The 72089-nt window shown below is 42.4% G+C and overlaps 2 protein-coding genes and 1 long non-coding RNA gene across 8 annotated transcripts in view; 1 reads left to right on the top strand and 2 right to left on the bottom strand.

Annotated features, from left to right (window-relative positions):
- Nucleotides 1-4474: 4474 nt before the first annotated feature.
- LOC4341009 (uncharacterized) lies at nucleotides 4475-9457 on the top strand. Of its 2 annotated transcripts, XM_015786286.3 has the most exons (3): nucleotides 4475-4912; nucleotides 8572-8975; nucleotides 9056-9457. In XM_015786286.3, the coding sequence occupies exons 1-2, from the start codon at nucleotides 4612-4614 to the stop codon at nucleotides 8955-8957; spliced, it is 687 nt and encodes a 228-aa protein (XP_015641772.1). In that variant the 5' UTR covers nucleotides 4475-4611; the 3' UTR covers nucleotides 8958-8975; nucleotides 9056-9457. The 2 variants fall into 2 exon arrangements, with proteins under 2 accessions (XP_015641772.1, XP_015641771.1); XM_015786285.3 differs by having other exon boundaries at nucleotides 8572-9457.
- Nucleotides 9458-23304: 13847 nt separating this feature from the next.
- LOC4341008 (1,4-alpha-glucan-branching enzyme 3, chloroplastic/amyloplastic) lies at nucleotides 23305-53138 on the bottom strand. 4 transcript variants are annotated; one of them, XM_026026329.2, is made up of 22 exons: nucleotides 52783-53138; nucleotides 51941-52012; nucleotides 51747-51811; nucleotides 48475-49171; nucleotides 47845-48028; nucleotides 47679-47768; nucleotides 46651-46726; nucleotides 46084-46191; nucleotides 38882-38972; nucleotides 38661-38762; nucleotides 38436-38538; nucleotides 37979-38116; nucleotides 37690-37752; nucleotides 36744-36851; nucleotides 34942-35024; nucleotides 34723-34830; nucleotides 33597-33677; nucleotides 26303-26407; nucleotides 24931-25016; nucleotides 24774-24828; nucleotides 24516-24664; nucleotides 23305-23693 (listed from the first exon to the last, which is right to left on the bottom strand). In XM_026026329.2, exons 1-16 carry the CDS (start codon nucleotides 53079-53081, stop codon nucleotides 34785-34787), a joined length of 2325 nt encoding a protein of 774 aa, XP_025882114.1. In that variant the 5' UTR covers nucleotides 53082-53138; the 3' UTR covers nucleotides 23305-23693; nucleotides 24516-24664; nucleotides 24774-24828; nucleotides 24931-25016; nucleotides 26303-26407; nucleotides 33597-33677; nucleotides 34723-34784. The 4 variants fall into 4 exon arrangements, with proteins under 4 accessions (XP_025882114.1, XP_015644348.1, XP_015644349.1 ...); XM_015788862.3 differs by having other exon boundaries at nucleotides 34947-35024; XM_015788863.3 differs by having other exon boundaries at nucleotides 34947-35024; nucleotides 47845-48017; nucleotides 48494-49171.
- A 15389-nt stretch (nucleotides 53139-68527) lies between these two features.
- The window catches only part of LOC4341007 (uncharacterized), a 4541-nt gene continuing 979 nt past the window's right edge, over nucleotides 68528-72089 (bottom strand). Inside the window, exon 4 of one of the 2 annotated variants that reach the window (XR_010742115.1) lies at nucleotides 68528-68831. This is a non-coding gene — a long non-coding RNA (uncharacterized lncRNA). Of the gene's footprint in view, nucleotides 68832-71871 lie in introns of those variants that run through there. The other variant, XR_001546688.3, reaches the window with a different exon arrangement.

Below are 72089 nucleotides of genomic sequence, written 5' to 3'. Positions count from 1 at the left end.
CTTATGTTGATCTTGCTGGAACTATTATATGCTTAGCCATGCTTAATTACCACTAGCTCACAAAATGGGATAATTACATTATTCACACTTATCTTGATGAGCTGTGAGCTCGAGAAATCTGGCCATGTTTCACTGGTTGTAATTATTCAACTAAAATATGACATAATGGAGGGTTGTGGGTGCATGGTTTTTCTAGTTGAACCCATGGCAATTAAGGACCGGTTCTCGGGAATCCCTAGAAGACTTACCGCGCTTACCATAAGCAAGAATGGGCACAATAACATGCCATTGGGTTGTGCCTTGTGTGTACAGTTGTGCACCTTTGGCCAGAGTAAAACTATTCGAATAGTCATGCCCGCGGTTATGGGCGATCAACTAGCCATCGTGATTAGACTCAATTCTATTAATTAATTTAACTTAAAGAACTGGTGTAGTTCAGGTGGTTTGGTTGGGTCTGTTCAATGTGGGGTAGCATTGTCCAGTGGAGATTTAATATTGCCTTAATTAATCAATAGTTTTTCTGCTTTCAACTATAATATGTTTGCAACCACCTTTATGCAAATAGCCACAAACCCTTCTTTGTCTCCCCTTGCACGTCTGCATCATGGGTGTGGCTTGCTGAGTACAGTGGTTGTACTTAGCCTTGCTAATTATTCCCCCTTTTCAGAAGTGTAGTGCTTCTGAGCTAAAGATGATGTTAGAGGACCAAGGCTTATACCCAGTCGAGTTTGCCTGTGGAGTGGAGCTGAAGCACCGCTAGGATCGTCTATTTTTCACAGTTGTTTCTTTTCGGTCTGGGGACTAAGTGCCTCTTCTATTAGTATTTTACGCTTTATTTAGGTTTCGATCTGTATATTTACTTGTCGTTTTGTTTTTCCTGGCTGAATCCTAGACACGGATTTTATACACAAAATATTCTGGATGTGACATCCACGCTCCTCTCATTAAGGATCGTAGGACTTACAAGGATTGAGGTAAGTTCGGTACCCAGGGCAGGACCGGGTCCAAGACAAACCTTTGCTAATGGGGACATAAGGAAGTTGCGTTCCCTTGTGCTCAGAGTTTTGGGTCATTGTAGATTTTATATGTTTCAACACTCCTCTTTAGGAAGAGTGGTTCCCCTATCGACAGCAGTGGGCCCGGGGCCCTGGAACAGGCCGACCCTAAATCTATCTCTTCCTATTGCTATTAAGATATATTTCTTGTAAGCTTCACATATCCCAGAGGGGCCTGTTCCAGTTTACCGAGACCCAGGGACCCCAGATTGATCATCCATGATCCCTTTCGCTTAAGATCTTAATACATAGGTTTTGTATGTCACTACACTCCATGGGGCGGAATTAGCACTTTGAGTAGGGATAAGGGCGTGTCCGGGCCCCGAAACAATGAGGATCCTGGACTACCCCTTACCTTATTTCTTTAAGATGAGTGGATGCTAAAGTACCTAGGAAAGCCCGGGACCCACATATAGGGCGGGTCCCTAAGTGACTAAACCTAAGTCTTCCATCTATTTTTATGGATGGCTTATGCCTGCCATTTATCTTAATTATGAGTTACTTACTAATTCATCAGGGGAATAGGGTACCCTAGTTCCCATTTCACCCACAATGAGGGTGGGTCCTTTTGTAGGCGTTGGTATGTGGAAAGTTTGTTGGATTGCCCCGCATAGTTCTCTGTGTACGGGTGATTTGATCTCATTTGTATTTTCTTGGTACTATCTGGTTGATTGGATCGCATTTTTTGAATACTCCATCCGTTTCATATTGTAAGTCGTTTGACTTTTTTCTTAGTCAAAGTTTTTAGTTTAACCAAATTTATAGAAAAATATAGCAACATTTATAGCACCAAATTAGTTTCATAAAATTTAGCATTTAGTACATTTTGATAATATGTTTGTTTTGTATTGGAAATTTTGCTATATTTTTCTACAATCTTGGTCAAACTTAAAAAAGTTTGACTAAGAAAATAGTCGAACGACTTATAGTATGAAACGGACGGAGTAGTTGAGAAACATTGCTTTTTGATGCAATATGGATGCGGGTTTGTCGGGTTATTTGTTTGCCTCCAAATTTTTTGGTTTGTCAAGGACCGTTGCAACGATGCAAGCGCTCATTCAAAAATTTGTTGGGATCAAGATTGTAGCGCCACCAAGCGTCGGCGCCGCACGAAGCAGTGGCTTCATATGCTAAGGCCGTTCGCGAAAAGAAAAATTTTGGGTGTCACATCGAACGTTTGACCGGATGTCGGAAGGAGTTTTCGGACACGAAAGAAAAAACTAATTTCATAACTCGCCTCGAAACCGCTTTATGAATTTATTAAGCCTAATTAATCCGTCATTACTACATGTGGGTTATTGTAGCACTTATGGCTAATCATGGACTAATTAGGCTCAAAAGATTCGTCTCGCCATTTCTATGCAAACTGTGTAATTAGTTTTTCATTTTATCTATATTTAATCTCCATGTATGTGTCAAAGATTCGATATGACATTTTTGGGAAAAAAATTTGGGTGAATAGCTAAAGTGATCCTCCAAGTTTCACCTAAGGCTCAGTTTAGTTCTTGATGTTTCAATCTATCCATATTAGTCCTTCAAGTTTTCATTTTAGTTCAAACTTATCCTTGAACCAACAACTCTCTTCATAAATGATACTTATACCCCTCATCATTCACATATATAAGAGAAAAATTGCATGCTTGAATGTTTTATAGATAATACATAGTATATTATGTAAAAAGAAAATAAATTATGTACTAGCAAGTGTATACGATAGCAATTGCTTAAGTTTCATGTGCACATGTTGAAATAATGGGAAGAACATCTGTAATATTGTTTATTTATGTTTACTTTCTCTTTTCTAGTATATAGTTGTATACAAATTAAGGGCAAAAATGATAGTTTTTAATAGAAATATTGACTAGAAATAGCCAAATGGCATATTAAGAGGGTCCAAGGATGATTTCAAGCCAAAACAAATATTTGGAGGAGCTATGTGGACAAAATGAAACGTGAAGGATCAAATTGAGCTTTTGGTAAAACTTAAGGGACTAAATTAACTATTCACCCAAAAAAATTTTGGGAAATAAACGAGGCCTAAGAGTCACGCTGATCCTACTTGGCAAAAGAACCTGGTTTTCTTATGTAAGCGCCTCCGTTGGAGGTGCCCTATGACGGATAAAGGCCAAACCATTCAAAGTGTTCCTATTACAAGGATAGGGATTACTATCATAAAAATTTTGAGATGATAATTCCCTTGATTTAAAGACACAAATAAAAAAGTTTATATTTAATTTAAATCGTTTAAATATCCTACAAATATTCTTTGTTATAAAGAAGCCCTTATTATTACCAACAAATTATTGATCAAATGAATAGGTTCCCAAGTCCTTCAACGGTTCAACCAAACCGTGTACCCGCAGTTATTCTAGCCGGTAGTAGGCAACCGCTACAAAAACATGACCAGAAAAATGAAGGGGTTGACCCTGTTACTAACAATTTGATTATCTTTTTTTCAACTTTGTTCGTATGACCATTCTTTTTAAAATTGAAGATACAATCTGACTCTATTATGTTAAGGGCATGTAACGGTGTTAATTAGAGAAAAAAATGCCCCTTCTGTCTTTGCTTATTTGACTATATTTTATCAAAAATATAAATAGAGTATAACAATTTTTGTATTCGTGAGCCACCATCCTCTTAGCCATGGCGTCATCATCATCGTTACCAACCCAGTGGCGGTGCTCGCACGGAGGAAGACGGAGGCATCACGCGCGCGGAGAGCTTGCTGACGCGGGGTCATGCGTTGTTGCCGACCCGCAGTCCCTGAGACCACCGCCGCGCCGCCATCGTCGACCCACCGCCACCGGATCCACAGCCCACATGCCTCAGCGCTGCTGTATCAGTGGCTCGCACGCCCAGTCACCACCGGATCCACCGCCTACGCATCCTGACAACCTGAGCTCCGCCGCCGTTGCTCCTCCTCATCGTCGTCGAGCCGCTGTCGCCCGCTCCTCCTTTCGCTTGCCGCAGCAGCCGCCGCGGCCGCTACTTTCTCCGCGCTCGCACCGCCACGGGTCCGGTCCCCTCACGCCCCTCTGCTTCCGCCGCCGTTACCTCCGTCGACGAGCTGTCGTGCCGGCTCGTCCTCCCGGTGCGCCGCCGCCTCAACCGGATATAAGAGTGAGTGGGATGGGAGTGAATGGATAGGGTTTGAGGGCAGTTTGGTCATTACGAATAATAATTATATATATTTTTTAAAAAAATAAAAACTTCACGGTGTAGTGGAAACATAGTCAGATGGGATGTTCTTTTTTAAAAGCTTGGTTAAACAAGCAAACTAGAAAAAATATATCAGTTTAATTGTTAAGCTTTAAAACGGGTGAACAAAGCAATTCTCTCAAAAAAGAAAGAAAGAATACCTCCCGCAACACGCCATCCATAACACCAACGCCAACGGCAGCGGCAACGCCTTTCTCACACATTCCAAGACCCACACCGAGGCAACGCACTGTGCCCGCTACAAGTGTGAAGGCGCGCTGCCTCCCTCCGCCGAAAACCCGAAATCCCAGCCCCCCCTCTCCCTCTCTCTCCCCAGCACCACCACGGCAGCGCGATGATCCAGCTGATGTTCACGGTGCTCACGGCGGAGGCCGCCGTGGCGATCGCGCTGCTGTTCAAGACGCCGGTGCGGAAGCTGGCGATGCTCGGCCTCGACCGTCTCAAGCGCGGCCGCGGACCCGTCATGGTGCGCACCGTCGCCGCCACCGTCCTCGTCGTCCTCGCCTCCAGCGTCCACAGCATGAACAAGATCCGCGGACGCGCCGCTGGCGAGCTCGACGGCGCGGGGGCGGGGACGCTCACCCCCACCGACCAGGTCCTCCTCGCCCGCCACCTCCTCGAGGCCTCGCTCATGGGTATGTCCGCACCGCACCTAGCCCCTCCCTTCTGCGCTCTATCATCTTGATGTCGCGGTGAATCGGAGGAGAACGGATGAACTGATTTTCGGTTAGGGTATAACCACGATCTGATTTAATCATAATTCTGTGTTCGGTGTCGGGGTCGGCGATTTCTAAGAGCTGAATTTTGGCGACGGTGCAGTAGAGATAACCTGGTTATATCTTTAGATCCTCCATTATATCCTGCTTTGTGTTTCGTTGCGCATCCACAGTGTGCTATAATTAATTGCCATACTGCGATAGAGTCCTCCCCACAAAAGGAAATCGTGCAGTGCTAATGTCTTAGATATATTTTTCTTTGTCACTGTTGCATAAATAAAATGTAGTAGAAATCCAATTGTTTTTGTGGCCTTCTGTCGTTCTGTGGTTCGTCACCCAGGTTCTTTTGTCCAAGTTAAATTTCCCATTCGTGCTAAATGCATTTGTAAATTGAGTATTAATAAAGCCACTTGATTGTTCTGGTCCTTTGGCTTGTGCATTTTTTTTATGAACTTACTGCTTACTGTTTTAAAAAAAGTATGGCATAAGCATTGAAGAAAGTTTGATATATTCATTAGCTGTAGCAATAAATTTCCTTTACTCATTCTTCTATAAGTCAACAATGTATAATTTTACAACAATATGTAGAACATTTTTTACATTGCTTGGAACATTTTTATTTTGTGTCCAATGCTTGCATGTAACTCAAGTTTAATAACGTGCTTGTGCAAACTGTGATTGCTGTTCTGACTCGAATCTTTGTGATTACTCCACTAAAAGTTACATAACAAATTTCTGCGTGATGCATCTACTATTATGTGTAATATGTTTGCATTATTTTTTTATTGCTCATTTTTTGGAACTTCGCCATTTTTGTTTATTTTAAAAAATTGTGCAAAGAGTTCATGTGGACTTTGTTTCACAATGGAATAACTATCACATAGTGGAAAACCCAACTTTGGAGGCATGAAGTGGGTGTACGAGATTTGAAGGTACTAAGCATAGATTGGAACTAGAGGGGTTGAAAGATAGTGAATAGAGCAGATAAATATTCCATCTTGTTTGATTCTCAAATATTGCAATGCATATGCTTTTATATAAGTAGCTGGGAGTGTGAGCTATGAACACTTTGATTTTGGCATGTAAGAAATGCACGGTTAAGTTTCTTAACATGAGATGCACTCAACTGAATTTTCTTAAACAAACATGAATTTAACATACACTGTCACTACTTCCTACTCCTCTAGTTCAAATCATTTTTTGTTAATTCATGAATTTTCTTAAACAGGCATGAGTAGTGGTTTTCTTGATCTACTAATATTGATTTTTTTTCCAAAACCTCCTGTTGACTAGTTGGTTGTCTTGCAGTTATGCACTTTTGTGCAACTGCTGCTGCATGTCCTTTAACCACAACAGATAGAATATATATAGCTGAATCAATTCCGAGCTTAATATATGTTGTTTTGGTACATCCATTCTGATGATGGATGGAGGTCCTGGGTGTTCTTGATTAACACTGCTATTTTGGTCCAATTGAACTTTAAAACAGATGCTTGTGATGTAGGTCTCCTGATTTGTTTTCTTAATTTTTTTGTTTTGTTTTAGATTTATGTAGATTACACTTGCTTCAGATCCAGCACACAAAATATCACAATTACTAATATATTTACATGATAAATTATATTGAATGGTATCAACTATCGTAAAGACTGACTTGGAAATAAGTAGACGGGAATGTGCAAAATCCAACCAAGTAACCAGTGAATGATCTCAATTTGTTCATAATGCAGCATACGTCATGCCCAATTTTTCTTAAACTATTCATTACTTGGGGAATCTTATTTTGAAAACAAGCTTTTCTGTTAGTTTCTGTAGAATTTTGGTCTTTTATTTCCATTAGCCCTGAAACTGGTTAACTTGCTTACATCTGCGAAGTACTTAAACCTGTACGGGGGAACAATAAAAGGTAATGTATTCAAGAAATAAATATATGAAAGGACTTCCCATTCTCAGTAACTAAACTTTGCTCCAGAAAAGTATTAAAAAGATTAGTCATCAATGCTGTACACTATGCTGTCCTCCTTTTTTATCGAACTTCTATTGATCGGTTGGTGTAATTGATGGAATTTTTTTGGTACAGATTAAATACTTCTTCTCTTCAATATATATCATGATGAAAAATCTTAGTGCATCATTTTCTGATGCTCATGGGGAGTACTATACTCCCTCCATTTATTTTACGTGTATTTTAATTTCAAAAAGTCTTAAGACTGAACTATGATGATAACAATCCGGCCTAGGTGGGGTCGGACCCCAACAGTTCATAGGCACATCCACTCGGGGAAAGGCCCAATCTCCCTAAAAAACTAGTCCAATAGGGGAAGGGTGGCTCTTCCTTTTAAGGTGGCTTTCTCCTCCAAAGCTAAGCATGACTAGTCCAATATTTTAAGGTGGCTAGTGGAAAGGCCCAATCTCCATTTTAAGAAGGTGGGATTATTCAGAGGCTCACACAGTCGCCGCCTGACTTTTGCCAGCGGGTAATAGTGGAGGATGCCCTCATCATTCCCACCCCCTTAACAAGGGCCTAGCTCGAAGGTGGAAAGGCCCAATCTCCATTTTAAGAAGGTGGGATTATTCAGAGACTCACACGGTCGCCGCCCGACTTTTGCCAGCGGGTAATAGTGGAGGATGCCCTCATCATTCGCACCCCCTTAACAAGGGCCTAGCTCGAAGGTGGGATTATTCAGAGGCTCACACGGTCGCCGCCTAACTTTTGCGTCTTTGCCAGGCCAGTGGGTAATAGTGGAGGATGCCCTCATCATTCCCACCCCCTTAACAAACGGTCGCCGCCCGACTTTTGCCAGCGGGTAATAGTGGAGGATGCCCTCATCATTCACACCCCCTTAACAAGGGCCTAGCTCGAAGGTGGGATTATTCAGAGGCTCACACGGTCGCCGCCTGACTTTTGCGTCTTTGCCAGCGGGTAATAGTAGAGGATGCCCTCATCATTCCCACCCCCTTAACAAGGGCCTAGCTCTGATACCAAATGATAACAATCCGATCCAGGTGGGGTTGGCTGAGGTCCAATAACTTAAGGTTGTCCAGACTTCAACAGTTCATAGGCACACCCACTCGGGGAAAGGCCCAATCTCCCTGAAAAACTAGTCCAATAGGGGAAGAGTGGCTCTCCCTTTTAAGGTGGCTTCTTCCTCCCAAGCTAAGTAAGGTGGGATTATTCAGAGGCTCACACGGTCGCCGCCCGACTTTTGCGTCTTTGCCAGCAGGTAATAGTGGAGGATGTCCTCATCATTGACCATTAACTTTTCATAAAAGATATATCAAATAGCTGTAAAACCAATATTGTGTGAAAGTACTAAATGTAATGGCATAAGCTATACGGTCTAATTGTACTTGTATATTAATTAATTATCGGTCAAAATCTTTTAGTATGACTTTTGAAATCAAAATACGCCTTACAAAATTGAACAGAGGTGGTAGTAGTAATTACCTCCAAATGCAACAGACCTCTCTGTAGCAGTTCACCTTTCAGTCTTAGTATGCCAGTATCATACTGTCATGCAATTTCTAGTTCCATAATGGATTTTCGGACATATCATAATAGCACTACATTGTTTCAGGATACTCCTTATTCCTTGCTCTGGTCATTGACCGGCTCCATAACTATATCAGAGAAGTACGAGGGCTCAAAAGAAATCTGGAGGCTGCGTCAAAGCTGAACAAGACACTAGACGAAGCAAAGCTTATTGGAAGCTCTGATGAGAGCAAGACATACCAGAAAGACATAGCTTCATTGAATGAGGAGATTAAGAAGATGAAACGTCAGCTAAAAGAAAAGGCAAATGAGGCCAAGGATGCAGAGGCTAAAGCCCTAGCTGCCCAAAAGCAATCTGAAGGTCTAATGATTGAATATAACCACCTAGTGGAGGACAATAAGCATCTCCATGACCAACTGGAGTCAGCAGACCTCACGGTGTCACGTTCTGATGGCAAGAAGAATACTTAAGGATGACATGATCTCAAGGTAAACCTACTCCATAGCAAGGAGTCCAGTTGATGATATTCTAGCTTACGCCATTGAATGGTCCACACTCCACAATGCAGAAGCTTCTGGACGTCTGAAGTCAGCTGATGTTTGATGGACAAGTTGGTAACTGATAAATTCTCATACAAGTAGTCCCATCTTTAGTTGAATGTTCTGCTATGAGCCTATGACATACCAGATCCTCGAATAACCACCGAACCTCTTACGAAGGTACCCATAGATTGATAGATGTCCATCTGTAAAGATCTCCAAAAAGGAAAACGTACATGTCCCTGTGTAGATATCTGATACCACACATGGTCAACCAAATGTTATTTGGATGATAACATGAGATTGTTTATGTGAAACATAATTAGCTGCTCACCAATTAACTCTGGTTATCTTTTAGTGATTGTGCCGAACATACGGAAATACCTCGACAATTGAACACATATATGGTCTTTGAGGTTCTCTTGATTGCATTTCAATTGGAGAAGACTGGAAAATGATATATCCACTACTGGAGAAGTGCTCGTCTCTCCCGGTTCGCAAGCCCCTTTACTCCCAGGTAGCGAATCGGGAGGGAGAATCCGGGACTAAAGATGGCGGTCTTTAGTCCCGATTCAAATACCCGGGAGTAAAGCTCCATCTTTAGTCCCAGTTGGTGGCTCAGCCACGTGGCCGACAGAGCCATTTTTAGTCCTGGTTGGTGTTACCAACCGGGACTAAAGATTTTTTTTAAAAAAATTTGGTTGTGTTGTGTGCTGCCTGTACATACATACATACATACATACATACATATATATATATTATGCATATATATGTTTAAATACATATATATATATATATATGCATAATATAGAAATGTATATATTACACATATACATATACGAGCACACTATATGTATCTATACATATATATGCAGATACATATAGTGTGCACATATATGTATATGCACTTAAGTAAAGTATGGCCTATATTTACTTAAGTGCATATATATGTGTACTATATGTTTTTACACACACACATATATATATATATGCAATGTGCATACGTATGTAGAAATACATATAAGAAATATACAAATATATGCACTTAAGTAATTAGAGGCCATATGCATATATTAACAAAATATGAGTTTGCACCTAAGTAAATATACACATATATTACCAACATAAGTACGCAAAAGTAAATGCATGTGTGCTTATATAAATATATACATGTATTACAATTCCTTAAGACTTTGCAATCTTTGTTTATGTCGTATAGTACAACTTCGTGACATCGGAAGAAGAAGGACCGGCTTGATGAATAGGCTTTCCATCGTAATAGAATTCTCCTGTGGGATCGAGAATCTGCTCGTTGATGAATCCCATCATTTGTTCTTGAACAGCCCTTATGAAATCATCATGGGTGAGGTTCTCTAAGGGTTAGTTTGGAGAGATAAACTCGAAAACGAGTTTGATTCGGATAAAATACAAAGAAATTAGCTCTGATTCTTGGGGGAAAAGATAGAGGACAATAAAGGGATAAAAACACCTCAACCAATCGGACTCGAGGATGGCCGGTTGGGGCGCATTTGGTGGGGGACGGCTGCGGCTCGGTCTCGGCTGTGGCCGGCCGGAGGTTGAAGAAAGGCCCGACATGTGGGCCCCACATGTCGGCGGCTGAGAGGAGGGAGGGGCGGCGGCTCGGCTTGGGCCGCACGGCTGCGCAAGGGGAGGGAAAAGGGTTGGGCTGGGAACAACCCAACGGCTTAGAAGAGGGTTTTTTTTTACTTTCTCAATTAAAATAATTCGTGAAATGATGTTTCATTTATTAAAAATACTTTCCTTGCTCAAATAATTCCCAGAAAAATCTAGAAAATAGATAAATAAGCAAAGTATTTAATGAAATTTTATCTAGCTCAATTTTATGTTGAAATTTTTCCTAGATTATTAGAGTTTAACTTGTAAGCTTTTAAAATAGTTTCTAAAAATGCATTAAAGAATGAATTACTAAATTAGGCAATTTTCAGGGCGTGACAGAGCAATAGTTCGCTTCTTGCTGCTGGGCTAACCAGAGCTGGTGGGCTTTGCAGATACTGCTTTAGCTCCTCGAAGGCTGCTTGGCACTCAGGCGTCCATTTGAATTTGCCCCCCGAAGGGTCTTGAAGAAAGGTAATCCTCTTTCGGCTGCCTTTGATAGGAATCAGCTGAGTGCTGCAATTCGCCCCGTGAGCTTTTGTACTTGTCGTACGCTCGATGGTGGCTTCATTTGCTGAATGGCATTGATTTTTTCAGGGTTAGCTTCAATTCCCCTTTCAGACACAAGGAACCCCAATAACTTACCCGTGCGAACACCGAACACACACTTCTCCAGTTTAACTTCATGCCGGCTGCGTGAAGATTGTCGAAAGTCTCTTGCAGATCTGACGCATGGTCGAATGCCTTGCGTCTTTTCACAACAATGTCATCGACATAGGCTTCAACATTTCGCCCCAATTGCGATCCCAAGACTTTGTACACCAGCCTAGCGAATGTAGCGCCTGCATTCCTTAGGCCGAAAGACATTCTGAGATGGCAAAAGGTGCCGAAGGGCGTGATGAAGGTCTTCGCCGAGTGATATGACTTTGGCGGGGTCAGAATCATCTATCTGCAAACGGACAACCTGCCGTGGGGGGCGGGTCTCAGCATTGGCCTGGCTCTTTCTTGCCCTTCGACTTCTAGGGTATGAACTTCCCTGTCGAAGGAGGCTACCGTGGTAGCCGAAGGCTGGGAACCCTTGACAACTATCACATCGACTAGGCCAAGCATCTTGAGCTTGAGGTAGTTATGATGATAAATTGCTTCGAACTTGGTCAAAGTGCCTCGGCCGAAGATGGCATTATAATTGTATGGGATGTCAACAATGTCGAAGAGTATCTCTTCTTCTCTCTTGTTTCCTTGTGTGCCGAAGGCGACATTGAGGAGGGCCTAACCCAAAAGATGCACTGCTTCGCCCCTGAACCCCCTGAGTGAAGTTGGCGCTTGAGATAATGCCAATGTTAGCAAACCCATCTTGGCATATGTTCTGGCAAAGATGACATCAGCCGAACTGCCCCCTGTCGATCAAAATACGCCGAACTTCAAAACCAGCCATCTCTGCCGATACCACCAACAGTTCCTAGTGCGGGAAAAGGACTCCTTCGGCATCCTCCGGTCCGAAGGATATCTGCTTCGTCAAGTATCTTGGGACCCCTTCTCCTACCAAAACAATGCTATGCACTGCTCAAAGTTGCATCTTCTGCTGTCGTTTCGACACTTGCGAGGGGGGATCGGATCTTGTGATGACCTGCATCACTCTTCATTGTGCGTCTTGGCGCTATTCGGCCTGAGGTGCTTGGTTGAGGACCGCTTCGCACGGCGCCTCTTCGGCCCTAGCTTGCTGCTGCCTCGGCGCTTGAGTGCTGCCTTGTTGCCGAATATTTCAGCATTGTTCTGTTGTGTGTGAAGAGCATCCGTGAAAGGCGCAGTACAGGTCTTTCTTGATCATTTTGCGAAAAGGTTGCTGATGTCCGCCCGCTTGCTGGGCGTCGAACTCCTTGCAGAGGACGTGCACTTCTTCGACTACCATCACGGCCTTGCCACCTCGATCGGTCCTGAATTTTTTCCATGTCATCGGGGCTTGGTTTGGCCTTGAATGCTGCGCTGGGTTCGCCGGAGGGGTAGGGTGAACCAGAACGGGCGCCGAACTGACAACTTGGGCTTGAACCTGAGTTTGAGCGTTAGCTTGCACGGTGGCTGTTGCGGCTGCAGCCGCCTTGTCATATTCAGCTTGTATCTCTTGCCTTCGCTTGGTGTCTTCCTCACCTCGAGCATATCCATCAATTATGCGAAAGAGGTGTTCGATCGTCCTTGGCTCCTTGCGTCCGATCTTCCTTGTGAGTTCACCCTCAAGCAAGCCGGCCGAACCTGCGTTGACGATGGATGCTTTGGTTATGTCTTGTACTTGGCACCGTGCTTGCGAGAATCGGCGCATGTACTCCCTTGTCGATTCCCCTATGCCGTCGAGCACGAGGTGGATTACCTTCGCCTTGGTATTCTCATCGCCGTGAGCAACTGCAATTACGGATTCGTAGATGGACAGAACTCTTTCGGATCCGTCTCTCCCGAATACCTTGGGACGGGAGGGTACTTGAACTGGGGAGGGATGGGGTGACTTTTAATTCCCCAGCTGAGGGGCAGACCCTTTTTGCCACCCGGTTTGACCATAGCCGAAAGTCATCACAACCCATTCAAATAAGCCGATTGCACCAGGACACCTAAAAGCTGTCTTATGGATATCTTCTTCGGCCATAAAGATTTGATTGTATCCTGCATTACCATCCATAAAACTCAAAATCTTATGCCCCGAAGCAGCATCAACCAGCTGATCGGCTACTGGCATTGGGTATTCGTCTTTCGGGGTAGCCTTATTTAAGTTTCGGAAATCAATACACACCCTGACCTTGCCGTTCTTCTTGATAACAGGAACTATACTAGAAACCCACTCAGCATATCGACAAGGACGAATAAAACCAGCATCATATAATCGTTTAACTGAGAGGGCCAGTTAAATTGTGGGTATGGAAGCGCGAATGGCGAAGCTACAGCTTGCACATGAGGTTGAGCTGCAGGTGTCGATTAATGCCCCGTGCCGAACATCATCGCTTGGTTTTGCTGGTCTGTCGAGGTAGCTTGCATCGCCACAGCTGGGTTGAACATGGCTTGATTCCAGGCTTGATTTGGTGGTGGGGCCGCTCCGAACCCACAGGGCACGGCTTGCACGAAAGTCATGGGTGCTTGTGCCGCGGTGCTTGGGTTGAATTGTAGCAGTTGGCTTTGAGAAGAAACCCCTTGAGCTTGGCTTGGCATGGCGAACTGGCCCAGCAACTATCGAGCTGGTGCACCCTGACTTGGGCTTCCCTTGGCTTGGGCCGGAGGCGAAGCTCTTGGTACATTGTTGTGGGGTCGATTGAGTTGTTGCAAGAAGGCTTGAAACTGTGCTTGTAGGGTCGTAGCTGCTTCCATCATTTTTTGTGGCGTGTGAGTAGGCTTCAGGTACTGGCCTTGAGGTGCCACCAGGCGAACCAGTGCCGAGACCACTTGTGGGGTCGCTCGCACGGCAACGGCTGTGGCGGGCTTGGCGAAGTACACTGGTGCTGGTACAGCATGTGGGGGAAAGACTTGGGGCTGAGCGTAAAGCTGCTGAGTATGGGTCTTGGTTTGTCTTGCTGCTTCATACGCTTGCTGTTGCTCTTGCATCTGGCGAAGCGTGTCTTGAAGTTTAGCCATATTCTGATGCATAGCCCCTATGTCAGCTTCTCCTTGAGCATCGAGATTGGCGTTGGCTTGCGAGACGATGATTGCTGTCGACGTCGTGGCTGGTTGGGCAAAGGCGGTGGCTGGAGGCACCCCCGGTGCTTGAGATGATAGGATCACGTCTCTGGTCCAGAGGGCCTTCGCCGCTGCCGCCGCTTTCGCCGTCTCCGCCTCTATCGAAGACGCGGGCGCCGAAGGCGGGAGAGATGGCGACGCCACAGGAGGAGGCGACGCTGTAGCTTCGCCTTCGGGGGCCGAAGGCTCTGCTCCCACTTCGGCTACCATGTCCCCTTCGCTGCCACCTTCCTTTCGCTTGGTAACTCTCTCCTTAACGACCTTCTTTGGTGGCATCAGTGGTTTCGCTCGGAGGTACCCACGGACGGCGCCAGCTGTTGTCGAATGGACAACCGCGTCACGTCGAGAGGCGTGGTTTTCTCAATAGTAGTTGTAAGTAAAGACAATTGTATTGCTTAGTAAAAAAAATTTTTTGGATCCCCTGTTACATTGTCCTAGGGGGCTACTTATAGCCCCATTACAGACTCTCCCTTTTAGGGTCTAGGGTTTACAGGGGATTTTACATGGTTACCCTCATGATACGGACATCTTTGTGGGTATACAATGTCTTTTACTTATATGGGCTCTTAATGGGCCAAATGTTTCGGCCCAGCCTTTGGCGAAGCCTTCGGAGGGTGTGTCGGCCTGCTGGGCCTCCTTCTAGTGAGATCCGATGCCTAGCGAAACTTGTGCCCTTCGTGGCAAGGCATTCGCCTTAGACCTTCGACTTGTCCCCTCATGGCGAGGTCTGTCTTCGGCGAGGCTTGTAGACTTCACGCCACGGCTTTCGCCATATGGCTTTCGCCCATGCCGTCTCTCAGATCTTTGCCGCTTGCTTCCAATTCGCGCCTTTGATCGTCTCTGGTTTCGGTAGGCCCGGCCGAAGGTCCTTGTGGTATGCCTCCAACATCTGCGATTATAGGTGTATAGATTCCACTCATCCAAAATTATGTGGTGATCACAAATTGCACTGGACGGTATAATTTTCGGGTGCCCACAGCCGGGGTCCCAAATGAAGTTACAATCCCAAAGGCCCATGACTAGTGCAACACCTTGTTTCCTCAGTTTCAGATGACTGGTGTAGAATTTGGCGATTAGGATGGATCCGTTGGAAAGAGGACTCCGAGAGCTTTCCATCAAGTACTCACAGGTCGAAAACCGAGGTCGTATGCAGATTCAGCGGCCGTTTGATGTTAGTAGTGTAGCAAGTGGCCAAATTGGATTCCAGCACTTGGAGAACATGACCTTGATATCTTCTTGTTCATCCATGATGTGAGCAACGGTTGTACATGTGGATAAAACATGCAAGCTAGAGATACGTGTTATTGCTAATCATATTATCTCGAGTTTGTCTTGTTTTGATTGGAAGAACCAGGTTCTTTTAAGTGGACTATGCGAAGAGCACCAACGGATCCAGCCTCATCACCGAATTCCATCTCAGTTGGTCACAATTGAGGAAACAAGGTGTTGCGGGGCCTATGGGCTTGTAACTTTGTCTGGGACCCCAGCCCAAGTGGCGCCCATGTGGGGTGCGCCCCAATCTGGTGGAGCACGACCCTAGGGACCACTAGGTTGTCCTCCCACCTCCTTAAATAGCTAGGTACCCCTTGAGGGTATCTCGGGTTTTGTTAGATTAAATTTTAGCCATTGCTACTTGCTTGTAGTGCGTGTGCCAGCCGAACCGTCCGTCTCCTTGTTCTTCGGATCCCCAACTTATCTCGTTTATTCATTTCTATTTGCAATTTAAATTGCTTTTATCTTGTTCTTGCTTGGATTTTTGATTTGCTTACAGGAATAAGGTTGATCTACACCGTCTAGCTCAACAACCCATGGAGAGGTGTATCGATCGCAAAGGCGCAACACAACATCTTGTACGGTTGTAATCGGGTCGTCAACTTTTCTCCCAAATCGTAGTTATCTGAACTCACCAAAAGATCGGGCCAACAACAATCTTGAGTGTCAAGTGGAACTCAGGGTTTATCAAGTGGTATCAGAGCTTTCGTTGCTCAGTGAGTTTTTATCTACCCATAACCAGAAATAGCTATAAAAAAAGTTGCATCCAATACCTAGCCATATTTGTGCCCTTGCATTGTTCTATTATGTTTTTCTTTGTTGAATTTTGCGTTGCATTGTCGAGTCGTGTTGCTGGTCTTATCGTTTGGTACGTTTAGAGTTTCGAGTTTTTGTCACGTCTACTACCACTGTCGTCACCGCCGCTGTGTCTTTGTTGTCATCGGGACCTACGAAAATGGAATTGTCTTTCCGCCAGGGTTCTATTTGTTTACACCCAAATTTGGCACCTATGGACGAAATAGGGGAAAATTGCCAAAGGTTGGAAAGTACCGGATTTCCTTCACAGGGACAGTCTGACCGGCTAGTAGGGCCAGTCTGATTGCAGGTATGTGGCCGGTCATACTGTCAGAGTCCGAGCCAGAGTCTGTTTTTGTCGGGCCTTGGGATTCCTTACTCGAGAGGCTATGTTTCGGGTTTCCTTTGGTTTCTACTCTGAGTTGGACGTGGAGGAGGGCCTGTAGAGGGCAAGACCAACCCCTATATAAGGGACAAAGCCGGTTCAAACAATTTACCACACAATCTACACAATCAATCGAATTATTCTCTTACTTTTACTTTCTAGCCATGTTTTCTACTTTATCCTAGCTTTTGTCCATCTTTGTTGATTTGCGCCGTAAATCGTCTGCCGTCGCTGCGAGAGTGCGATTACACCTTTGTAGGTTTGTCCCGTAAACTTTCCCTTTGCCCACGAGATGGGTACTTTATCCTTATATCGATCTGAATCAGCCTAGAGGCTGATTTTGATCTCTAAATCGGTTCTGATAGCCGTTTTAGCTTTTCTTTCTACAAAACCCATCTTGATTTGGCATTTTGCTAGATCGGGATGGTTGGCAACTCATAGTGTGGTGCTTGGGTCCATCTGGGAGCATCTCCGGTCGGATCCTAGTCAGCCTCATACATCCGCACTGTTGGTGAGGATGTTGAACCTTCATGTTCATCTCTTGCCATGTTGCGGGTATCCCGGTGTAATGTACCTACACGAAATTCTTTTATCGTCTGTAGGAGAATGGTTAAATCATGACAGTTGTACAAATGATACCCCGGGTTAGGTAACGGAATTTCATTCGTACAGCCAAGAAAAAAGAATATAAGAGAGTTATCTGCCCCATGCTTAAGTATGTGACCTTGCACTAAATAAGTTTCATCAACGGGGGGTGGAAATGTAAGCAATTTGATCATTAGGTATAACCCCAAGCCCATTCGCTATGCGAGTAATCAAAGAAGTGCACTCAATGAATGGTTAAACAAGAAAACTTGATGTTGTTTTTAAGTTAAAACTAGATGATGACCCATGCTTTGCTACAGGATATATGTTACATATTGGAGAAATAATGAAACGATTTTGATTGAAATATTATGAAAATGATTTGAGAATGATGATTTAGCATGTGTATGTTTAGTTTTTTATGAAATAAATTGTAGATATAATTACTATATGCTTGCACGTGGAGCTTTATGTGCTTAATGAGTTGATGTGGCATGCTTATATGTAGGTTTTAGGAGTTCTAATAAATACTATATTTGTATGTTGAGCTTTAGTTGTTTAGTGGGCATTAGCTTTATAGAAATAATAGATGGCTAGGTCATAGGATTGTAAAAATATTTACGAAAATTAGCTTTGTGCAAATGAACCTTGGACTTCCTTTAACCCTATTTGCATTAATCATGTTGTTGTGGTGGCTTGTGAGTACTCTATGTACTCACCGTTGCTATTTTCTCCTGTTTTAGACATGAAAGCAGGAGAAGAGGAAGACTCTGCTAGCTTGCTGGCATACTTAGCAGATGATCGAAGTGCTTATCGAAAACTAGGTCTAGTCAAGTGCCTATGGGCATGTCACTTAGGCCTACTACTATTTTGGTTTGCGTTGTTGTTTATCTAATACTCCCTCCGTTCCAGGTTATAAGACGTTTTGATTTTGGTCTAAGTTAAACTGTTTTAAGTTTGACTAATTTTATAGACAAATATAGTAATATTTATAATACTAATTTAGTTTCATCAAATCGATAATTGAATATATTTTCATAATAAATTTATATTGGGTTGAAAATGTTACAACCTTTTTCTACAAACTTAGTCAAACTTAAAACAGTTTAACTTTGACTAAAGTCAATACGTCTTGTAACCTGAAACGGAGGGAGGAGGACAAGGGAGTAGGACAAGACCATATTGATCCTTGTAAAGGTACTAATTCTTTCGAAAATGATGGCGCCCGGGCGTCCGATCCAGCCATAGAAAAATCGGGCTCCCCTCCCAGCACTGCTATCACGCTGCACGCCGCAGCCCTGGTGCCTCCTATGCCATGCAACCTCTGCCCCTAGCATCATGATGACGTCATGCAAACTTACTAAGCGAACTTTAAACTATTTTTTCTCTTAAATTATTTATCCAAACCCTGATCCGATTACACCATTAAATCCGTTGCAATTAAATCTTTAAAACAAGACCACACATGGATATAATCCGATGAAAAAAATATTTAGCTTATTATTGAATTATTTTTAAATGTTGCACGCAGTTCCACCAAGTAGATCAGAACTATTTCACTAAGTAGATCGAAAATGTTTCAATCGTTTGAAAAGCTGAAAATGTTTTGTTGATGTACACGGGGTTTAAGTGTTGCAATGGATTACATTGAACCAAATTGTTTCATCTAGCGATCTGACCACGTTTCACTGTCTTTAATAATTGAAACATCTATTCACTATTTGCTGAAACATTATTTTTATATAGGGTGAAACATCGTCTGGTTCTTTCGGAAACTGTTGTTTCACTACGTTATAGTAAAATGTTTTATGAGGTGATTTGGTTGGGTTTCAGCTTTTTTTACAAGACTGAAACATTTTCGATCTACTTAGTGAAACGATTCCGATCTACTTGGTGGAGTTATAATTATTAAAATATTATAAAGTACATGCTAAAACATTCCTAGAAGAACATGTGCAACATTTACAAATTATTACAAATTAAAAAGTGAAACATCATATGAATACTACATGAAACATTTAAATGATATAGGTGCAACATTAAAAACAATTCATTAATAAAGCTAAACATTTTTTTCATCAGATTATAGCCATGTTTAGTCTTGTTTTAAAGATTTAATTACAATGAATTTAGTGGTGCAATTGGATCATGAATTGGATAAGTAATTTGAGAGAACATGTAGTTTAAAGTTTGTTTAAAAAACTTGACACATTTAAAAAATTTGAGAGAAAAGGTAATTTGTTTTGTGCATGCAAGTACTACAAATAATATTTTCGTGCGTGCATGTTGTCCTAATTCAGAGCTGTGAGGACTCTGATGTTCTCTCTGGATGGGATGGCTGGGACGGGCGCCCGATTTTTTGTCCTCCGGATCGAGCGCCCGATCCCTAGGCGTGTCCTAATTCTTTGACTAAATTCATTTTGATATTTGTTTTGTACTGGCTATGAATGTGTGTACCAATATATGTGGTTTCCGGTGTTATAAAACGGGGGCCAACATCTGTAGTAGTGAAATTTTGGTTTTTGCATTGCGTGGAAAGCATGATCAGGTGTTTTGTATCGTGCTGGAGAGAGACGCTGCTTCACAATTCCCTTCATCATGTTCTAATATGTGTTCCGTTTGCATTGATAGCTAAGTTCACCATCTTTCTGCTTTCCCATAAACAAAGAATCTGAGACAAACACCGCTGAAGTGCAAGCACTGGAACAAATCGGAAACAGTGCGTGTGATAAACTCTGATCATATTGAAGGCCAAATAAACAGTGCCATGCCATTTTCAGAAAAGAGAGGTTCATGGCCTGATTGGATTAAGCCATTAAGGCCGATTCTTGCCCTACCAATTATTAGGTACTCCCTCCATTTCATAATGTAAGTCATTCTAGCATTTTCCACATTCATATTGATGTTAATGAATCTAGACATATATATCAATTTAGATTCATTAACATCACTAAGAATGTGGAAAATGTTAGAATGACTTATATTGTAAAACAGAGGAAGTAGTTCTAAATAGTACTTGCTAGCTATTTGAATCGAGACCAAACCTTGCCAATTTAAATGAGTTGCAACAATACAGCACTACCAAACTTTTGATATGGTTACAAGCCAAAACAACCCTCACTTCCAACCAGGGGAGGCGCTCGCTGTAACAGAGCTAATGCCATTGTAATCATGGGAATTGCTGTCCTCCGAGGGGCCAGCGTGTGGGGCAACAGCAGCGCTTGTTCCTTGAGGTGCACGGATCAAGCAAGGAGAGGATGGGGCGTGCGTGCGTCTGGATGGAAGTCACAGAACGAGATGAGACAGGCGATGGGGTTGCGGCGCTGCTTGGCCGGACATATTTCACATTTTTAACAGCACCACCACCACCTATAACCCCACCCCCAAACCCCCACCCCCCCCCCATCCCCAAAGCTTGTGTTAGGGTCACGCGAGAGAATGTTGAAATGTATATATAGGTTCAGGCCGCTTGAGAGCATGCTCTACTCCTGTGTTTTTCATTAAATGTTAAATGATGAAGTTTACAATGTGTTCTTAGATGTTTTGAACGCCAAGGGGTGCACTCACCCTTGGATGTGGCTTGAATGTAACTTAGAACCTTCTTCTTAGAGACACTGGTCCTCCTTTTATACATACATAGGGGGAGGCCAGCTCGCAGGAGTTGGTAGGATTAATCTAACAATATGGTACAATATGAATGTTCCATTTCCATATGAATTTAATCCCACTCCCAGAAGAGCAACCATAAATATCAAAGAGCATGGTGATAAAGGAAATTGAACATAGTTCAAAGGAAACATAAATCTTGCTGATAGAAACTTCGGCATAGAATTTCTCTAAATTATGGAGTTCAAAAGAACAAAGTAGAGAGAGAGAGGAGAGTATATTAACAGTTGTGAGTTTTTTCTTTTCTTTTACTCGAAACACCCAGGGGTCTTCCGGCTAGCTCCACAAGATGGTAGGCTAGACGACCTGGGTTCGAAGCCTTACCCCTTCTATTTTGTTTTATATTAGGTTCTTCCCTAATATTCGTGTCTTTTCTTTTACTTAGTGGAGAAGTTTTTTACAGCTGAGCCCTTCTAATTTTTTTTTATATTAGGTTCTTCCCTAATATTCGCGTCTTTTCTTTTACTTAGTGGAGAAGTTTCTTACAGCTGACGGCACATTTATAGGTAGTACCATAAAACAACATTGGGTAGAAATGTAGCACCAAAATCAATGCAAAAGTACCATTGCACAAAACTGAAATAATGTCAAGAAGGCAATGCAACAAAATTGGGCCTGCGGAAAATGTCAAAATTAATGGTAGCACATATGAGAAAACATTCTACATCGCAGCTGCAACATATGAAGCTTAAAAAGGCACCGCAAACCGGAGATGGTGAAACAAGCTGAACTTAAGTACAACTTGTTAACGCTATTGTAGGACTCAAACAGTCAAAATTCGCTGTATTTGTACATAATCTGAAGATCACAAAAGGAGAAACTTGGCAGGTCAAAGAAGTTTTGAATTAGATATTCATGCCATATGCTGTTAAAGTTATATGTTCTTACCAAAACAAAAACTTTTTGTACCACAGCTTACTTTCGAACTTATCATTGTCTGCTTGTACCAGAGTTGTAGTATTCTTTAGCTCTATACCTCTTATCCATAGGAGGCCTTCCTCCACTAAGAGCATCTCCAAGAGCATTGCTATCTCACTTTACAAGTTAAAATTTGGTAATTTTGAACAAAAATTGTACTCCAACAGACTAGCTATTTGAATGGCTAAGCCATTTGACTAGCTAAACTGCCTCCCTCACTGGCCAAACTTGGCCAGCCAAGCCGGCTAGCTATCCAGGGGACCCACGCCGGTTTCCCTCTCTCTCCACGCACATCCTCCATTGCCGAGCGCATGCAGCGGTGGTGGCATCCATTGCCGGCCTCGTCTCAGCCCGAGCGGAGGATGCAGGAAGCGGGAGCGGCGACGGCGGCTCGCCGATGACGAGGAAGATGAGCGGCAGCGGCGGCGGCGGCGGCGGCGGCGGCTCGTCAACGACGAGGAGGAAGATGAGTGGCAGCGGCGGCTCGGCGACGAGAAGGGGTAGTTCATCGACGACGAGGAGGAGTGGTGGCGGCGGCTCGATGACAACGACGGCGGATCTGGCGCCGGGAGGGCCGCGCGTGGCAGGTCCGGTGCCGAGCGGGCCCGCGTGCACGGCGACGGAGAGAAGCGCGCTGGTGGTGGGAGGCGCCGTGGGCGGCATATCCGGCCTCCGGAGGTGCTCGCTCGTGCGCGCTAGAGAAGGCCCGGCCAGCGATGCCGCCAACGTCACCGCGTCCGCCGACATCATCGTGTCCGCCGCCACGTCTCTCGCATCTCTAGCGCCGTCTGACTCCTCGTCCCTGCACGGCGGCCCCCTCCGTCGACCACCTCCCACGGACGCCTCGTCCGCACGCCGGCGGCTCACGAAAAGGGGAAGATAGAGGGAAGGAAAAAAAAGTAAGAGACTAACATGTGGGACCCACTGAAAGATTGGAGAGTGGGATGGAGAGACTGTTAGAGTAAAAGGCAAATATGACTCTAAATTTTTGGCCAATTGGCTAAATGGGCATTTGGAGAGTCTAAAATAGCCAATCTATTGAAGATGCTCTAACAGGTTTCTTTGGACAGCGCTATCTATTCTGGTGTGGATGACAAGTTGGCCTATATTTACGCTACGTTCGTTAGCCTGTGTACCCAACACGAACAGTACGCACCGAAAACGGAACGATCCATTAGCGCATGATTAATTAAGTATTAGTTATTTTTTAAAAAAAATTGGACCAATATGATTTTTTTAAGCAACTTTCATATATAAACTTTTGCAAAAAAAAACACCATTTAGCAGTTTGGAAAACGTGCACAGAGAAAATGAGGGCAAAGGAGCTGGGAACCAGCTGGAATAAACGAAGCCTTATTAGTTTCAATAGCACTCCTTACGAGGTTCCCAGCTGGAACAAACAAAGCCTTATTAGTTTCAATAGCACTCCTTATGAGCGTTTCACTGTGGAGCTATGAGTCTATATACTCTATAGCATCCTTGATTAAACTAGCCACGGTGCCACGCCCACACTAGGCATGGAATCAAGGTACACGAGTGAGCAGAACAGGCAATTTGAGGTCTAAATAAATACTGCAATACTTCATATTGTACCACAACAGAAGGTCAAATCAGAGACGTCGAACATCAACCCAACAATCTGCATCTGCATGGACATTCATACCTGAAGGATCCTCTCACTACGGTGGTGTTCTTTTCCCCTGAAGATTAAGATGAAGATTATGTTTATTACGTATAACGGGGTGGTATTAGCGTATAATTAATTGAGTTTTAATTATTACAAACTTGAAAAATAGATTAATATGATATTTTAGGGCAACTTTCATATAGAAAGTTTTCGCACGAAACACACCATTTAGCAGTTTGAAACGCGTGCCACGAAAATCTTAATCTCCAACTCATGTTAGAGAAAAGAACGGGACTATACTCCCTCCGTCCCAAAATAAGTGCGGTTTTGCACTATTCATGTCCAACGTTTGATCGTTCGTCTTATTTGATTTTCTTTTATGATTAGTATTTTTATTGTTATTAGATGATAAAACATGAATATTACTTTATGTGCGACTAATTTTTTAAAATTTCTTTATAATTTTTTTCAAATAAGACGGACGGTCAAATGTTGGACACGTATTCCCACGAGTGCACTTATTTTGAGACGGAGGTAGCAGTCATGTAGTTAAGTGTGTAACTGACGTGAACTGTTCTAGTTGTATTTTTTTTGTCTGTCTAGGAGTCTGCATGTGCAAAATTTTTTGACATACCTACCATTGCACTGTGCAAAGCATCTCCAGTCTGTGGACGATAGGATAAATATGCTCGAATATGAAAAAAAAATGTTTTACTTTCTTTTATTCTCTTTAAGACAAAGCTAAGGTCAGAATTGCATTCAGTCAAAAAGGGCATATGAAAACATAAGTGAGTTTCCATGTCACTGGGATGAGGTTTGCAGTAAAATGCATTGTTAATAAACCTATCAATGCAGATCATAATTACATGGGGAAAAGACCGCAAGTACCCATTACCTCAGTTTTTGCCATGCGAATCTTTAAGTTTGCAAGAGTTCAGATATTAACAGAGAAGTTCCGTCTTCTGAGGACCCGAATTGCTTGGTCTATCAACAATGCTCATCCTTGAGAATCTAAATTCTCAAAATTCGGACCAACTTGAATACCTGCAAGCGTGTGTATTCTTTTAAAAGAGAAGCATATCTGTTGTAATGGAGCTGTGGCAACAACCAACTCCAAGGAGTTCTGGCATCACATATCTTTACACCCACCCACCTGAGCACTCCTAGATGGTAATGTCAATTCCAAGGAGTTGCGGCAACCACCAACCCTATATGAAAGTAACAATGCTTATTTGATTGCAAAATATGGATACCTCCAGATAAAATAATAAACTCACAATGTATATCATATGAAAACTGAAAAACAGCACCTATTGTCACTGGTTCTTTTCATATATTGATTGCTCGTCAGCTCCCCACGTCCACCATATTTAGTTTCATCTGTGTTCAATATAAGCTGGCCAAATGATAGAAGCACAATAACTTCAGTGCTGGGAACACAACTCTAAAGAGCAAACAGATATAAAATACATGCCATTGCTGGTTCTGAAAATCCACACCCGCAATTGTTCAATAAATTCAGACTCAAGTACTTCAAGAATCTAATAGTTGTTCTTATTCTCAGCATTAGTAATGAGCTAATAAAAATTTCAAGATTTTCTCGAGGCATGAAACAAACTGTTCAGGATTTAAAGCATCAAGTCATTAACTATCATGGCAAAGTTTTCTGATGTATGCATCAAGCCTAGATTATAAGCATTTAGTCCTTTCACACACTTCTATCCCATGTCAATTAGTTTCAACTGACAAATGTAAACAGCAAATTATCATTTGGGTGCAAATAACAAAAAATATGAAGCACAAAACCAAGAAGTACAAGAAGTAGAAAATTAAGAGTTGATAGAGTTTCTCTTGTCACCCTATGTAATTACATTTTTGAAATGGGCTGCAACACTCAGTGATCTGTCCCCTTTGTGATCAAAGTGAAGAATCCATCCAACACATTTTGATCTCTTGTGTTTTTTCTCGCCAAGTTTGGATGGCAATCTTCTTGAGACTAGGGTTAGCCGAGGCTGCGCCTCAGCCCTCTACCGACCGCTTTCTGAGGTGGTGGAGCCAAGCAACCAAGAACCGGCTGAAGGAGGTGAGGAAAGGGATCAAGTCCTTGGTAACCTTACTAGCTTGGGAGATTTGGAAGCACCGCAACGACTGCATTTTCAACGACGCCAATCCTAGAGTAGCAACAGTCTTGCAAGTGATAGAAAACGAGGGCCATCTTTGGGGTGTTGCTGGAGCTTCTTGCCTTCAAAAGCTCCTGAGTGGGACGGCTAACCTAGGCAACTAAGTTCCCCGGGTAGTCTAGTATGTGTGGGTCTCGGTAGGAGGGCTCGGGTACTCCTACTTTGTAATTTTTTTTTTTTTTTTTGCTTTTCTTTGTGTTGTGTTTTTGTATTGTTTTTTTCTTCCCCTTAGTGAAATGAAATGCAGCTCTCCTGCTTTTTCGAGGAAAAAAAATACATTTTTAAACCGAAAACTAGTGAGGAGAAACAAAAGTAGAAATTCACCTGCAGTATTTTGGTAAAAAAAAAGAGAGTATTTTGGTAAAAATATCACTACGAGTAGTTTTTACATTTTTACATATTCATTTTATTTATCAAAGTGTCAGGTGCTCCAACATTTTTATATGTGCCTGCCACTTGCATATTTACAAAAGAATAAGTTCATACAAACAGCATTAGTTACCTGATATTCACCAGCTTCATCCACACCAACAGAATAGAGCTGATAGGAGGCGTCAGGATTGAAATTGAAAACAAAAAGGAAAGGTCCTCTAGTAAAATATATGATCTGCAATATGAGTACTATAATTAACACCGAAGTAAAAAAAAGGAACTGAATGCAGACATAACATGATTTAACTCAAGAGTACAATATTTTTCCCTTTTGTTCCCTCTGCAACATGTGTACTTAACCCTTATGTGATAAGCCCCATCAGGCGGTCAGTTCAGGTGCCTACGTGGATCAGAATATTGATACTTTGTTGAAACGAGGAAATAGTCTACTTAATCCCCTGTGAGACAGTATTCTACCCCTTCAAGTACAAAGACCGGTTCAGATAAGGAAAATAGTCCAATTTAACCCCGTCAACTCAATATCAAGGGAGAAAAATCAGGGAGAAAAATCAGCCGCTACCAGCAGTGTGTCACTATCTGCAGGATAGCAGCTTCTACCAACACCCATGTTGAACTAGGGGAACTCTTTGTCCTTCATGACAGCACAAACAGAGTTCATGAGGCTCCCACATCGCGTGAGCACCCCACATCTATACTAATATAAAAAGGAGGAGTTGTACCCCTCCAATCCTACAGGCCAAATCAACTAGATCAATCCCTACCATCCATCCGTTAAGCCAAATAATCTCATCCATCAATCCGATTCCATCCTCGGCGACCTTATCCTCTCCACCACACTTTCCGCCCACACCCTCGCCCCCGCACGATAACTCTGCGCGCTCGCTCCTTGATGACTCCTACCGCTGCCCCGCATCCTCCAAATCCCGTGTGCCACGCTGCGACACGGAGCTCCTTTCCCACCTCCGTCGCCTCCGCCGATCCCCCACTGTCGTCCTCACTCTTCCCTTGCCGCCGCTGCCGCCGCCGTTGTCTCACGATGGTGCCTTGTGAGGGACCTTCCCTAATGCTGGGACGTCGGACCCATCACCGCCTCCACTGCGCCACCATCGTCATGAGGCGTCCACCCCGTTGCGCCCCCTCATCACCGCATCCAACTCTGCCACATCCTAGGTTGCTCTCCGCCGCCACCATGTGAAGATGTCGCGCCGGTCGCCCTCGGCCGAATCGCTGTTCCGCTTTTCCGCTGCCACTGCTGTCTCATGATGTGACAAAACCCTCTAGCGCTGACGAAGTGGATGAGGGGTGGCGCTGTGGAGGGGTGCCTGGTGTCGAAGGGATTCACGAGACTCCCCAGTCCCCATGCCTACTGGTCCTGAGCTATTCCCCATGAGTTAGCTGCAATTTTGTGTATACCTTCGATGTTGATTGGGCATCGATGTCAGAACTTGCTCATTTGTTGTGAGATTTAGACTTTCATATGCAGCGGGTTTCTGAAAGGTGTGGGCTATTGATTCTCACTGGTAGGAGACTCAGTTTGGGCTACGAATCAATGTTAGCAGACTCAGTTTGGGCTACCAATTCTCTTCTGGGATATTATCAATTTCTACATTAATATCAAAAGAGCTCTCCTACCAGACACATTCTGAAAGCACTGATGTTAGAAGAGATGGATTTGGAAGGTAAGCACAAATATTATGCTGATTTCAAGATGGATTTGGAAGGTAAGCACAAATATTATTCTGATTTCATTTCTATCTGAATTTGTTGTAAGCCAATGGCAGATTTCATGTGGAGGTTTACAGTCCGCTTGATCCCTCAGATTTCATTTAGCCAGTATACATACCCAGATTCTGATTACCAAAATGCTGAAGTATTGAGTCCAACGGTATAAATCTGCATGAATGTTTTGGTTATATTTTTTAATTAGCTGACCTTTGATTTTTAGTTAAGTATACAATATCGTACACTGATTTCTCCCTCTGTCAATCATAATAAAAAAGATGCATGTCATTCCTTATAATATATTGCTGGATTCCAGCTGAAATTATATTTTCCTTTATAACTTCACCAAAGTCCAGAATGGTTTTGATATGGATAATGGGCTCTGATTAACTTTCATTTTTTAATCTCAGATTTACCCATTGGATTGCATCTCAGATGTACCCATTGGTTTTCATCTTAGATTTTGGAAGGTCTTCAATTGCTAACTTCTGGTAATGTATACATATGATTTTCCTCTCTGCTGAATTAAACTAAAACCACATACATGCCCACATTCTGATTGTGGTGTCACAGGAACCGAATGAATGCCATTCAATTGGTTTGTCTAATGGAAATGAGTGGACTACAACAATATCGACAATGAGGTGAATTGTTCATCCTCTTTATGCTAGAGCAAAAATACATTGTGTCCAAATTAGGTTTTAGAATTATATTGTGGCTTCTGGCTCTATAATAAAATAATTGCTGTTGCATCCTCTGCTTTAGCTTGCTAACAATAAAACTATTTACTGCAATTGCACCACACTATACTGGTATATACAAAAAGTTAAGTGGAGAGGAACACTTTGGTGATGACAGTAAGATTATGTGCTTATATTTTGTAATTCGATACTAAAAATTTGAATTTTGAAAATGTGAAATGCTAATTAAATAACATATGGGCACTTTTCCTGCTCTAAATAAATGCTCTAGAAATACATGAATGAATAACTACCATAGCTTTTATGCTTTCTGATGCTTACACAGGTATGTTAATTTAACATCAAGTATTGGTTAATTTCAGAGCTGAGATGATACACTGAAACTTTTTTTAGTGAGAAAAAATTTAGGGTGCATCTCAAGTGTTACAAAGTTTCATGCTATGAAAATTTCCCAGTCTCCCCTGTTCTTTGCTCTTCTAAATAAAATATTACTGCTTGAATGTAGCAGTGTGTTGCCACAACATATTGGGCATGCACAACTCATTTCATTGGATCTTTGTTCAATATTGTATCACTTTAAGCATAATATGAGCTAGCAGATTTGAAAAATCTGATAATTTGTTTTTTTAGGTGTGGGAACATAAATGATGAAATTGTGGTCTTTTGAATTTCAGTACGATTATCATTTAAATTGTATATTGTACAAATATTTACATCTTTATCTCTCTTTTTTTTGAATAATGAAACTTATACTGAATGCACTAGATGATGATGATGTTCATCTTTTGCAGTAATTTTGGGTGAATTCAGCTTATAGAACAGGAGATCAGATTTATTGTTTTACCTATTTTCTTCAAACTATTTTTGTTCTGTGTAGTGCTGATGCTGAGAAAAGAAGGTCATATTTGTTATTCTTTTGTAGAAAAAAGTAATGCTACGGTAGTTATCTCTCCATTAATTTTAGGGCATGTTAATCTCCTAAGTTCTTAGGCTGACTTATACAATGCGTTGTGTAGATTGATTGATACTCAAGGTTAAATGGTGGCTCACTTGGAGAAATCTATCTATGTTAAGAAACATATCTTATATATCTCATAATGTTCAGAAAGTATCGATATCTTCTCTCTGCTTTTAGAAGTAATTGTCTCGAAAGCATATGATCTACTATAGTACTATATCCTGCAGGTATTAATTAAATTGTATAGTGACTCTCCTATGACTTGTGAGCACTCAATCATTCTACAGGTATACAATTCAAGTCTTGAACAATTCTCTTTGTTAGAACTTTCAATTTTAGTTCATGTAGATGTTGTTTCAAGTAAGGAAGCTACCATGTTTGGAAACTCCAGTGTCTGCGGTCTATTAAGCAAGTGTTGCTTATTATTATTTTAGCCTTTTTATCTTTCTCTGGCTGTGATTACATATGTAGGTCGGTGGGACTTCAAATGTAGTATGATGTGAGGCTTCAATTGCTGCAAACAACCTATATCTGTAGGGATTAATACTCCATTTACTATCCTTCCATGTGTGCCAGGTCCAAGGCAATCTCTTGGCACAATTAGAGATGTTGGATTATATTACTTCTCTGGCTTTCCTGGATAGGGAGCAAAGCATTGTTACGTTCTAGGTCTATTTGGTGAGGTCGAGAAAGCATAACAACCTACAGTGGGCAACACCGTTCCAACATTCAATGTTTGTTGATCTTTCCTTTGTTTAGGGTTTTTTTTTTCTGATCATTTCATCCTAACTGAAACGTTTATTTTTCCCTGAACTCAGTGGCAACATTGTAGGCATATGCAAGCAAGTTTACTACTCATATGTTCACTTCCTATCATATTAGAATGCATCATAATCTGACATGCACGATATGTTTAGCACTTCGGCCAGTTCCACTGTAATATTTGCTGGTACTTATGTGTGAAAAATGCATCTATCATATATTGTATGACTAATCATTGCAGTGAGACAGAGCAGTATATGGTGATTTTTTTAATCTAATCCCGGCATGGATAATTTGTTTAACTGCCTATCATCCAATTGACTGTATAAGTTCACATGAAAAATTGAAGCTTACGCTCACTGTTATAGCAAAATTATTGAGCTAACTTTGTTGAAACTCAAACCTTTATGCTCTATGCTTCCTGATTTTCATGTTTACCAACACACTGACAACACCCGTTTCCCCTGAACAGTTTACATTCTTAACCATAAGATATGATGATGTGGGGGATGCATTCTTAACCATGATGATGTGATTCTTTGGCGTGGATGCATCTTTGTATGAAACCTTAGGTCCCATTCGATTCTTCAACAAGGATGAAGATTAAATGCGCAACCAAAACAAGACAAGTCATTAGCATATGATTAATTAAAATTTAATTATAAAAAATTTAAAAAATGGATTTATTTATTTTTTTATAACAACTTTTATGTAGAAAGTTTTCGCACGAAACACACTGTTTAGCAGTTTAAAGAACATACTAACGGAAATCGAGAAAAATTTTATATCTTGTTGGAGTTTAGAATGGAGTGACTACGAAACTCTCTTTATCATGAAGAATTTACTTGGAAGCGTAGAAATGAAACTCTGTTATTACGGAGAATTCATATGGAGGGTACTGCATAGAAAATGGCCACACTCATTGCTCTACTTTTGTAATCGTTAGTAAAGTATATGTCAAAACGTGCCTTGCACGTGCATGCTAACTAGTCGCTTCAACAATCCGACATGTTCAAGTTCATACATACACGGCTGCACACCTGCAGGGTCGTGGGCATCCCACTTGATGCTATAGGTGCAAGTAGGGCAGCCACTTTGCTGACCTGCCAGCCACCCATGCAAAGAAATGCCACAAAATCATATGGCTAAAAACACATATTAGCTAACTGTCACACCTAACTGTCATGACCTGTCTCCCGCCACACCTAACTGTCATGACCTGTCGCTTCTGCAATAAGGATTGCGCTGGCTTCCATCAGTGGCTCCCCAAGAAGGGTAATGGTATATTGCGAGTAAATTGTATTGGTGGTACACAAACTTATTAGGTAGGTACAATTTAGTACATAAACTTGTAAAATGCTCGTTTCAGTACACGAACTTGTCTAGTTCGTGCGAATGATAACCAAAATAACTTGATAATGTTAATTTTATGAAGTGATGTTGATTAGGATGTGGCATACACACGTGTAGTGAGTATGCATAGGACATTCAATATTTATAAATTTGGTCTCTACTTTATTCTTCACCATGGAAATGATGAATTTCATATATTTCTAACCTTTATACCATTGCTCGTTTTTTTAATCATTTTCTAGTATCACTATATCATATTCTATTTTTTATTGAAGAGGTGTATATCTAATAGCAACCTTCTCAGATATATGCCCTAAATCAATAAGATTAGCAATGTAGTGTCATTTTCGCCTTCCTCCGCACGCACCAGACAGGTTTATGCACCAAAATGAGCATTTTACAAGTCCGTGTACTAGATTAAACCCACCTAACAAGTTCGTGTACCAACGATGCAATTTACTCGGTATATTGCTATACTGGTTTTCCACTTGTCATGGTGGGTTGATTCCAGTGCTGCTGTGCATGTCCCTAACTCTATGCACGCATTTCATTCAATAAGGACCATAACAAGGGGGCCCGAGAGAGCTTACAGTCACTAATGGTGAACACCGGGGGGGGGGGGGGGGGGGGGGGGGGGGGGCGGGGGTGGGGGGCTTAGAGTCGCTAATGGTCAAGAGGCTGAAGTATAGGTTGTTGGATAACTTTCATTGAGTTTGGAAAGCGGCTTCATCCTTCATCTAAATAATGTTCTCTATGTCCCATCCATGAGAAGGAATTTAGCTTCAGTTCCCGTTTCAGGCCTTGATGTTTTTTATTGTGTCATTGGAAAATGCACCTTACGAACAATTCCTGGCTCTTTGACTAAGTATCTTGAAGAAAATGGAATAGTGGTTTAATATTCCATTCCTGACAAATCTCAATAATATGGAGCAGCTGAAAGGTATAACTTTATAACCTTATGGACTTGGTACGGAGTATACTAACCCACTCTAGTTTAGCAGATAATTTATGGATGGAAGCTTTAAAGAAAGCAGAGCATATGTTAAACACTCTCCTCAGTAAATCAGTGTGTAAAACACCTTATTATGATCTATGGACTAGGATAACACCAAGTTTGTTTCTGCAATAATCTTTGAAGTGGAAAAGATCTACATGAAATTTTTCTAAGAGTTGCACACAACAACAACAATTTCAATTTTTCAAGATTTGGACTACGGATTGTTTATGTTGATTGGAAACCCTATCAAATGCAATGGTATTGCAATATGCTACGCATTTTAGAGGGATGATAGTTGTTAAAGGGCATTTTAAGGCCTTGTTTAGTTCCAAAATTTTTTTCCCAAAAACGTCACATCGAATCTTTAAACACATGCATGGAGCATTAAATATAGATAAAATGAAAAACTAATTGCATAATTTGCATGGAAATTGCGAGACAAATCTTTTGAGCCTAATTAGTCCATGATTAGCTATAAGTGCTACAGTAACCCACATGTTCTAATGACGGATTAATTAGGCTTAATAAATTCGTCTCGCGGTTTCCAGGTGAGTTATGAAATTAGTTTTTTCATTCATGTCCGATATCCGGTTCGATGTGACACCCAAAAATTTTCTTTTCGCAAACTAAACAAGGCCTAAGTATAGGGAGAGTTTCCCCACCTTTCTGCTTCTCTTCTACTGATATTGCCTACTTTTAAACTGGTATGACAACATACTGTATTTTTGGGGCTAAAAGGTACAATTGTTCACACATTTGCTTTCTCTATCCCTAATCCAACATTATGCATGTTTATAATTAATACTATGATTAAAATGATAAAGTTACCAAAATAAAAGAACAAAAAAAGCATCACCTTTATTAGTTTGTAAAATAGGTTTGATCTTCTGTTAACAAAAGATGTACATACCATGCTAGTGTCATCACAGTGATGAACAATGGGTGAACCCCCAGAAATTAGCCTCTCTTTGCCATCTAAGCTCATGATATCCTGGGATGAAATTGGTACGTGTTAGTTCAAATCATTCACATTCATAGCACAACAATGTTTTGAGCCAGCCATCAATAGTTGAAATATAAAAGAGATTCTTTTGTTATTGTAATAGAAAACAAATTCTGAAGAAACATCAGATTCATTAAAAACTTATTTTCGGTATCAAGAACCAGAAAGGACATCCAGGACTTGTTTTTCCTATGCCCTATGAGTCGTACAATATCTACTATCTACAGTGCATTTTTAGGGGGGGGGGGTGTGGGGGGTCACCCTTGACGCTTGTGACAAATAAATCAGACCATTTTGTTCAAAAGTTTTCAACTCAGAACTTGTTTTATTGGGGAAAATGCAACAAAAACACAAAAATGTCTCTATGGTCAACATGTATAGCTCATTTTCTGTAATAAAGGGTGTTGATTCTCTATACAAATCCAAATATTTTAGGACCCGCTGATAAAACTGGATGTTTGGTAACCTAAAGTCTAGCTGAAAACCTGATTATGTGCTGCTGAAAAGCTTAGCTTGCATTGCATATTGGCATACATATAGTACATGTGGAGGCAGCAGCTACTAGACTTTTCTCCAACAAAAACTAGATAAACTTTTGGATAAAAGTGGCACGCTTTTCGAACTGCTAAACGGTGCGTTTTGTGCGAAAACTTTCTATATTAAAGTTGTTCTAAAATATGACATTAATCTATTTTTCAAGTTTGTAATAATTAAAACTCAATTAATCACACGTTATTACCACCTCATTTTGCGTGAAACACTTAATCTTCATCTTCAGGAGATTCAAACACCACCTTGTTGGCTAAGAAAGCTTACTGTGTAAGACTACTTGACTTGCTGACCAAGGAAAAACATACGTGACTTACTAGCAGGTCTAGCTTATTGGAGAAGGAAAAAGTTCTACTGACCTATACTATGCTTACTAGCTAAGGAAGAACTACTAATAGTACTGATTCAGAGATTACATGTTAACAGATGTCACATGTTTTCAGCAAAGACTGTTTTCCTTGCCTCCTAACTTGTAATTACATACCTTGTCAAAGTTGAATATATGTTTATGGACACCCTTGTCCAGCAGTTCCCATTGCCGATTAGCTAGGCAGAAGGAATAGTCATTGCTTGACATAGGAAACTCAATTCTCTGAAATAATAACAAAAAATGCTTAGAAGGTCTACTGCAAAAAATGAGAGATCAAGCTCACAAAATTGAAATTGAAGTAAGGCTATCAAATTCTGAATGTAATGTAGGTACCTCACCTTTGGATGTGCAAATTCATTTCCAATGAAGTTGAGATATGCACCACCACTTGTTGTAAAAGTAATTAGTTTGATTATCTGAAACATGTGAAAGAAGATTATTTTTGGCAGAACGTAAAATTTATTGCTCATCAATTCCTATGATAAGGAATGTCATAAAATAAAATAAATACAGAAAGCCTATAAACACAGAGGTCCCTTATCTCATACCAGTCCAGCTGAGCTACAGCTTGCTTAGAGGATGAGCTAGGTTGGATTTGAGGCTATGAAGATTAAAGTTGGCCAAAATAATTCAGGCAACCTTACCTGACCAGCATGTGGCCAATAATGTTCACCATCTGCACTGACACACAGCAGTGCGCTACTGTCATAGGCTTGGAGCATGGGCTCTATGTGTAGCAGGTCACTAGTAGGGATGCACGTGGGAATATGGGGTCAAACTCACATGGGTTTACCCATCAAATTTCAGGCCTGTTTAGTTCGCGAATGAAAATTTTTGGCATGTCACATCGGATATACGGACACACATTTTAAGTATTAAACGTAGACTAATAACAAAACAAATTACAGATTCCGCCTGTAAACTGAGAGACAAATTTATTAAGCCTAATTAATCCGTCATTAGCAAATGTTTAGCACCATATTGTCAAATCATGGCGCAATTAGGCTTAAAAGATTTGTCTCGCAATTTACATGCAATATGTGTAATGAGTTTTTTTTTTGTCCATATTTAATACTCCATGCATGTGTCTAAAAATTCGATGTGACAGGGTGAAAAATTTTTGTTTGGGTACTAAACAGGGCCTTCATGGGTCAGCATGGGTCGACCCACCATGGCCATATAGAGGTGGGTCGACCCACCTGCCTCCTACTGAGTATGCACAGATGCTCAGCCGTCGCCGCCATCTGCATCACCTCCCAGTGCTTTGTCCTACCACCTCGTCCCTGCGCTGTTCTCGGCCCTGCGCCATTGTTCCTGGCTACCACTGAAGAAAGGGTTGGCTCAGATGGATCGATTTGGCACTGCTAGGCGCGCAGATTGTTCTCCATCTGCTATAGGTCAAGTGTGGGATTTTCATCTGATTGTATTCAGATCCATTCTTGAGTGAAAAAATTCAGAGCAATTGGTTTGCTATGTATGAGTTTATATGCTCGGATTGTGTTTGTCTGCTCAGATTTTCAGAAGCATTTCTCTGTGCCGCATCAATTGGTTTGCTCGCATGCATGGGATCTGCTGGTTTGTGCGTTGATTTGCAAGCTGCGCCTGAATGCACAAGGGGTCAGGGTCAATGGGTCAATGCATGAGGTTCCATGAGTCAATGGGTCAAGCAAAGATACGTGGGTCAGCTTGACCCGGCCTGTAATTTATCACCTTGGGTACCATGGGTCAGACCTCGAGTCGACCTATGTGTATCCCTAGTTACTGGGCCAGCCACGCAGCAAGGCAAGAATGCTTCTCATCTAGATATTTCCTCATCTTAAAATTAGTTCAGATCAAATGCTTATCTCTTGTTTGTTAGCATATCTATTAGTATCACATGTTAGGGGCAGCTATGAGAAGCCACCTGATCATGTTCTTGCCATCCGACCTACCTCCAACTAATGTTTTCCCTGTCATGAACTAAGTTCATGACACTACCATAACCAAATGCAAAGAACTGACCAAATGCAAAGAACTGACGATGTAAACTAAATATTTTTCATCATTTCCTACAGGGGCTATACCAAAGAAATTAAGAGGTGCAATAATGAATCAAAGTATACAATATTAAAATTACAAGTTAGGGATAGTCATACATTGAGCAATGAGGAAGCCCTGAAAATCAAATCATTGTCAACAGAACTATTTGAACACTTTCCTTCATAAAGAATTATTTCAGCAAAAGATTTCCGCCCTGATATTGACTGTACCAAAATATTAGATGTGAGAACCTAATCACAAAGTTTGGTGAGAAAATAAATAATGAATATATTTCTCAAATGTTTCAGTTTGGCTTTCATGAATACACATCTAAAGATTCCTATAAAGTAAAGAAGCAGCATGCAGAAAACCACGTAGAGTGTCCCTCCATAAGGATTCCAAAAATATTTGATTAGGATTCCAGAAAACATAACTAGGATTCTGAAATTCATGGACATATATGCATTACGCAAGCATAGTATCAGTACAAAAGACAATGAAGCATGAGTTTTACACATCTGCCCATGCCCTTGTTCAAACCAATCTCACAATATTATGATACAGCCAGCTATTCAGCAATGTCTAAGCAGAGAGCACCAAAATATGCATCTTAAGAAAAGAGCACCAACATATGTCATTATAAGGTACGTTCAGGGAAAAAACCATGCCCTAGAGAGATAATTGAACAAATCTCTAAATTTAAGGAAATGAGGTACAGTGTCAATATACAAGAATTATCACTAGTGAAATAATTGAGACTTTTATTGCGATTAAGCCCAATATGCCAGGATAAAAATGGCTACCATATGCTAGTAGCAAAATGCACTATACACAGTTAATCAAATTGGTCAAGTTTCTCAGAAAGTGACTTGGTAAAAGAATATTACACTATGGTGAAATAGAAGTTTGCTGTTTCTAAGCATGATATAATAACATATTAACATTATATGTTTTCTCAACCATGTGCAGGATCTGTGCTGTTTCTTTCAGTAAGAAGAGATTACAGTAATAATAACATGATATAATTAGTAGCAACAGACAAAATTAGACAAATAGTATCACCTGGTTGTGATTTTCGACGTAAGATAGCATATTACTGTTGTTGTTTACTAGTACTCTCATAATCTGTGACAGCATAGTCCAAGATAGTCATTGGATAAGAAATATGATACTTCAACAATAACAAATGCAGGGAAACTATAATTGGAGATTTGGAAAACCATTGTCCTGGCATATAATCATCAAGATGGAATTCCATAAGGAAAATAATGCATAAACTGAAACCCTGAATTCCCAAGACATCTTGCCACACAAACGATGGCATGCAAAAATATTTAGATAGCATGCAGACCTTATTCATGCTCCATTCTTGCTCAGGAACATTTTCAAGATGCCACAACCACATTTCAGGAATTGAAAGATTGACCCAGTAATCAAATCCTAATCCGCCTTGAGTGGTTGGCTCACATAGCCCAGGATAAAATGTTGCCTGTATAAACAAAACACTGTAAAAAAAACTGAAGGACCAACACATGCCAAACTAACACAATATTAGTTTGGAAATTGCAACTAGTATCCATTTTAATAGGTAGAGATAGCGACCTACAGTCACTAAATAGAAAGCATGTATGCCTATGACTCTGTTAGACAGGCATCTCAGTGTTACAATAGTTGCAACCGAAGGGCAGTACCAAGTTGCACATTGGTGATAACTATATCTCAATACCAAACTGCATATCTAAAACTGATAATTATGTGACGTGAACATAAATTTACAGGAAAAGAAACCAAGTATAACAACAACTTACATCCTCAGCTATTGTTATAATATCTGGATGAAGCTCATGCAACATCTCATTTGCTATAATTAAATATATCAGCGCATCCTCATCGACGTATTGATTGTAATACCTACAATTAAGAATTTAAGATTATAAAGAGCAGATATGGTTCTGGAAAATTGTAGAACATCAACATACTGCAGAAATGTAGTGACTAATGTTTTAGGAAAATAGTGAAAGCGTAGAACTTACTCTTCAGTGGCACCAGTGAAAGTAGAAAAGCCATTATGAGTATATAACATAGAAGGCAGTGAGTGAAACTGGAATCCATCAACACGGTATTCAGTGACCCACCTAGTAAAATTAGCCAGATGTCCTTAAGTTACTGGTAGATTATAGAACAGAAAAGAATCAAATTTTGATAGTATTCGGAACATAAGACAGCAGCATGAAAGCATATGCTTAGATTTTACCAATTTAAATTAGACAATAAGAAGTGTAGAACATCAATATCATCATATTTGAACATTCTGGTACCCCAGTATTTGTGGTGCCCTCGTTTTCCTGCCAAGGATCAATTACAACAAGGATGTTGTAGTAGCAAAGAAGCATAAAAAAAAATCAGTCTTAGGGAAATACGAAATTTAAGATGTGTAGAACATATGAAATTTAAATAATACAACATGTCAAACCACATGCAGCATTCAACATTGTTGGAGGCATGCCATGAAGCCCTTCGGCCGGACCTGCCGAAACTATAGTACCAGCAAGGATTCAAGCCAAAGACGTCAAGGCCATTCAGGCGAAGCCCTATGGCGAAAGCCATAAGCGAAGATGGCGAAGGCTGGAAAGCCGCGTCGGTATTCCGAAAGTAAAGGCATCTCGGGCGAAGGCATCTCGGGCGAACTACAAAGACTTCGCCATGACGAGTTCGGCATCAAGGAGGCCCAACAGGCCGCCCCTGGCCTTTTAGGCCCGTTTGCCATAGACCAGGCCCAGCCTATCAGCCCATTAAAGGCCCATATGTTCAAATGACATTGCATACCCATGTAAATGTCCCTTTCATAAGGGCAACCATGTAAAATCCCCTGTAACCCTAAATCCTAGAAGGTGCAAGCTTGTGCTAAGGCTATAAATAAACCTCTAGGGCCATGTAATGGGGGGATCCCCAAAAATATTTCACGAATCAATACAATTGCTTTTACATGAGAACCACGCCTTTCGACGTGGCATAGTTGTCCATTCGACAACAGCTGGCGCCGTCCGTGGGGAACCCAGACCGAAAAGGCGAAATGGAACCCCTTTCACCACACCCACACCCTTCGCCACAGTACCCGCGCGGTACGGCGACAAGGGCTTGGGGCGAAAGTGAGTTAAGTCCAAGCTGGGGGGCTACGAAGCCGCCCAAGCCTCTGGACACCTTTCGCCACACGCCACGCCCTTCGCCATAGTGCCAATAAGGCACGGCGTCAAGGGCTGCGGGCGAACAGGTTTCGCCAACCCACGCCCTTCGCCATAGTGCCAATAAGGCACGGCGTCAAGGGCTGCGGGCGAAGAGGTTGGTTGCGGGCGAACAGGTTTCGTCCACCCACGCCCTTCGCCATAGTGCCAATGAGGTACGGCATCAAGAGGTTTCGTCCACCCACGCCCTTCGCCATAGTGCCAATATGGCACGGCGTCAAGGGCTGCGGGCGAACAGGTTTTGTCCACGCCATACCCTTCGCCATAGTACCAATGAGGTACGGCGTCAAGGGGTGCGGGCGAACAGGTTTCGCCCACCCACGCCCTTCGCCATAGTACCAATAACGTACTGCGTCAAGGGCTGCGGGCGAACAGGTTTCGCCACACCCACGCCTTGCGCCATAGTACCAATAAGGTACGGCGTCAAGGGCTTGCGGGCGAAGAGGTTTCGGCCACCCACGCCCTTCGCCATAGTGCCAATAAGGAACGGCGTCAAGGGCTGCGGGCGAACAGGTTTCGCCAACCCACGCCTTTCGCCAAAGTGCCAATATGGCATGGCGTCAAGGCCTGCGGGCGAAGAGGTTTCGCCACACGCCATACCCTTCGCCATAGTACCAATGAGGTACAGCGTCAAGGGTTGCGGGCGAAGAGGTTTCGTCCACCCACGCCCTTCGCCTTAGTGCCAATAAGGCACGACGTCAAGGGTTGCGGGCGAACAGGTTTCGCCCACCCGCGCCCTTTGCCACAGTACCAATAAGGCACGGCGTCAAGGGCTGCGGGCGAAGAGGTTTCGCCACACGCCATACCCTTCGCCATAGTACCAATGAGGTACGGCGTCAAGGGTTGCGGGCGAACAAATTTCGCCCACCCACGCCCTTCACCATAGTGCCAATATGGCACGGCGTCAAGGGCTGCGGGCGAAGAAGTTTCGCCACACGCCATACCCTTCGCCATAGTACCAATGAGGTACGGCGTCAAGGGTTGCGGGCGAAGAGGTTTTGTCCACCCACGCCCTTCGCCTTAGTGCCAATAAGGCACGGCGTCAAGGGCTGCGGGCGAACAGGTTTCGCCAACCCACGCCCTTCGCCATAGTGCCAATATGGCACGGCGTCAAGGGCTGCGGGCGAAGAGGTTTCGCCACACGAGGCACGGTGTCAAGGGCTGCGGGCGAACAGGTTTCGCCAACCCACGCCCTTCGCCATAGTGCCAATATGGCACGGCGTCAAGGGCTGCGGACGAAGAGGTTTCGCCACACGAGGCACGGTGTCAAGGGCTGCGGGCGAACAGGTTTCGCCAACCCACGCCCTTCGCCATAGTGCCAATATGGCACGGCGTCAAGGGCTGCGGACGAAGAGGTTTCGCCACACGAGGCACGGTGTATTGCCACACGCCACACCCTTCGCCATAGTACCAATAAGGTATGGCGTCAAGGGCTGGGGGCGAAAATAAGTTGCTTCCAAGCTGGGGGGCTACGAGGCTACCCTAGCCTCTGGAGCCTTTCGCCACACCCACACCCTTCGCCACAGTACCCGCAAGGTACGGCGACAAGGGCTGGGGACGAAAATGAGTTGCTTCCAAGCTCAGGGGCTATGAGGCCACCCTAGCCTCTGGAGCCTTTCGCCATACCCATACCCTTCACCACAATACCATTAAGGTATGGCGTCAAGAGCTGCGGGCGAACAGCTTTTGCCACACGCCATGCCCTTCGCCATAGTACCAATAAGGTACGGCGCCAAGGGCTGCGGGCAAACAGGTTTCGCCACACCCACGCCTTTCGCCACAGTACCAGCGAGGTACGGCGACAAGGGCTAGGGGCGAAAATGAGTTAAGGAGTTGCTCCCAAGAGCAACCGAAAGAGATTTATCATTTTTCAAGATGCTCCAAGGGGCCGGCAAACTCAATTGGACACCTGAGTGTCAAGCCGCCTTCGATGGGCTAAGGCAGTACCTTCGGCACTAGTGTAAAAATCCGTTCGAAAAAGCATTTTCTGCCGATTCGGTATGCCGAAAGAGTTCATTACCGGCAATAACAAGCGGTTTGACTCCGAGAAGTCCAAGGAAATGTGCGAGGGGCTAAAACTTGAAATCGAGTTCGCATCGGTTGCACACCCGCAGACAAACGGGGCAGCCAAAAGGGACGAACGACAAAACCCTAGCAGCACTAAAGAAATGACCGTAAGCCGGTAACAATTAAAAAGGTCGAAGTGCTAAAAAGACCGAAAGCCGGCAACGGTCAAAACGATCATAGTACCTAAAAATACCTTTGCCAAAAGGCAAAAAGGGGAAAGTACGAGCCGAACAGCCGTAACACGCACCACACCCCATTTATTTGCCAAAAAGCAAAGTTACAGATAAATTCCATTGCCCGCCAAAAGGCATTTGGACTTTACATCCGATTCATTAACAAAAGCAGTCCTCAAATGGCGAAGGACTACCCCCTTGAGCATCTTCTTCATCGCTAGTTGTTAGATCAACACAAAAAAAAATTTAGCGGTGAAGAAGGAAAAACGGGGATAATGCTGCGTCGACGCTGGGCAATGGCAAACTGACGCTTAGTCATATAAAATTCATGGGTGTCTTCGCCATTTTTGTGTATGATATTTCGTGGAAAAACCCCAAGGCAAACATTTGATCGATGAAAACGCCAGGGGGCCGATACGAATCGGCCGAAGCACAGCTCGCCGAACGTTGAAACCGCGACAGCTCGTTTTCGGAAAACATACCGATCGTCGCTACACTCGACTTATGCAAATACTTAAGCGTTTCTGGACGCACATGCCAAAAGTCGAGAGCGAATGATGAGGGCTGAAAAGTCAATGTGAATTCCTTTCGCTAACACGCAAGGGGGCCGACAGGCCTTGCCCTTCCGAACGTACAAGTTACAAAATGCAATGATAGCGAAAAGAAACATAAAAACACGCACAAGCTCCGTCGGGCAAAAGCACATACGTGTTATACAAAGGAGCAAAAAATTACATCATCCGTTTCAGAACATTTTTGCCTCGCCCCTACTAAGTCCCGCGAACACGGTTCTTCATCTATACTATACACGACTCTAAGGGGGGAAGGAAGCGAAATACACACCGACGTCAAGCGATAACAACTTGATGATTAGTCATTTCGAAGTCTAACCAAAGTAAGGCAATGGCATCGTGGCGCTGGATGTGGCACCGGTCGTAATCCTCTAAGGTTCGACCAGGATGTCTTCGCCTCCAATTCGCCATTTTGACAACCACATAGCTACATAAAAGGCGAACGCTTGATCGACGAAAACGCCAGGGGGGCGAAACGAATCGGCCGAAGCATCGCTCGCCGAACGTTGAAACCGCGACAGCTTGTTTCGGAATAAAGATACCGAACGCCGTTACATTCAACTTACGCAAAACACAAGCGTTTTTCCCAACGCAAAATGCTACGAGTCGAAAACGGAAGTCGAAAGCTGAAAAGTCAACAAATCTTTTCGCCAATCCCCAAAAGGGGGCCGAACGCATGAGTTTCGGCGAAATCCCCGCTAAAACAATAGGGAAAAGGGGAAAGAAAAAAATACAAGTCAAGAATCGCGCAAAGCAGACAAACTTGGCAAAATATAATCACCCAGTGTCATAATACAGCTTCGCCATTCTCGAAAGGCGAACGCCAGTGTTCATATTTTTTCTGCAGGAGTCTAAAAAGAGGTTTCGGCAGGAACATCGGCCGAAAGGGGACGCCTCATGCCATACCGTATAGTTTGCACGGTCTCGGCCAAAGCTCCTTACTCACTCTTGCCCGTGAGGGGCTTGTTGGAGGCATGCCATGAAGCCCTTCGGCCGGACCTGCCGAAACTATAGTACCATCAAGGATTCAAGCCAAAGACGTCAAGGCCATTCAGGCGAAGCCCTATGGCGAAAGCCATAAGCGAAGATGGCGAAGGCTGGAAAGCCGCGTCGGTATTCCGAAAGTAAAGGCATCTCGGGCAAACTACAAAGACTTCGCCATGACGAGTTCGGCATCAAGGAGGCCCAACAGGCTGCCCCCGGCCTTTTAGGCCCGTTTGCCATAGACCAGGCCCAGCCTATCAGCCCATTAAAGGCCCATATGTGCAAATGACACTGCATACCCATGTAAATGTCCCTTTCATAAGGGCAACCATGTAAAATCCCCTGTAACCCTAAACACTAGAAGGTGCAAGCTTGTGCTAAGGCTATAAATAAACCTCTAGGGCCATGTAATGGGGGGATCCCCAAAAATATTTCACGAATCAATACAATTGCTTTTACATTCCAACTGCTGTTGAGAGAACCACGCCTTTCGACGTGGCATAGTTGTCCATTCGACAACAAACATTAATGCTAGGCATGTCAGTACAAATTTCATGGGCCTTTTACTTAATAGTATCAGTATGTTACTTCTACCAATCAGTTGTCCATATGAACAGGCAAGTACACAGGGCACAAATCAGGTCAAACAGCTACCAACTAATCATTAAATTCATGCAATATATACAATATGAATATCAAGTTGAGAGGAAATTGCACGATTTTTTTCCTGTGTATGGCCAACGTAACCTATCATATATTATGCTAGATGTTGACTGCTATTGTTTTAACTTTTACTACTGCTGTTGGACCAAATTATTTAGGGTAAATTGGATCCATGCCATTGCAAATGTGCCTATTTAGATAAATGTCATTACAATTCATCTATTCGTAGCCGTGCCACTAGAATATTACTACCTCCGTCCCATTATAAGTGCAACCATGAGTTTCCACGCCTAACTTTGATCGTCCGTCTTATTTGTAAATTTTTTATAATTAGTATTTTTGTTGTTATGAGATGATAAAATATGAATAGTAATTTACTCGTGACTTTTGTTTTTAATTTTTTTCAAAATTTTTCAAATAAGACGGACCGTGCCACTGCCATCACGTTTTCCTCCATCTCCTTTTTCCATCTTCTTCCTTCTCTCTTCCCATCTTCTTGCGTTGACCACGCTGGCTGGCAAGCTCTGGCTCCCTCGGGGAGGAGCTCCACGGCATCAGCAATGACTGTTGAAGGGGAAGGGGTAGAGCAAGAAGGATGGCGGTTGATGGGGCCGGGGATCATTGCCCTTCGTCTCTGCTCCTGCGGCGTCGGCGTCTCCACCGAGCTAGATCTTGCAAATTCCATCCTCTTCGGCCGGCGGAAGGAGCTCGGGGCAGGTGGCGGCGAGCTTGTGCTTGAGTAGGCTGGGGGCGCGAGGGCTCAAGAGCCATCATCGTCATCGTTGTCGTCGACTCACTCCCATTTGTACCGGCAGATCCAGACAGCGAACCCCGTCCTCTCCGGCCAGCGGGATAAGATCGAAGACGAGCGGCCGCGGCATGAGGTCCGGAACGTCCCCTTCCTTGTCGACGCTACAATAGGTCGCCCGCCAACGAGCATGGAAGCAGAGGTAGTCACCCGCCAACGAGCACAAAAGCGGAGGAGACCACCTTGTCGCTCTTGGATTTCGAGGTCACCGGCACCTAGCACGAGCGCCTTGAAGCCGCCGCCTCTAGCAACCTGAGCTGGACACCACCCCACGCTCGGGCGGGCCAGGCCTCTGCGAGCGCCACCTTCCTAGTCCCCGGCCACCCCAGATCCGGGAGGACGTTGTCACCGCGCCCTTGGCCATCGCCGTCGCCTCCTTGGCCCTCGCTACACCGAGCGTTGTTTGGCGCGAGTAAGGAAGAGAGGACAGGAGAGGGAAGACGACGGGAGAAAGGAAGAAAACTAAAAAAAAAAAAGGAGAAGCATGGAAAATGTGATGGCAGTAACACGGTCTTAATTTTGTAAAATTTCAGTGGCACAGCTACAAATAGACGATGGTAATGCCATTTATCTGAATAGGCAAATTTACAATTGCATGGATCCAATTTACCCAATTATTTATCAAGTTAATCTTGGTCTACAAGAACAGGATGCTTTCCTCATATTAAGCAGTTCAACCCACCTATAAATGTTTGTAAACAAAACTGTAAATTTGGCTCCTATGAGCAAGGATGATGGTCCTTCTTGAGTTTATTAAGTTGAACTCATTTAGTCGTGGTAAGACATTTGCCATAGAGCAAACATGGTGAATGAAAACTTATTATTTACAAATTGAAACAATACAATAAAAAAGCAGAAAAAGAGTTTACATATAATTCTACATATAATCCTCAGTAAAACAAAGTTTACAATAAGGAACAAAAAGCAGTAGATATAATGTTACGTACCGCTGTGGAAGTAACAATCATTAGAACCATCAAAGAGGGATAAGCCAACCAATTCATCTGCTGATGCATAGGAGTGGACAATATCAAGAAGCACCACTAATCCAAGGCCTGAGCAAACCACAAGGGTGTGAAAAGGCACAGATGTTAATTCTTGTGACTGTTTCACTTCATAATATAGTGCTACCAAATTATAGGACAATTTGCTACAGATATGCCACTTGTGATATTTCAAACTTGCATGCATAACAGAATGCATGAAAAGCACCAAGAAGATATCAAACACAAAGACTTCATTGTTATTTTTAGAGTAAATTGCACTTTGCACTACCTAGTAGCACAGTTAGACATACCAAAATGCGATACTCTTTTTACTATGACCTGGAAATTCAACTTTGCCAAAAGCAAGAAAACAGAAAATATTTTAATGCAAAGAACGTTTTGTGCAAGGCCTGCCTCAAATATAACGCGTGCAGTAAGCTCAGGACTACCACATGAATAAGCATGAGTTTTTAAATTACTGTGTGAATTTCCATTGTTGCTCAAAATAATTATATTTGAGAAGCAAACCGTGTGCCTCATCCACTAGTTTTTTGAAGTCATCTGGCGAGCCAAATCTGCTACTGACTGAAAAATAATTGGTGACCTGCAAATACAACACATTTTTTCTAAGACAACTATACAGAAATGGAATATTCTAAAAAGAGTTGAATACAGTGGAAGATTTCTATTGTTTATAAATGCAGTAATCATTTACAGTGTAGCTTCTGGATGTAATTCTACATCGGAGAAAAATCATTGTGGCAGTTATTTTAACAACATAAATTCTCTGATTACAACGAATAGTTTTTTTCCTCCATAACTCCCGAAACCTCCTGAAAGCTAGAAAGTTATCTGAAGCATCATTAGATCCCATGTATATTAGTTTGTAAAAGTTTACGATGTTCATTATTATTGTCTGACTGTATGGTATAGCAGAATATATTTCAAAAATCTCATTTTACACTGTATATATTCCCAGACACTTAGATATATTTGGAGTTTTGGACTACAAAGTACATCACTCTGCTCAGTGTGGTTAAGTGTAAAGGTGTAAACCATAAGTATGTTTCCAATTGTAGAATCAAGGTTACACCACATTTCGTTTGATTTTATCAGCGATCAGCATAGCCAGCATTTTAATGGTTCATTGAATTTAACTTCCATTTGGGCAAGGGTAGCCCTTTATAGTCTTGTTGGAACTCCAGTGGAGTTGACTTGAAGTTTGTGATAGCTTACTCAAAGCAGTAAAGTGTTTACCTGACAGCAGGAACAAGGTTACCTCACATTGCAGAGAAAATGGTACCAAGAATGGGTAAACAATTACATGGCAACAAGGAAAAGGATGGTTTAACAAGATTCCACCCAAGTATAAGTGAATCTACATGATTACAAGCATGATGGGTTCGAGAGCAAGGTTTGATAGAATCCATTATGGGGTTATATTCTGTGATATTATTGCTACCGAGTGGTTGAACTCCAATCTTTGCTACAGAAAAAGACCACAGAGAAATATTGTATATTATTACAATATGCTGTTTAAATCAGTAAATTCTCACCTTATAGCCAACAGAAGAGTAATCCTTGTGTTCCACAATTCCAATCAATTGAATAGCATTATAGCCAGCATCTTTTATATGAGGGAGGACCTAATGGAAGAAACAAAAGTTGATAATGAAGTTAAGAGTAACCACAAAACACCGAAAGGCAGGTGTTAGGAAATACATTTGATGTGAACTCCTGAAATGACGATATTTTTTGCTCCGATCCACTTATTCCAACATGACATTCGTATATCCTAAGTGAACCTTTGACCTTCGGCCGTTCAAATCTCCATTTATAAATTTCTTCTGGAGGAGGATCCCAGTGTACTGCATAGGACTGCTTCCCTTCAGCATCTACACAAAAACTAGAATTTTGAATTATTATTTAACCTGGATTGGAAAATTGAACACGAGAGCTGTGAGCTCGACAAGTAAAGATGGCATTAACATTTAACAAAATAATCTAATAATGTATGTGCAAAGTGCAAGAGCTATTTAAAGTAGAACTATTAATATTACAAACTAAAGAAAAATCTTTGCAAGAAAACAACATGCAACTTGTGTAATCATGTCAGCTTATCACAACAAACCTTATAATTACCAATGATAATAATCATTAATAAACCTGTAGCCATTTATGAAGATCTAGCAATAAAAAAAAATGTGACAACATCTTTTACTAAATCTGTATCGTCATTTACTACCTTTTCAATTAAGTCAGCATTGTACTGAGACAAACTGCAGTACTTACAGTAACAATGACAATACATGTATTGCAAGCCAATCTATAATAATAGAAGAATATCATTACAATGATAAGTTGGGAGAACCTGGAAGAACATAAGTAGCCCAAGCAGGAATGCGTTCCAAACCACCATCAGGAGTGTTAAAATAAACACGGTACTTGTCTTTATGAGAAATTGCTGGAACATATTTCTCCAACCAAGCTTTTCGCCCTTTCCTCATTTCAACCCAGTAAGCAAGAGGTGGTGATTTTCCTTGAAATTTTTCAAATGACACTCGATCGGTTGCAACATTGAAAATGTCAAACTCCTGCCCATTATCAATGATATCATAGCAAGGCAACGAACTTGCTGAATCATCCTTCTGCAAGGCTTTCCACTCATTATATCTTGTTTCAGCATCAGGTATGTCACCTAGTTCCTCCTCTGTTTGTGGACCATTTGGACCAAACATTTGCTCATATAGCTTAGCAACCACCTCTAACCGAGACTTCTGTGACTTAATTTCTCCAGGTTCCCAATACTCTTCGTTCATTCTGTGGATCAATTCTTCCACATCAACACCATTATCACCTTTGTCATAATCATCTGCGTAGTTGTACTCTTGGAAATAATATTCATCTGGTTCTTGCCCTTCCCTAAGTTTATCTTCAAGTATGATAGTCCAATATCCAAAATCATCATGTCCCAAATGACCTTCGCGTGCACAATTTTCAGTAGTTGACCACTGATTAAAATCACCCACTACAGAACAATAACGAGCACCTACATGACATTACAATTTTCTGTAAATAAATGTAACACATACTCAGTTAATGTTAAAACAAAAAAGAATCACAAACAGGACATAATACCCAGAACTATATCAATTATAAATCACATAGTAGCATCTTGATTGTCGAATAAGATTATATCTTAAAGTGGCAGATATGTTCGTGTTGATAAAAACGGTGCATGAAAGAAGAGATACTCCCTCCATCACTAAAAGATTGTACTTTCGGCTAGTCAAAGACAGATTAAGTAGGAGGTTAAAAGACTACTATGCCCTTCATTAGTGCAGAGAGAATGAAGAGGAAGGAGTTTTACTGGTATGATGACTAAAACGAGAAGAAAAGGATGAAGTAGCATTAAAGAGTTCTAGTGGAACCCACTCTATTAATAAAGCCTTTGTGGGAGAAATTCTTAGGCTAAAATTAGAGTGTATAAGGGACGAAGGGAGCAGTTGTTAGTAATGTAGATACAAAGGGAAAACCTAATTTGGGGAGGATAAGACAATTGAAAGAAACCCAAAATAGTAGGTATTGCTTAAATGAGCATTTCAAGCTTTCTAGTGTATAAAGAAAACTATGACGTTTACATCATTAAGTTATCTAATAGTTCTTTAGGATGCTGTCGTCTTTTTGCATAAACTTTATGCCCTCTAGTATTTCTATCTCTTAGTAAGGTCAAGCATCGCATAGTATGCAGGATGCTTTCTTTTTTCATTGAGCAAGAAAAGAATAATGTAAATCCTATAGTATTTCCCACTTCTCTAAGAGCAAGTCTAATAATATAGCCCGCTGCTTACTGTAATAGTCTGTGTGGCAGTGTGATACTTCCATGTCAGCTACAGATATTCATACAGCCAACTACTCCAACAGCTAGCTCTAGCACAAATCCAACATATACTTTATGGGCCCACATTCACCACGTTCTCCATCTTTCCTTCCATTTCTCTTTTTCTACCTCCATTGTTACAGGCTCATCGGAGCAGTTTTGGAGCACGGATCTTGATAGACAGGGGACAAGAACGCCACAGACTAGCTCAGGGTCCGAGCCCAGCACCATTGAGCTGGAGATTCCGTGGGACATGGGCCATCCGCAGTCACCGAGCTCGGTAACAAGTGGGACGAGCACGCTGCCACAGTGCTTGGGTGTGAGCCGCGGAGCTCCAAAGCTCTGGATTGCCCAGCTCCCTCAACCTGTGGTGTCCTTCCTATCTCAGATCCAGCGCATCTTCTCTTTTACTGGTCAACTTCTTCAGTTCCTCCTCAAGATTCCATTCTCTTGTTTTTTAGATAATGAGATTCCATTCACTTGTTGCTTGCCAACGTCGAGGACCAGTCCAAGGTAGTGACACCGCGGACTTGGCATCGTCGGCTGCCTGGAAGGCTGGAACCCACACGGATTGCAGCATCAGCATGGGCTGCACTGGGCGAAAATTTAATGCGTCTAAATAGGAGCGCGCGAGCAGCCAGTGACTAATTAGTCACCGGCTTGTGCTCTCTCTCCCCTCCAGCCACCATCAAAATCGACGTGGCCTACTGGTACGGCCCTATTATACCTGCTCTAATAGGCATAGTTATAAGAGCCACACCAACATGATGGCCTGGATTAGACCAGTCCAGTAATCAGGACCATTTGTACAGTTGACCCAGGAAAATCCCGGTTCAACCAATGGCTTTTTTTTCACCCAAGCAAACAGAGAGGTCATTTCTGCCGACCCACAATATCAGATGCAGCATGTGGAGCATCTAAAAATTACGTGTGAGGCTCAGTTCAAATCCAAGACCTGTCGCTTCACACTGCATTGGATAACCAACTAGGCTAATATTCTCTAAAATCTGTTTAAAAGTACAGTATGGCTCATGAGATCCGACTGTTGACCCATCGGTTAGACCATTGACCCAGTCCAGTCTAGATCAGCAGAATCTTAGAGACAAAGTGGAGGGAGAAGCTCTGGCCAGCGAACCAAGGACGAGCTGCCTATTTTTTATCCTCCGACCTTTGAAACAGGGCCATAACAGATTACATGTTGATGTGTTACAATTGTAAATACAGATGATCATGACAGCCTTTGTGTGTTAAAGCTGGTTCTGCTGGGGACATAGCAGCAAAATGCAATCATCATTTTGTTCAGAAGAGCAAAGGATTAAGAATATTATCGCACAAGAGTTGTAAATAGCTCCATGACAATTTTCACATCATCTTGTAAATTTAGTTAAACATGCTTTCTGTTATTTATCTTCATACACATATATCAAGATTTAAGGTTACTCCATCCAGCCAAAAAAGGATGTTGCCTTGGACTTTTAAAGGTCAATGAGAATCTTAAATATTTAGTTCTTTTGCATAAATCTAAAAAGAAGTGACAGTTGTAATGTAATAAAAGCTTTTGTTATCACAAACTTGGTTATATCATTTTCATGTGCCCAAAACCTACATTTTAAACAGTACATATTGTCAAAGTTGTGTTGAGAGCATGCATCCTAAGATGACATTCTTTTGTGACTGGAGAGAGTATTAATTATGGCCGTATAACAGACTAGCAATGCAGACCTGTCTCCAAGATAATCTATACCTGGTGCCCACTCCATGAAATCCACACGGTGCTGCCGATGTCGATGCATGCCCATTAACTCAAACCTATATCAGCAAAAAGAAAAACAGAAAAAAAAAAGAAGAAGAAGCACGAACAGGCCAATGGGCACATCACACTACCAAAGAACCCAAGAATGACAACAAAACCAGATGCCAAGATGGTAGGATAATTACCCAGAAGATGCCTCTTTCAGATCAATTAGACGAGAGTGCAGCTCCCATCGACGGTCTTTCAAAGCTTTGTACCTAATAATAAAAAGCGAGATAAGATGAGAGAATCTGTTCACATATGATCTTACTGATACGATGCTTTTATGATGCACACGCTGGGTTCTATCATGGAATCAATGCACAAACTGCTATATTTAGGCTGGTCTGTTGCATGCTTAGCAGCAACTCTCCTTCCTGGCTTCCTTGTCTCCCTTCTCGCAGTGTTACTTCATCAGAGCTCCTTGTTTTTCTGGCTGTACTTCATCAACCTTCTGGTTCATCTCCATACCTTGCCCCTCCTTCCATAATTCTATCTACAGTTCAACACCTAATTTGAAACTATGGAACTTCCATCAGCCTGATTCTGGTGCTAAGAAGCTGGGTTTTTTTGCCACTTCGCCAGCACCACCAAGAAGCTGGAATGGCTGTCAGCTGTTGCCCACTTTCCCTCACCGCATGCAAACAGGCTGTGCTCATTTGGGAAAAAAAAAAGTACCACCTCTTTTTCTGATGGATAACTAACTAGTCACGCAAATCAAGCCCACCCTACCAAGGAAGCAATTCAACGATTTCTTGACAAAATCACAACCACTTCCACCTCCTGTTTCTGACGGTAGGGGGAATTAGCTAGTCAATGCGTACAAAAATCCCAACCATTTTGGAAAATCAGGCAAATCTGTCAGCAATATATGGAAGGAGATGTGTACAAACACCCAGTCAAGGCATCAGTCGACCAGTTAGAACGAATTTAGCAGAGGGGAAACCGGAGGTTGCACCCTGCCATACGAGACGCTCGGAGAACGTACCGGTCACGGAGGAACTGCGCGAACGCGCGGTCGGAGATGCCGTGCTTGGCGAGGAAGCCGACTGGGTCGATGGCCTCGCCGCGGCCGGGACGCTGCGTCCGCTGCTTCTGCTGCCAAGGCCTGGGCGGGCGGTCCTGAGAACCGGCACGACCGGAGGAGGAAGAGGAGGAGGCGCAGCTGCAGGGGCAACCCTCCCGGCGGCGGAGGCCTGAGCGGCTCGCGAGGGGTCGGCGGCGGTGCGCGGGGACGAGAGGAGGAGGTGGTCGCGGGGTAGAGAGGAAGAGAGCGCAAGAATCCATTGTTGGAGAGGGGAGGGGCGCCGCACCGGCCGGAGGAAGGAGGAACGGGAAAGGGTCGGGGGAGGGGGTGGGGGTTTAGGAGAGGGATAAGGTCCCGGCGCGAGGGGGCTGGGGTTCAGGAGAGGGATAACATGTTCAGATAACTAGAAAATACCCCGTGACAACGAAAATAAACAACAGCAGATTAGTGGGCCTACGGCTTTATCTTTACAGACACTTAACTGGGGTATAAGCCAGGACTCCACCCAGGACTTCTTCTCCAGAGCTTATCTTACTGAAGGGAAAAAGATAGAGCAAGAATAAGTACAACCACATTACTCAGCAAGTCACCCGGAAGATGCATGATTAATGCAAAGGGTACAATGAGTAATTAGGTTTTACAGTAAACAGCATTTAAAAGTCACTTAGTTGCTCAAAGCTGTTTTATAAACACAATCCTAGAGCTACACAGTGTTATTAATTAAGTCCGTGAACCCACACGAACCTGCCTTAGCCCAAGGCCTACGATGATTTAGACCGAACTGACAACCAAACCCAGGTCCTAGCTTGTCCCAAACCAACCCAGACCAAACATTCATTTTAGTTGTTAAGTAAGTTTTAAGAATTAAACCACTAACTTGGATACATTGCTAGGCCTGCCCATAACCGAGGGCGCGGCTATTCGAATAGATTATACTCTGATCAGAGGTGTACAACTTTACCCATAAGACACATCTTTACGCCGCATTCCATGGCCTTGGAACCCGTCATAAAAATGTGACATAACCCTTTACCCATCTTAGCTGTAAACAAAAGCACCGACCCAACACCCGCCTACGGCCGGAACCCCTTGGACAGGTAAGTTATGGTTGAGCCCCTAGCAGCAGGACATCCACCGGGTGTGACCTGTGCCACGACATCTTGACTACCGAACACCCGCCCATGTAGCCTTCATTTGCCTCAGAGATATCCATCGCAACGACTTCAGCCATCTCCATCTGTGTCTTTTTTGTTCAGGATTAGACTGAGCACCGAGTTAAGCCTTACCCATTAGACATGTGGTTAGTACGGTAGTGCTTTGCAACAGAGGCCCGAAGACCGGTCCTTATGATGGCTGAGGTGCTACTATAGCCCAGCCTAGAACCATTTTGGGGGTTTTGAATAGAGTGGGAGGTGTGTGTCCAATTCCACATAAGCCAACCATTCCATAATGTCCAAATGATATGAGAATTCCCAAAGTCTAAAGTTATAAAACCACCTAGTGTTGCCTGATTAACCAGCCAAGCATCTACCTAAGTTTATACTAGTGGAACCATGAATAGTGTTCCCACTAGTTAGGGTTTTATTTTCCTAAGGTAAACAAGGTGATACTAACAATATCAATCATGAGGCTATAACAAGGATTAATAGGTAATGCTAAATAAAAGAGTGAGAACGCGGGAATTTAAATAAAGCGGTAATGCAATAAATTAAAATAAAATAATTTTATAAACTGGGATTCAATATGCTCAAGGATGATGCGACTTGCCTTGCTTAGAGAGAACGGCCTTCCGAACCTTCGGCGACAACCACGAACCACGCTTTAGGAACCTGCGGAACGACAGGAGCTACGCGAAGCACACAAGCAAAGCTACAAGCCTATAAAGAAGCAATAACAGTACATAAAAGAAAGGCACATGGTTCTTTAGGTTATAACAAAAATTAAGAGACTTGAACGGGTCGATTCAGAGTTCGTGTGATCAAAATATGATCTTTCGAAGTCTATGTTAACGACCAAATTTGGTAATGCCATGGGACGGATTCGAAGCTAGAGTCAAAGCCGATTTGGGGAAGTTCAGTTCGAGAAAGCAGAACACGCATCGCTTACAAGCAGCATTGGCTACCGCATGAATCGGCTGCTACATATCGGCTAAACATCAGATCCAGCGGAGCCAAGCTGATGCAACCAGTCTTAGGAAGGATTGGAGTCCTAAAAGGGCAATTGGGCAATTGTATCTATTAATTAGGACATTTTTCAGTTTCCTTAGAGATATTTTGGTAAGAGTCCACCTAAAGGACTCATTCGTATTTTAAGTTGTGTCAGAGATAAGAGTCGTATCCAGCAAGGACATGTTATGTACTTCGGGTATAAATATGATCCGATACCATGAAATCAAGTGACGACTGTTCAATAATACTTCGGTGCATCGCCACCCTTTTCTATTTTTGTTGTTTCGACGAGTTTACTTCGGTGCATCGCCACCCTTTTCTATTTTTGTTGTTTCGACGAGTTTTTGCTTTCGAGTTGGGCTGCATCGGGTTCGATCTCCGACGAAGAGGTAAATCTTGTCATGGCGGCTTGCGTTCTTGGGATTAGTGCTTACATCTTCATGACACTCTAATCCTGTCTATGCAAACCGCCGAGTTATCATATATACCACACAATCTAGATTGATCTCGTCATCTAAGCTTTATCGGCTAGCCTCTATCATCGAAAACGGTCGATAGGTTTTGGCTTCGATATCAAGTTAGACTATGCAGTGTATCTACCATCTTGGATGAGTTTTCATCAATTTGATTAGATCTTATGTTTCTTTTCATGCTTAATGTTGCATCAGTTAGGTTCGATCTGTTAAGTACTGTCTTGAAACGTTCTATCTAGCTCTTTCTTTGATTACTAATAGAGATAGCATCGGAGTTTCAGCTGATCTTACCTGATTTAGTCTTCTTGTTTCCTTATTTGGTTCTGGATCATCTAAATCTGCCCCTTATATCGAGATCTCATCCGTTTAAAGTATGTTAAGCTTCTTATCAGTTTGCTAGCTTACTTTGCTCGTTAGATTGGTTTCAGTGTTGTATATTTCATCTGCGCTGGTATCTTGGTATAAGGTGGTATCGGAGTATTAGCCGATACACGTTAGGTTTACCCCATCGGCTATGCTGTGAGCATACATAATCCCTACTTTGGAATGCATTTAGATATTAAGTGATTTATACTGTCTTGTCTTGGTGCAGTGACCGATCTCCCAATCACTCTATCTAAGCATGTTCCATTGGATGGATTACGTATCGTTGACATCTACAGCCGATCGAGTAGACCCAACAATCTCCAAGTTTTTATCTGCCTCTGCCGATCTGACGCAAGTTACATCGGCATGGCCTCGGACGATACGTCATCGGCAATCCAGCCGATCGGCTATCGTTGATGGATTTAACTCTTTGCTTCTTTTTCTATCTTGTTGGTTGTAGGATCAAACCAGCTGGCACGCTCAGAACCCGAAGGCAATTTCTTGGGACCTGCAAGTTACATCCGCATGGCCTCGGACGATACGTTATCGGCAATCCAGCCGATTAGCTATTGTTGATGGATTTAACTCTTTGCCTCTTTTTCTATCTTTTTGGTTGCAGGATCAAACCAGCTGGCACGCTCAGAGCCCAAAGGCAATTTCTTTGGACCTGTACTAGAGTTAAGCAGATCTCTTAGGCCAGTGCATGTTTTTCATGTCAACACGCTTTCTTGGCACGCTTGGTGGGACCGACTTTCGTGAACTGTTGGCAAACCTCAAGAAAGGAGAGCTCGATCCAGAAAATGTCATCCCGATAATGATGGACAAGTTGACCCCGGAGCAGAAGGCAGAATTTGAGAAGATGAAAGATGACTTGCAAACCGATTTCTGCATTCATTCGCACCAACTCGCTCCGGCACTATGGTTCATAAATACAAGGTAGTTCTGTCAAACAAGGATGACACAGAAACAAGTGCCGCCAATGATGACAAGGCCAAAGGCGACAATCGGGAGGAAGAACTCGAGGCACTCAAGCTTTTGCAGGACCAGGTTGATTACACCGTTCATCATGCTTTGGTCAACCAATCGGGAATGCTGGTCAATACCTTTGACCTACATGATCAAATCTATGGTTGACGGCACGATAGCTGAGCATCAAACTCAGGGCCCAGTTTTTCTGCCTGGGGGTGTTTTTCCGAACTACAGAACTCTCAGCACAGACAAGCAGCAACCCATCGCGTGTGCCGTGGCAGCTGTGGGGTACACGATACCCAGGTACCCAACAACAAACCTTGGGCCGCATCGCATGGGGTGGGCCAAGTGTGCTAGGCCCCTGCGGCATACTTGTAAATAAAGAAAGAGAGATTTCCGGGATAAGATATAAATCTCGGGTATCATGCATATCTTTATAGATGGAATAGGAGGATCTAGTTGCAATCAACTAGATACTTTCCTTGTAACCCTCCCCCCTCATCCTATATAAGAGGGGGAAGGGGTCCCTAGGCCGGAGGATTTCCGAGACTTCTACCTTCTTCTCTCTTGGCTTCTGAGTTCATTTTTCCACCCAAATACAGAGAAAAACACACTGGACGTAGGGTATTACCTCTTCTCGAGGGCCTGAACCAGGATAAACACCTGCATCACCATCTCTCCTTGATCTTGCGCACCCCGTAAAATATATTGCCGATCATAGAAATCGACAGTTGGCGCACCAGGTAGGGGGGCGCTAGATCGTGTTCTTCAAGGAGGAGATGGCTTCAATCATCGACGTTACCAGGTGCCACGGTCGATGAGATCGTTGATGACGTGCGCAGCGCAAGGCGATGCAGGAAATCACAGTGTGTGGCGCAGCCCGTCGACTGCCGCCTCGTCCCCGTGCGCCGCACTGCGCTGCCCTGCACAGCCACGCATGATGCCCATGCACGAGACGAGCGACGTGCGCGAGATGAGCGCATGCTTGGAGGATCTGCCATGCACAAGATAAGCGACATGCATGTCGCTGGCGGCATCTACGATCCTCTATGCCCGGGGCTTCTACCCTCGTGTGGTTGGTGCGGCTCGCATGGATTCGGCTACACTGCCTCCACCGCATATCCGGGGGCTTTGCCCCGGCCAGCTCACATGGATTTGGCTATGCGGCATTCGTCGCATGATCCCTTATTCGCCGGGTTTGACATTCTGAATTCTTGTATATTAGATTGATCTTGTTTTTTTAAGTAACTAACGTAGATTGATCTATAATTATGCATGGGCATCGATGGCTACTTTCGCGAGCGGAGCTATGGTGCATGCTGGTCGTCGGCGTGATCACTGACTGAGCCGCCGTCGCGCTTGCACTGGCCGGGATGGACCTGCTGCTGCCCTGGAAGATTGCATCACCACGACAGCCATGCAAACCTGTCAGCGCATGAAACAGCCATGCACTGGCCCTAGCATGCACAGCCAATGCGTCAGATCGATCTGCATGCCTGGCATGCCAAGGGACAAGCAGGGAGCCAGGATACGACATATGCATCTAATCTCCTTGCTGCTAATTAAATTGATTTCTAATCAGATTGATTATTACTATGACTAATTCAGTCTTATGTTTATCCTATTGTACGCATGTACAAAGGGAGATCGAGATCAAGCCATTCACCGCAGCACAGTGGGCTTTGGCCGTGCCGCTAATCGAGCGTGTCCTGCACAAAGTCCAGTCCGTCTGCGGAAGCCGGGCGCACGCGACTACACCCGGGAAACGACGCAGCACACCTGGGGGCTTCGGCCCTCGCGTGACTAACGCGGCTCGACTTCGTCTGGTGCACGCCTACGTTCTCTGGGCGCTCTACACCGACCTCACCACGGACTCAAGGATTTCGCCTCCCTCGACATCCGGGTGTTCTTCGCCGACCCGCCACGGACTTGGGGGCTTTGCCTCCCTTGTTGTCCAGGCGCTCTACGCCGACCCACCAACGGATTCGGGGGCTTCGCCTCCCTTGCTGCCCAGGCGTTCTACACCGACCTCACCACGGACTCAGGGATTTTGCCTCCCTCGATGTCCGGGTGTTCTTTGCCGACCCGCCACGGACTTGGGGGCTTCGCCTCCCTCGTTGTCCGGGCGCTCTGCACCGACACCGCCACAGGCTCGGGAGCTTCGCCTCCCCCGTCGTCCGGGTGCTCTACGCCGACCTCGCCACGGACTCGGGGGCTTCGCCTCCCTCATCGTCCGGGTGCCCTTTGCCGACCTCGCCACGGACTCGGGGGCTTCGCCTCATTCATCGTCCGGGTGGTCTTCGCCGACTTCGCCACTGGCTCGGGGGCTTGACTGTTGACGGTCGTTATCGATCAGTTTCGACCGTCAATATTACTAAAATAGAGGAGAACAAGTGATGCTTGCAATGCATATATTTGTTAGAATAATAAACTTCCACTAGTACTAGGTATACTAATCTTTTGCAGAGAATGACAATAAAGTGGAGGAGAATCGACATCAACACAGATGACAAATCAATCGGACGATGTCGAGAACCAGAATTATGTATAAATGGGCCATGCACTCAGAATTGATATGAAGAATTGGGCCAAAATTCACAAGTCTGCAAATAGAAGCAACAGAGGCGGCCGCCAGCTGAAATTGGGTTGGATTGGGCCGGCCCCAGGTTCGGCCGAACCCTCCTCGGCGCCATCCGATCTAGGGCTTCGCCTGGATGGTGTGGATTAGCCCCCAATGACGGTTGGAGGGTATTTCCGACCATTCTAACCGTCACAACCTTCATTGGGAGGCTATATAAGAAGTTGCCATTCTCACTTCACTCACACACTTCAAGCAATAGCTTTCTCATTTCTCTCAAGTTTAGTTTAGTAGTATCTAGCTGGTGGAATAGGAACAGAGTAGAAATCAGGAGTCCGGAAGCCTTCGGAAGAGTTCGAGTATGGCTCTAGTAGCTCTTCTCTTCTCTTTTGTAAGCTTTGTACTTTTATTAGAATACTCTTCTTTATACATTTATGGTATTGAAATACTTTCCGAGTATATGAGTACCTACTTTACATTATGTTTATGTTATACTGAATATATGGCTAGCTTATCTGGGATATGCTTTGGTGCGGGTATAATGTTTGCTTATGCAATTACTCGATGTCATGACGATGATATTTGAGTAGTATCTGGTAGTTTAGACGTGGTGTCCGGATTACAGGATATCATTATTTGGGGTTATATATTGTGAATGAGAGGTGGGCTGCTGATAGTGACAGCTCAGTACGGGTATTCCTCCGCGCCGATATATAATCCTAAGTTAATTTCCTAGGGAGGGTATTCCTCCGTATTTAACCCTGGTTGTATGGTCATGACGGGCTGTCGTAAGGAACTCGGTAGTCAGGGGTGGCTTCTCGAAGTACCAGGAGGGCATCGGATAGAGGGTATTAGCTAGTATATCAGTTAACTAGAATGTATGTATACTATGTATAATAGAAGTATAGAAATATATTTTATTTCTCTTTTCTTTCCACTTAGCTTAGATGATTTATTATGAGAATGAGTAGTTCATGCTTGTGTGTCACTCTACCCTTGGATTATCTTAAGCCCTGTTTAGAATATGATTATCACAAGTAATATATAAATTATTAGTCAAGCTCTCTCTACATGATCTTCCCACGGGATAAAATAAATACGATACCCTTGGAATACTCTCGGGTGAAATGCTACAATGGTATATCCGTGCGCTTGCGGATGAACTCTGTAACCATAATATACCAGAAGTATTTCTGCGCCATTGCTGGGAATTATATTTCTAGTAATGTTGTTAAGAAATACCAACATTGACACCCCTCGTTGCCTGGGTACTACTCGCCGACACCGGGTGATCCGCTCCCCGCGCAGGACAGCTACTGCGTTGCCGACTGAAGGCTCGCACCTTCGAGCCGATCGCATACACCGCCGCCGGGTGATCCGCTCCCCGCGTAGGATGGCTACTACGTTGCCGACCGAAGGCTTGCACCTCCGGAGCTGATCGCATACGCCGCCGCCGGGTGATCCGCTCCCCGCGTGTTGGCCCGCCAACATCTGCATAAAGATCAGATAATAAAACATCCAACATAGTGATAGGTGCTTAATCTCACATATTCCACAAGTGTTGGTGTATATTTGTATGCAGATGATAAACCTTGGTGTTGGGAGGAAAATCAGACTAAAGTGAGGAGAATTTTGCATCCATACAAGGAGGGGTTGTGAACTTCATCAAAACATCAGTGAATAACCTCTTGGTTAGTTCCTAATTAGCATACGGGATTATTGTTCACTATAATCAACTAAAATATAGTGATTGCTTTGGTGAGTTATAAACACTAAAGTAGATAGTAATTGCTTAGACGTGGTGTGTAGGTAATTGTTATCCAGTAATTGTTGCGTATCCCACAGTACGTTGAGGTGGGTGTAGAGGTGGTGATAGCCCTCGAGATCACTGAAGTCCTCCCTGTCCGGGTATGTAGTAGAGCGACATCTCGGAACAGCGGGTTGCCAGTGCCTGAAGTATTGCGTTAGGATTAAAATTAAGCTTTCCCTAGACACTGTTTCTCACTAGTGAATCCTCTCTATCCTGGCCTATCATTTGCTTGGTGTCCTTGGATGAACCGGAGGAAGCTCTGAGCACACATGTTCCCTTGGATTCGATACCCTTATAATACTCCGTAGGGGAAGTGCTACATCGGTATATCCGTCCACTTGCGGATTCTATCTGTGATCATAAGAAATACCAACAGTTGTCTGTTCCTCGGGACGAATTCTATGAGCCACCTTCTTCATCGGAGCCCATTTATACCACTGGCTATGAAATTCGTCCCGAACTAATTAGTATGGTGAGGGAAAATCCATTTTCCGGCTTTGATCTAGAAAATCCCTACCATCATCTACGAGACTTTGAGCAAGTCAGCTCGTGCCTTAAGATTCGTGGCATGAGACAAGAAAATGTGCGGTGGAAATTTTTTCCATTCTCCCTTCAAGAGAGAGCAAAGCAATGGTACACCTCTACCGTTGGATGTGTAAACGGTAGTTGGGAAAAGTTGCGAGACAGATTCTGTCTTGCCTTCTTCCTAGTAACCCGTATTACTACTCTTCGTGTAGAAATCCTGAGTTTCCAGCAGATAAATAAAGAATCAATTGGTGCAGCCTAGTCCAGATTCACTAATTTAGTTCAGTCTGGCCCAACCCTGTCTATACTCGATTACATGCTATTGCAGCATTTTCATACGGGTTTAGATAGGGAGTCTGCATTCTACCTTGACATAACGGCTGGAGGGTCATTCATGCATAAAACTCCCGTCGAAAGCAAAGAAATTCTTGATCGCATAGCGGAAAATACATCCTTTGTCGGGCAGTGTGTTGAACTCCATCTAGAGGCATTTGTGCCAGGAAGGGAGGAACCTTCTTTTGCAAAGCCTGAACCCGAGCCTTCAACAGCTTCGGGTCTGACTAAAGAGTCCTCCCTGGAGCTATCACTGGATTCCAAAGAAATTCAAGCTCCGGGTTGTGCTTCTAAATTCAGGGATGATCCTCATACCTATTATGAGAAAATCTTGACGGTCATCTTCCTAATAATACGCCGATAGAGGAAGTAATGGCGGTTCTGCTTTATGAGTCCCCTGAATCTATTCTAGAACAAGATGATCTTCATTTCATTCAAAAAGATTATGGCGAGACTCTTGAATTGCACTCCAAAGAACCACCATCACAACCTCCTATCGAGCCTGAACCTTGTCCCTCTTGCCATCAAGATGTTGTTCTCGACAGTTGTCAAGAAACAACCTCATTCTTGCACGATGCATCTCTTGAGAAGGAGAAACTGCAGGCCATGGACAACCTTGAGACATCAACTCTGGAGGATGAGAACGACACTTTTGAGCATGAAAGTTTCTCTTTCAAATTTCCTCAGGAATCATGCTCACATAAAGAATCCTCAGAGTTCTGTCCGAATAGTATCACTTCCTTGTGCGAGAACCATAACCACCTTATGGTCCTCATTTCTAACATGATTAGAAGTGTGGTTGTGGATACTTTTATTTATCATAAATATTGCAAATCTCGTATGTGTTTGTGGCACTAATCTTGCAGTGAGATGTCTCAAAGGTTGAGCTTGTGACCATAAACAAAGCACTGCCGGGAGATACCTTGGATTATCTTGGTAAGTTTTCTTTCCAATAAAAGGAAGAACCAGTTTTTAGGATATTATGCACCTTCGGGTATTCTTGGTCAATAACCATTTCAGGTTGACATTAAGAACGAGGGATGTATGATGCCTAAGAACTCGGGAGCTACGTCAACTGTACATTTTGGTGATCCTTGGTGTTGAAACACACTTTATGAAGACTCTAACATCACACACTTGGTTTTTAATGTTTTGCGACACAAAAGTCCAAGTGTAAGGGGAGGCCAATGAGCTTGCATGACGAGTTCCATCAACCAAGGCCATCTTGCTTTGTAGTTGGTGTTAGTTCTACCTTGCTAAGAAGAAAAGAGAGACGGGAGAAAAAAAGAAATGAAACATGGAAGAAGAGGAAGAGAGCAAGAGGGGTGTTGGGCTACATCTAGATCAAAGACCGCATTATGTGCGAGTCTTTAAAATATGGCTATACTCCTCGCTAGTAGCGATCATGCTGCCTGACTGCACCCAGCCCCTCTCTTGAGCTCATGTGCCGCTTTGGTTTACCCTTCATCCACTCCTAACTGTGCACAACGTCTCGCTCCCGCAGCACCTACACGCATTTAAGCCAGAGGAGATGTCCTCTTCTTTCCTAGGTGTTTGCTGCTACACTCCAGTTGGCACTTGCATATTTTGCCAAGAAGAGATGCATCCTACATCTCTACAACATTGTGCCAACGGAACACGCCTTCAAGGCACAAGGTTTTTGCACCCGAGATGTGTGCATAACCGAACCACTCGCTTGAATTGGCATGGTCAAAGTGCCTTCCTCCTCCACACCCCGCATCAAGACGGAGGAGAGATCGACAATCACATGTGACCATGCCAGCGCTCCAAGGGATTTCAACATATACATCATACTGGCGGTAAGTACACTCAGGTATACAGCAAAAGATTCACCATTTCTTTTACTCATACTTATCTGTAATTGAGTCTAGCTTGATCATACATGGTTATGCGTCCTTACTCTATTTTCGTATGCTATGGTTTGGGTGGTCGTCGACATTCATAGGCTTTTTAAATTAAGCATGATGCTTAGGATAAATAGCCTGCTTTAATCAAATTTGACGTGGTGTCAAGTTTGCTTAAATGAACCCTAGAGCCAGTACTTTCACGGACTTCAGATGTATATCCTTCGTGGACTAACCCCTGCAGGAAATTTTTCAATTTGATGGGTGAGTTCTCAAGCACGAGTCACACTGGAGGTATGCCAAGGGCCAGGAACAAATCAATTGCCAAAACAGACAAAGGAGAAACATATCACCTCTCAAGGTGCACGGTATGTATATTGCCAAATGCTCCTTTGCTATGTTATGTAAATTTACCTTAGCCCTGTATGAGTTTTGCTTAAATGAAAATTTGGTGAACAACAAAAAAAAGAAATTAAAAAAAAGAAAAAAAAAGAAAATTTTGTTTTCAAAGAAAAAGAAAAAAAATGTCTCTCGAGTAAAAAGAAAAAAATAATAACAAAAAAAATAAAATTATGGCAATTTTATGGGATCCATGCTTATTAAGTTTTGAATCCAATTCCTTTTTAGCATGGATGTGAACAACTAATCTTGAGGCTATGATAAAATCTTTTCAAATATTTGTAGTCCCTCGGGTATTTGCTATCCACTAACTTTTTGCAGGAAATAAAAAGAGACAACTAAGGAGCAATATACAATAACTCTAACACCCATACCATGCTCCTTGGTTTATGAGAGAGATGCACAGGGAACCAAGCAGAGCAAATGCAATACTTTGTTACAGTCGATTCGGTTCAAAGCTTAGTAAGTCCGATCTGGTAAAAATATCAAACACCCTGTGTATCATTGCGTCATATATCCGCCCTGCTAGGGAATCCACCATGCTCATTGTTGCCATAAAAAATAATAAAAAAATAAAAAAATAAAAGTGGAATAAAATAAAATAAATTTAGGCACTTCATACGCCTAGAGTTACTTGAATAAAATTTGGCTCACCGGTACTTTACCCCGGTGGAAGCCTATTTTTCTTTTCGATGTTTTTGAATAAAGACAAGGTACAAAACAAGTGTGGGGGAGTCTTTTTCGAACTCCCGACACGCAACAACATCGACTCAACATGATAATATGATGAACACCAGCCCACGGCCGCGCACAAAGTTTAGCACTCAGAACCAGGTCCTGGTTGGGTCGGCTGAACTAAGTGTTCACCGTACCCTTGCATGGCCCGGCTCTGTCACCCTTCTGTCGTGTGGTCATGTTTGCGCATCTCCTCCCTTATCCTCTCATGTTTGTGAGTTAACTTGGCAGAAAATTTGAATACAATTTAGTTTGACTCCAAATAAAAATTCAAAACATTAACTCTCAACAAATAGAATTTTCCTATGATTGATCATGTATACTTTTTATTCTTTGCTAACACTTGTCACTTGTGAACAACCATCTATCATAGGGAACCTTGCTAATCTAAGTAATTGATATATGTGATATGGTTATGATAAAAGAAATTCCTGTCCAACTGTCATGATTCTTAGGATTTTGTTTTGTGAAAATTAAAACTTTTTCGAGCAATACTCCTCAGTGACTATATTATTACCTTCCAAGGCCATATATGATTATCATTGCAAAAACCTTGTATATGTTTAGGCTGCATGTCATTACATTGAGCTTTGTCAAATTATTGTGATCCGTGTGAGATGCTTTTCATACTTTCATGATCAAGATCGCACGCACACTCCACATACACACATTATGCTAAACTTCTACACTGGAAGTTAGCATCTCTCATCTATCATTTATTTTATCCATTATCCATAAAATAAATACTCCATGTCATTTATGCCTCTTCCTCCGAAATTCTTTCAAAGAAAAAAAAAGAGAGAGAGAAAGGCATGGTTATGAAAAATAGGGAAAAAAATAAAGTCTTGCTCATACAAATATGGAGCATTGATAAAAATGAGAGAAGAAAAAAAATATTGCTCATACAAAGTACGAGGCATGATAAAAAGAAGAAAGAAAAAGAAAAAAAAAAGAGATAGCCATGCACTCTCTCAAGTTTCCAAAGAGAGAAAATTAGAGGAGGTATATCAAAGGAGTTGTCATCTTTTATTTTCCTTTTTCTACCCACAAAACAACCATACACATATCACACACATGCACATTCTTGATCAGAGAGTATGACTTGCTATCTCCTTGGATCCGGTATTTTGGCTTTGCAATATATGTGATGCATGTATGCCCTGATTGATCCCTACCGAGCTCCACCTATACAGCCTTTAGAATAGGGACAATTCGGCAAACATGCCTTGGTGAGGATCAACAAATAAAACCACATGAGTGATTTGAGAGAAGGTCATTTGAGGAGTATAGCTACTTTGCGAAAATATATGAAAACCCTAAAAGATTGACAGGAGGAATAAGGAGGACTTGAGTCACGACCGTTCCATTCATCAATTGCCCAATATGGTAAGTTAGACACTTCAAAAGTTCACAGGTACAGGTATGGCTTAGAATGATTGGTGTACTTGTATTATATCTTGGACAATTTTATTCCACATTAATCCGTAACCTTTACTCGGGACGAGTAAAGAGCTAAGTGTGGGGGTTTGTTGACGGCTGTTAAGTACCAAATTAACGCCGTCAATATCTGCATAAACAATAAATATAAAACATCCAACATAGTGGTGGGGTTTATTTCTAACGATTTTCATGAGTGTTGGTGTATATTCGTATGCAGGTGATAAACTACCAAGGTTGAGAGGAAATATACATGAAGGAGGATGAGAATCAAACTCGTATCCGAACTTAAGGAGTTTTGGACCCATAAACCCAATTAAAAACCTCCAAATGGGCCAAACTGTCGTAGGCTCTCCGGACCTTCCATTATAATTGAGAGATGAAATGAATAATTCAAGTCATCAAACAAGCATAATGAAATATCCGACGCCTCGAGAGAGGAATATTGGAGACATTGCTGGGCCTTTAGCCTGCCGGTCAACTTCAGCCTGAGATATGCCCGTCAAACCACTCAAAGGTGGCGACCAGATGTGTTACACATTCAGGAGATTTGACAAAAATGGCAAAAGATCTACAACATCTCAAATATTCCTAACTCATACTCATGTGAATCTAGTTCCCAGGATGTGCACTAGATTCACACTTTCATCTCAAGCATGAATATACATAGCAAAATACATCTAAAGCAAATAAAATTTAGATTACAACTACTAAATAGATACATAGGTGTTGACGGTCGTTATCTTTCAGTTTCGACCGTCAATATTACCAAAATAGACGAGAACTAGTGATGCTTGCAATGCATATGTTTGTTAGAATAATAATATTCCACTAGTATTAGGTATACTAACCTTTTGTAGAGAATGATAATAAAGTGGAGGAGAAATGATAAATCAATCGGATGATGTTGAGAACCAGACTTATGTATGAATGGGCCAAGAACTCAGAATTGACGTGACAAACTGGGCCAAAATTCACAAGTCTGCATAGAAGAACAACGGAGGAGGCTACCAGCCGAAATTGGACTGGATTGGGTCGGCCCCAGGTTCGACCGAACCAGCGCCATCCGATCCAGGGCTTCGCCTGGACGGTGTGGATTAGCCCCCAATGGCGGTTGGAGGGTATTTCCGACCATTCCAACCGTCACAACCGTTATTGGGAGGCTATAAAAGGAGTTCTCATTCTCACTTCACTCACACACCTCAAGCAATAGCTCTCTCATTTCTCTCAAGTTTAGTTTAGTAGTATCTAGCTGGTGGAATAGGAATAGAGTAGAAATCAGGAGTCCGGAAGCCTTCGGAAGAGTTCAGGTATGGCTCTAGTAGCTTTTCTCTTCTCTTTTGTAAGCTTTGTACTTTTATTAGAATACTCTTCTAAATATATTTATGGTATTGAAATACTTTCCGAGTATATGAATGCCTACTTTATATTATGTTCATGTTATACTAAATATACGGCTAGCTTATCTGGGAGATGCTTTGGTGCGGGTATATTGTTTGCTTATGCAATTACTCTATGTCATGACGATGATATTAGAGTAGTATCTGGTAGTTTAGACGTGGTGTCTAGATTACGGGATATCATTATTTGGGGTTATATATTGTGGGTGAGAGGTGGGCCGCTGATGGTGACAGCTCAGTACGGGTATTCCTCCGCGCCGGTATATAATCCTAAGTTAATTCCCTGGGGAGGGTATTCCTCCGTATTTAGCCTCGGTTGTATGGTCATAACGGGCTGTCGTAAGGAACTCGGTAGTCAGGGATGGCTTCTCGAAGTACCAGGAGAGCATCGGATAAAGGGTATTAGCTAGTATATCAATTAACTAGAATGTATGTATACTATGTATATTAGAAGTATAGGAATAGATTTTCTTCCTCTTTTCTTTCCACTTAGCTTAGATGATTTATTATGAGAATGAGTAGTTAATGCTGGTGTGTCACTCTACCCTTGGATTATCTTAACCCCTGTTTAGAATATGATTATCACAAGTAATATATAAATTATTAGTCAAGCTCTCTCTACATGATCTTCCCACAGGATAAAATAAATACGATACCCTTGGAATACTCTCGGGTGAAATGCTACAATGGTATATCCGTGCGCTTGCGGATGAACTCTGTAACCATAATATACCAGAAGTATTTCTGCGCCATTGCTGGAAATTATATTTCTAGTGATGTCGTTAAGAAATACCAACAATAGGCCGACCAGCCAAATATAACTATATCAGAGAACAGCGGAAGCTTGACTACCCAATCCTCAAGCACACCGACTAGGGGTTTACCCCATTAAGTTCAAATCCTAGAAGAAGCAGTCGAAACCCGCATCACTCAACTTAAACTAAGCCTATTCCTGCAAAACATAAATTAGACAAAACATGGCAAGACTCAGTACATTACTTGCAAGGGCACTATCGAACCTACATACATGAAAGCTCTAAGTCAAAGGAAGGCTATTTGTGGTCTCTATTTTCAGCATAAAGCCAATTTTAGTTGGCAAACCATTTGTAACGCAATTTAAGCAAATCATTTAAGCAATATGTAAAGCATATTAATCATGGCATGATATCAACATAGATAGACATCATTCCCTTACAACATAACGGGAAGTAAGGCAATCACATCACATATATCAATCTTATCATCATCTCAAATCATTTAGTTTTAAAAACATTTAGAAAGCACAAAATTATACACATAACACATCATCATGTCGCTTATGACCGTGAGCACGGCTAATCGATTAGTTTTTAGAACTCTGCAGAGTTTGTACAGCTTTACCCACATGATGTGAATCGGTCTAGTTTGTCCGGTACCCGTCGGTACCACTATACTCTACACATTGAGTACGGTCTAGAGTAAGGGTGAAAACGGTATGAAAAGTTCCCGACCGTACCAATACCGTTTCGGCAAAACTAATATAATAATAATATTTTTACCGATGTTACCGTTTTCAAAATTTAGTTTTTTAATTTATGTCAATGTGGCATTGAAGTTGGCACTAAATAGATGAATTCATAAATATGGAGATTTCCCGACCGTTTCCGTTCGTTTTCAAAAAAAAAATAAAATAATGTACCGTTTCCGACCATTTCCGACCGTTTTCATCTCTAGTCTAGAGGTCACAACGAGGCTTTTACATTAAGTATTTTCTAACCTTGCATGAGCACGATACGTGTTCCTCCATCCTAGGCCATACACGTTATATGACTGAGAACCATTAAGTGGCGAGCCCACGCCTTAAACTTAACGCCGTGGTAGTGGACACAACGGGAACCCACCAACGTGGCACAGTATCGTTGTATTGGACAGACTTAGACGCCCATGCCATGAGGCGGAACAGTACACTCATCCCCTCATGGAAATCACACACGTAGGGAATTTATCATCCTACGATCACACACTTAGGAACAGTACACTCGTCCTAAGGTTCAACACACACATGGGTAGTTCCTCTAGGTAGCCCACAGTACACTCGTGGCCCCTACCTATACTACAACGGCCTCCCGAATAAAAGGTTAGACAAGTGCTTAACTTAATAGGCCAAGATCCCCCCATAAAGACACATGTGGATGTACGGTAAACACAATGGATGATATCATGTTTGGTCCTTAATCGACTCAGGCGAACACTCCCCCTATCGGTATGCAACTACTACCATATGCATACCACTTGCCGCCCAAGTCTAAAATTACATTTTATCTCATTTTATTTCACAAATAATCAGAGAATCACCTCTGTCCATAATGTTCAAAAGGGTTTTCAAAAGTATAATAAGTGATCCATAACCATGTTTTTATTTATTACTAGGCAAGGCTAAGCATTTACACTTTATAAAAGCATAGCATACTCATATGAGCACAATTAAAGTAATCTAATTAATCCTAAGGTTCAAAACAGCAAGGGGTGATTTTAAAAAGGGGATTCATGCATCTTTTAAAGGTAGAACTACAATCTATAGTTTTGAAAGTACCGTTAATCAGAATTACGCGTGCAACTTTACAATCAAAATATTTAGCCCAAAAATATAGGATTCAATATGTTCAAAAGAATGGCAACACTTGCCTTGGTTGATATGAGACCTTCCTAGCTATAAATCCAATCACCTCACTGATAACGAATTCACCATCTAAAAGAAATAACGGTAACGATAAATGCCAAAACATATAAAAATTCAAAATGCTCTAAAATGCATGAGTTTACTAGTGTGGTTAGGTACTGGTCTAAGATGAATTTAGGTGAAAGAATTTATATTTTATTACTTTGCATTAGGGAGTTATAAATTTTCAAAGTTTAATACTAGCACTAGATCAATTAAGCTCTAGTAGTCCTTAGGTGCATTTTAGGGTCAAGTTTTGTGAAATTCTAGCTTGCTGCAGTGAAGGGAATGCTCACAGGAGTTCAACAAAATTGGTTTCATAATTTTTAAAGTTAGCATGATTTTATTATGAATTTTACAAGCTAAGTGATTTATTATAGTAGTTGTTAACTATTTCAAATTTTATACAAGTTTTGGGTACTGTAAGTGCCATATTTTAATTTATAAAAACTAAGTACATGATTTTGCCAATCTAACAGAACTGGAATCACTTCATTTGCAGTTGTATTCATTTTGATATGAATTTCAGAAGTTTCTAAACCGTTCTTTAATATTAACTCATTATTCAAGTTTTAGTGATGTTTCTAGATATGTTTTCTTCTAAGATTTGTTTACAGAACTAATGTACATGCCTCCATGAAACTAAAAAAATTTTAGTTTTGCCCATTTGGAGTTAAAATGAATTACTTATGGATTTGATAGTTTCTAATTTACACCATCCTAGTTATTTTACCAATTAAATAGTTGGTGATGATTTTAATACAGAACGTATCAAGTTTTAGTTCATGTAAATCAAGCGTATGATTTTGTGAGCACACTGGAACTTGGTTCACTCCAAATTAAGTTAAGATGAATTTTATATGAATTTCTAAGTTAGAGATTGCTCTATGTTCATTAATTGTTATGTGAATTATTAGAGCTATTTCTTCTACTGTAAGTGCCAAGTTTTATGTTTCTAAATTAAAGTTCATAAGTTTGTGAGTTCACAGAAATTTGATTCATCACAAAATGGGCTAAAATGGATTTTATATGCATCTTACAAGTTTGGTCATTTTTCTGTTGAACAATTATTGGTTTGAGTATTTTTCTTACTGTTTTCCAGATTTTAAAAGGATTGGGTCCACCGGTCAGTGAGGAAAATGTGCAGAATAGTCCCTGGAGTTTCTAGGATTAGGTCCCGACGTCCCTAGCACATGTCTAATTCTATTTTCATTAAGAGTGCTCAAGTTTTTGTATATTTATAATTAGATTCAGGTCCCACATGTCATGCTCTAGTTATTTACAAATAGAACCCTACATGATTTAAACTATTTTCTTTTTTTTAACGGCTCGCACAAGACGGTGCGAATTTCTATAGAGAAGGAAAAAATTGCAAGATTACAACCCTAGAGGGTCGTAATCAGGAAAAAGGAAAATAAAAACCACCACCCACACACCGACAGCGCCAACACACACGACCGGAGAAGGTTAGTACCGGACCGGCCGCCGCTAAATGTGACCGGCCGCCGATTT

This window comes from Oryza sativa, chromosome 6 (assembly GCF_034140825.1).
Source record: "Oryza sativa Japonica Group chromosome 6, ASM3414082v1".
Lineage (NCBI taxonomy): Eukaryota > Viridiplantae > Streptophyta > Magnoliopsida > Poales > Poaceae > Oryza > Oryza sativa.
This window is presented reverse-complemented; position numbering and strand designations above follow the sequence as displayed.

What these genes read in the sequence shown, in the direction of transcription:
- LOC4341009 (XM_015786286.3), top strand. Translation starts at nt 4,612, where the DNA reads ATGATCCAGCTGATGTTCACGGTGCTCACGGCGGAGGCCGCCGTGGCG. An exon ending in CCTCGAGGCCTCGCTCATGG is followed by an intron (nt 4,913 to 8,571) that starts GTATGTCCGCAC and finishes ACATTGTTTCAG; the next exon opens with GATACTCCTTATTCCTTGCT.
- LOC4341008 (XM_015788862.3), bottom strand. Translation starts at nt 53,081, where the DNA reads ATGGATTCTTGCGCTCTCTTCCTCTCTACCCCGCGACCACCTCCTCCT. An exon ending in TTATTGTCTAATTTAAATTG is followed by an intron (nt 38,763 to 38,881) that starts GTAAAATCTAAG and finishes TAATTTTACTAG; the next exon opens with GTGGGTCACTGAATACCGTG. An exon ending in TTCACTGGTGCCACTGAAGA is followed by an intron (nt 38,539 to 38,660) that starts GTAAGTTCTACG and finishes TCTTAATTGTAG; the next exon opens with GTATTACAATCAATACGTCG.